The sequence below is a fragment of the Rosa chinensis genome, chromosome 5 (genome assembly GCF_002994745.2).
Source record: "Rosa chinensis cultivar Old Blush chromosome 5, RchiOBHm-V2, whole genome shotgun sequence".
NCBI classification, from domain to species: domain Eukaryota; kingdom Viridiplantae; phylum Streptophyta; class Magnoliopsida; order Rosales; family Rosaceae; genus Rosa; species Rosa chinensis.
Genome location: NC_037092.1, coordinates 77,888,445 through 77,960,533, shown reverse-complemented (window position 1 = coordinate 77,960,533; position 72,089 = coordinate 77,888,445). Strand labels below are relative to the sequence as shown.

The window sequence follows — 72,089 nt, the reverse complement described above, 5'->3', positions numbered from 1 at the left end:
TCTCCCTCTGACACCTTTTGTATTTCATTTGACAGATAGCGGGAGTCATAAGAGTATCGCAAGTAGTGGTCTGCCCGTCGGTCCGCTAAATCTTAGACATTAACATTGGTGCCGTTTGTGGGAATCCTTGAGTAAAAGGTCATCCCACCACAACAATTACCATGACTAACAGTAGCGGGGGAAACGCTGAAGAGCAGGCAGACCAATCCGCCAACCCCCATCCCACCAACCACGCGACTAACGTTCGTTAACCGTGCACTATTCAACACTCCCCGGGTCCTGCCAACTCAAACTGCAGTGGACACTTGCCCAGGCAGCAGCGGCCCTCCAGGCCAGGACCTCGCCGCTATGTATGAGTTAGCACTGGCGGATCTCCACAACGCAAATTGGAAGCTCGAGCAGGAGCGCAAGGAAAAGGCGGAGCCCCAGAAGCAGGTGGCCACGTTGATGTCAAAGTTCAATGAATTGAAGAAGGCGCTAGTGGCAAACGCTAACCCAGCGCAGTGAGAGCAATTGCAGAGCACTAGACGTAGTCGACCCAACTGGTACCGCTGAACCCATCTGAGCTATTGGGAATAGGCCTACCTCCCCCACCCCGACTAATGTTAGAGCAAGAAGCAGAGTCACAACCACACATAAACCCCACCGCCACCAGAGCTAGAACTGAGGGTAATCCACCTACCCTCAGGCGGGAGCTGGCACAGCGGAACCTCGAAGCAGGGCCCGCTGGCCACCCAACCACCCTAATTTTGGAAAGAATGCAGCAATTAGAACAAAGGATAATTTGGGCAGAGGCAGGCGCCCCAGCGCCAATTCCAAATCCACTCTTTGCATCCAGGCCAGGGCCATTCATAGCCAGGATCTTGCAGGCTGTCAGACCGGCACATGCAAAGACGCCAAAGATGCCACAATACAGAGGCATGACTGACCCTTTCGTCCATATGGACACCTTCAAAAAAAATCACTAATAACAAGGGATTCGATGACGCCACCCTCTGCCATTTGTTCATAGAAACATTGGAGAACGAGGCCATGAGTTGGTTCTTTGAGCACCGGGATCCATCAACTCGTTCCACGCACCGTCAAACGCTTTCCTATCACGGTTCATCCTTTTAGCCACTGGACATCACAACACAAGCCAGTTGTTCAACGTCAAATAGGCGCATAGGAAACACTGAAGGCATTTGTCACCAGGTGGAGAGCAGTGGCATCTAAGTGCCACGATCTTGATAAAACTATGGCACTGGTAGCCTTTAAGCAAGGACTCCTAAAGAAACCATTTCTCTATCATCTCAACTACAATCATCCAAATGCCGCGTATGACCACGTCATGAGCGAGGCTATCATCCATGCACAAGCAGAATTCATCACATATGGAGAAACCCCACCATCACCTCCAAAGCTAGCAAAATCCACTCAGCCCTCCTCCAGCCAGCAGGAGACTGCTAACAAAACCTCTGCTACGCTGCCAACTGACAAGAAGATAGAGTGGCAACAAGGCAACTACCAGAACAAGCGGCAAAGGGACCAACATTACAACAAGGGCAACCGCTCATCCCACGGAGATAACCGTAACAAACATACAGAGTCTTCCCAGCGGTACGCAGTGTTTTCAGTTCTCACAGCCTTGTATGAAGAGATATACGACCAGTGCAAAGACCAGATCCCACCGCCACCCCTAAGAAAGTACCCAAGGGTGGGTAAACCAAGAAATATCGGCAAGGGTGCAAATACCACGAGGACAGCGGTCACAACACCAACAACTGTAACGCTCTCAAAATGGAAATTGAGACTTTGTATCGTGACGGTAAGATGGATCAGTTCAAAGTGCGTCAACCGCCTCTTATGGTCGCTAACATCGAGCCCATGCGCCACATCAACACTATCGACGGCGGTGCTCCGATCACCAACATGTCTTATAGGGGAAGAAAGTGTTATGCACTCACTAACCACCCCAAAGAAATTTGTAACATCCGCTATGAGAGATCCACTAAACTACTAAAATCTGGGTGGAAGCCCATTACCTTCTCTAAGGAAGAAGAGCGTGGAGTACAACTCCCCCACGATGATCCATTCTTGATCAACGCCATGCTTGATAAATGGTCCGTGGGACAGGTCTCCGTTGACAACGAATCAGCTGTCAATGTCATCTTCAATGGTTGCTACAACCAACTCCAGCGGAATAGAAAATTACTCCAGGATCACGAGCCCTTGCTCAGTTTCTCTGGTGACATCACGCAACCACTAGGTTCTAACTTCATGCCCCTAGTCATCGGCACTAGCCCACAATCGCATTCACTATTCGGATTAATCGAGGCGACGCTTTGGTTACAAAATCGATAATTACTCGCATTAATAGTGAAGAGACAGGCGTGCGGAGAAGACGTACACCAATCTAATGCATGATAGCCACGTGTCGGCGACAGTCAGACGAAGCGTCTATCCAAAGTAACTGTCAAAAGGCAGGCATACCATTCTGCAAGCGAGATTCTCCGCTAAGCGCAACACCGCTATCGGAACTTCTCCCTTCCATCTTGCAAGCGAGATTCTCCGCTAAGCCCAACACTACTAGCAGAACTTCTCCCTTCCATCTTGCAAGTGAGAGTCTCCCCTATGCGCAACACCGCTAGCGGAACTTCCCCCTCCCTGCCATCTTGCAAGCGAGAGTCTCCGTTATGCGTAACGCCGCTAGCAGAACTTCTCCTTTCCATCTTGCAAGCGAGATTCTCCGCTAAGCCCATCACTGCTAGCAGAACTTCTCCCTGCCATCTTGCAAGCGAGAGTCTCCCCTATGCGCAACACTGCTAGCGGAACTTCCCCCTTCCATCTTGTAAGGGAGAGTCTCTCCTAAGCGCAACACCGCTAGCAGAACTTCTCCCTGCCATCTTGCAAGCGAGAGTCTCTGCTAAGCGCAACACCTCTAGCAGAACTTCCCCCTTCCATCTTACAAGCGAGAGTCTCTGCTAAGAGCAACACCGCTAGCAGAATTTCTCCCTGCCATCTTGCAAACGACAATCTCCGCTATGTGCAACACCGCTAGCGGAACTTCTCCATCTAGCAAGCAAGGTCCCTGCTGCACTTCTTACCGCTTACTATCAACAGAGGGACTTCCACCATTGGCGATTCCTGAGGCAATGCCTCATACTGACAACGACTGCCACTCGGCGTTGCAGAACTTCTCCATCTAGCAAGCAAGGTCCCTGCTGCACTTCTTACCGCTTACTATCAACAGAGGGACTTCCACCATTGGCGATTCCTGAGGCAATGCCTCATACTGACAACGACTGCCACTCGGCGTTGCAGTCAAACTATGCTTCTCCGGAACAAGTAAGGGAACACAGAAAATAGTCTTCGACAACCCTGATCAGACACGTTGACCCTGCCACTCTGGTATCAAAGATTGGGTTCGCTACCCAACACGCTCAGCTCAGCGCAGCTCCCCTCAACAAACAATAGACCGGCCAAACGGAGGTCTATCTTAGTGGGGGAGTGGGGGACTCCCTGGAGGGGTTAGCAGGGGCCCACCCGAAAGGGTATAAAGTGTTTGCTCACAACAAACTCATGGTTGACAATGCATTGACGCTAATTATGCATGTGCAAGACTAGCAGAAGTAACGTTTCAAAACCACTACGCAACTCCCCAACCAAGATTGCCCTCCTTGATTGGGGACTTGGGGGACTTGTACTTATATAGACATTTGCCAAGCATAATTAGCTATAATGAGCCACGCTCATACTACCGCCAGCAGTACTAACAACCACCGACGGTATGACCTACGGAAACACAGCCAAGCAGGCTGTCACCTGAGCCCCAACTCACCTCCAGATCACCGCTGACGCGCCGCTCCAGGATAGCCTCTCTAAAGCATCAGGAGTTGGGAACTGAAGCATGTTAGTCTCACATCGAAAAAAAGGAAGTAATAAGTCTCTTCCCAACTTATAAAAGGTCCACTTCTCTCTTCTCATTAATTACGCATTTACTACTTACCTACTGTTATTCTGTCAACACAAATACATTGACTAACTTAGGCATCGGAGAAGAGAAGACAGCCAACCGCGGTCTCCCTTTGACACCCTTTGTATTTCATTTGACAGATAGCGGGAGTCACAAGAGTATCGCAAGTAGCGGTCTGCTCGTCGGACCAGTGTTAACCAAGATTTAGCTACCGCTAGATCTTAGACATTAACATGTCCTATGGCTGGTTCATAGTCCAAAAGACACCAGTTCTGATGCATTGATTCTCACTTTCTTTTGGTATTCATTATCTTTCACTTTCCTTGAAATTTTGGTATTTTGAAATAGTGAGGGATTGTTGGAACTTAATTAGAATATTTCAAAATACCTGCAATTTTTTAAACCTCCTTTGAACCGTTATTTGCATATAGTAATCATCATTAATTCGTTTTGTCTCATTAAATCTCTTTGATTGTGATTATTACAAAGATTTAATCAGTTTGGATTATTCATTTGGTTAACTCTGCAATTATATTGGTTCATTCCTTATTTGATACCATCGGTTTTGATTTTTCTTAATCAATGTCATTATATTCATTTTTGTTACATAAGTTACAAAGCTTAATTGCTATTGGCAAATTGTTATTGCATTAATCATCCTTGCCCTATATAATCTCTAACTTTCCAAATCAAAATATACAATAAGAAATTCTATCTCCTTTGTTTCCTTTTCGAGCCCAAAGTATTCATGAGTTTCCCTTAATTTATGTATTCCTCCAAAAGAAAGTTTCAAGCTGTTCGATATTATCCGAATATTGTGAGTGTACACCTACAAGGACCAAGATTGTTGTACCCTAGAGGGTAGGGGGCCACAAACCTGCTGCACCGAGACATTGTCTCCGAGAGGCAAAATCTACTCTTAAGGGCAGTGTTTACACGCCTCAACCTTAAACTCTTTTTGAAGTAATCATTGAATGACGGCTCGCAAATCTAAAAAATAAATGTTGATCTTCTATTTTCAGCTTATTATGGCATTAATGTGTTTATATTTATTTATTAATAAAATATTATATTTATAAAATTTTATAGAAAATGAAATCTGATTACGAAAATAACATCCATCGACCAAATTTTCCAACACTTATGATAAATATCATTGCCACACCGTCCATCATAAGGACTTAACTTCAATATTCAACTAAGGTTGGGCAACGGACCTCCCCTAAACCAATCAAACAAGTTTGATATCAGTTTTCGATAGGCTAAGCTTAGTCAACATTCCCGGCAAAAGTGAATGAACCTTTTTCTTCCGTCCTTTCTTGCTCCCACTTCCCTTTACATATTACCATATATCGATCCCCTAGGCACTCACCCGCCCCCCGCCCCCCACATGCGCACTACCGTGTGTGGAGCTTTTAAATCACCTTCACAAGTTTACGTTGTTAAAAAATTCTTGATTTCACCTCTCCGCCGTCTCTTCAGGTCAGATGAAAGGTCAAGGTTTAGAGGAACATAGTTTAGGTCTCCTATGATACTATACATGGTCTTCACCATTAGTGGATGTACATGGTCTGAAAATAACTAAGATATGACCTAAAACCCTAAATTATATCACACAACAGTACATAAAATATGTCATCACAGGTCAGCCAAACGTAAGCATATTACATGAGGGTAAAGAAATTGATCAGGGAAAACTTTCGAACCTCAGAAACTCCCACAACGAAAGAAATATATGATCGAATGCTGATGTTGTCAATACGTTTACATCTGATATGGATCCCACTGGATATGTAGCTTGACAATATGAGTAGTGTTGATGTATGTGCACGCATTTGTGTTCAACCAAATCTATAGGAACAGAAAAATAGCTCAGTAATTAGTATTGAATTGCTTTGTCGATGTCCAGGAAGATGGGTCCAATTGCAGCCAGGAACATATAAGCCGCACATGTGTCCTCGATCGTGAGTCGTGAGATTAATGCATGGTCCATCTGTCGGTCGAACTTCAATGATGCCAATGTTTTTTGTTTTTTTTTTCAAGATCACATGATATCCTTAAAGGCTTTTTAGGTTCAAAGACTAATCCGTGCGCGGAGAGTCATATCAAAAGGCTTCCTCCAAGCTAGCCACCAAGAATAAATTGAGATTTAAACTCCAATCAACGTAAGCAAGATTCAAAACCGGGTGTGGGGGGTTTCACACCTAAAAGCTCTTACCAACTTAACTACCTGTGGTGGTTATGATGCCATGCCAATGTTATATATTCATCACAATTAAGATACATGAAGCTAAACAGTATTGTTCTCTCTCTATTTTTCTTTTGAGTAGTTCTATTCAAACTTTTGAGTATTTGGACCTCTAACTATACTTTTTACCACCAAACTTCCCATTTTGTCCATTATTTTTCTATTTAAACCTCCTATTCTTGAACCTCTGTAACTCCTGTGCCTTTCTTTAGCAACATTAATTTTTCTCTCTATTGATAATCCATTTGACAAACTGTTCTTTTAATCGGATCAATTTAGATGTTGCTCCTTGATGGAACGAAGAATATAGAGGAAACAATAAGGTTGGGTTTAATTAATTTGTAGATTTGTTAGCAGCCAGAAGTCATGGAGGAATGATAGAAACTGATGGAGTGGTAAAAACTCGCACTTACCTAGTATAGGAGGAATTTAGTATAAACTTGATTGATGATTAAGAATAAAACAGAAACATATACCGTAAATGTCTGCATATATATACAACCAAATTGAAGCACTTTTTCATTCAGCCAAATACTGATGCTACACGACCATTTGAGAGGTTTAAGAAATTGAGGACTGAAAGTTAGAAAACATGGAAAATTAGAAGAGTTGGAGAGAGGATTATAGAGGAATTAGGGAAGAGAATAACAAATGGAGATGAAAAGGAAGAGGAGAGACAGTAAAACGGAACCACAAAGAGGAACTAGGACGATGAGAGCGACATAAAAGCGTCAACAAGATTTTTTTTTTTTTTTCAGTTTAAAAGAGGGGCAATATTGAATTTTAAAATGTCTAAAAATGAGAGGAGGTATACATATCAGTAAAGGAGGTATGAATAAAAGTACTATTTTCTTTTTTGGGTTCCTAATGGAAAATAAAATTTAATTTTCAATAGAGCCTATACTCAGCCGATCACATTAAAAATTAGGCTCACAGAAAAAAAAAAAAGAACAAGAGACCAAATAAATGTATTGTTTATAGAATATCTGAAAACAGCAATTGCATCACCTTGGTCTATCTAAAAATATGACAAAACTACATTTATTAGAGGGATAAGCAAACAAGTAACTTAAGAGCATCTTTAGCAGACTCTCTATTTTAGCTCCTTAGCTATTTTGGAGAGCATGTTTAGCTTTTTATATATTTTAGCAGCTGCACCAGACTCCTAAGTGGCTCTCCATTATAACTTTTAGCTATCTCGCTCCTAAATATAGAGAGCGAGATGAGGCTCTCTATAATTTAAAACATTCCTTTTAAGTTATATTATGTAATTTATAAATACATTTAAACTTTTTAATTATCATTTAAAAAATAATATAAATTCAAAATTAGCTAAAATAGAGAGCATTGATACAGACGTATTTCTAAAGTGGCTAGCTAAAATGACTTTCTAGCTATTTTAACTAAAATTTAACTAAAAAATGGCTAGCATTGCTAAAGATGCTCTAATATGCTATAGTTTCATAAAAAAAACTTGATATGCTATAGAACGGGTTGTGGCCCTTGTGTTCTCTGGTTTGGCTAAATAGATTGCTCATTTGCCAAAGGAAGAAGAAGAAGAAGAGAAAAAAAAAGCATTGGTGATGCTATCAATTAGCAGTTTTAAATCACTGTCCTCTTATACATTTGATCACGATAGTGGGGAACTGCTAATAAGCCTTCACGAAAAGTCATCGCCACAACTATCAAAACATTTGTCTTGCCAAAATTTTAGCAGCTGAAAAAGAAAAAGAAAAAAAGATTTTCAAGATCATCACAATTGACAAACACTCGAAAGAAGTAACACGATCAGTAAATATATGTATAGCATATGCATTACAAAATGTGACAATAAATTTATTATTATTGTGATACCGTGAGTCATTTTTTTTTTTTGTAACTTTATTTACCATCTTATTATAAGTTTGTGAATAAATTTATTGTAAATCTTGTAATTTACATTAATTACATATAAATAATGTAAAACAAACGTGATAATCTTGTTATTAATATAATAAATTTAATTCAATTAAAAATTATATAAAAAAATATATAGTCATAAGTTAAACTTTGAAGATGACATCAAAAATTGACCTTTCAATTTTTTTGGATTAAGGTAATTTCGTGTAACTTTTATTATTTGTCTGTTTCAGGGTTGAGTCAGCATCAGCCAATTTGAACGCATAGTTTGGTAGAGAGAGTTCCGTGCATCTTTCTTCCTTGGATGGTTAGATATGGTATGTGCATTTCTGGCAGGACCCAAACTACATTTCCCCCCACTGAGTTTGATAGACGCTAAACCCATGTGTACATGTCATGCAATATGGGCAGCACCCAAGTTTGCCTATCATCGGCATTCATGAGCTAGTTGGGGGAAAATCGTGAAGAGCAAGCATTCCTTTTTTATGTTTCGTTGGTGTTACAATATTAAAATTGGGTCTAATTTTTTTATTATTTTTAGAATGAAAATTGGGTCTAATTATTAGTCCAAGAATTGTGAAAGACTTCAAAGCAAATTCGCATATTCATTAATCAATGTTTGAGGGCGGCCGCACCAGCCCTTTATTAAAAAAAAAAAAACCAATTTATATATATGGTATGGCTTGAAGATAAAAAATGTCACATTGTTATGTTCTTAAAGGCAATGAGCTCACGTAGTTCATTCTTTATAAGTTTCTTTTAGAGAGTATAAGGTTAACTTTATTTAAAACAATTTGCATACCCTCACTTAAAATATAAACTTTGAGGATTAAAACCTCATGTATTATAACCGTATGTATATATTTTTTTTTGACTAAAAGGTGCTGGACTTTCATTGATAATTAGGCAGCATGATTAAGATCATACTGAGTTACATCATGTAAGCATTCTGGAGGTTGGTGAATCCACACCTCATGCTGATTTGCCTCAAAGGCTAAGGCAGCAAGTCTGTGCGCTGTATTATTACAAATTCTTGGGGCATACTGGATTTGCAAACCCGAAATGCTAGCCTTTAAGACTACAGTATCATCTAACAGAGCTCCACGCTCATTCAGTTCATGGTCTGCACTTAGAATCTGTTGTACTGCTTCTAGACAGTCACTCTCAATGGTGACATTCTACAGTTGCATAGACTTAGCCAAGTCCAAACCCTATCGGATAGCACATAACTCTGCCTGTTTCGTTGATCCAATGTGTTGCATAGTGTGTGCAAAAGCAGTAACAATCTCAGGGAACCGTATGTATAGAGCAATAATCTCAGGGAAATAATTGAATATTGCTTCCATCTTATAGGTCTATAATTCTTGCAAAAATTTTAGTCAAATTAGAAACTATTTGCCCAATACTATTTGGTCTAGTGGCATAAATCTCCCTTTTATAAGTAGGAGGTCGTGAGTTCAACTCATAATAAACTAGTTGTTGTATATGAGTTGTTTAATTGACCAAAAAAAAAAAAATAGAAACCATTTAACTATTTAGTTACCCACTTTTAATATTTCAGCTCTATGTATTTATGTGTAATGTTTCACCATTGACGATAATCACCAACAATATAAGGTTTCACTGCTTCTCCGGGGGAGCCTTTACGAAGGCGTTGGCTTCCAACCTCGTCAGTGTGGCTACGGTGAGGCCGGACGGGCTAGTATGTTTCTCCAATAGTTGTGTAGTTTGGTTGCAATAGATGGTCGTGATCTTCTTCTCCTTCTCGAATGGCAATTGGTAGCAGCGGTTGTTCTCCGACGCAATTCTGATGGTTTGGTTTGCTCGGCTTGTCCGAAGGAATCTAGACGGATCAGGTTGTTTGGGTTTTTTAACAGAGTTCCTCGAGATCTAGTTTCTAGGGTTCTTCGAAGGGTTGCTCGGAGGCTGGGCTTGGGGATTCCAAGTGACATGGTTTTCTGATTTTGACAGGCAGCAGTCTAGGGGGGTGGTTCACATATGGTCCTGATCTTCTTCTTCTCCTCGAATAGCAGTTGGTAGCAACGGTGGTTCTCCGACACAATTCTGATGGTTCGATTTGCTCATCAGCTTCTCTGAAGGAATCTAGACAAATCTGGTTGCTCAGGGTTTTCAACAGAGTTCCTCGAGATCTGGTTTCTCGGGTTTGTTAGATTTCTTCGATAAAGTTCTTAGAGATCTGTTTCTTGGGTTCTTAGACTGGTTGCTCGAAGGCTAGGCTTGGGAATTCCAAGTGACATGGGTTTTCTAATTTTGATAGGCTGCACTCTAGGGGGTGGTTCAGAGCGGTTGATTGTGTGATTTTTGCACGGTCAGTGTGTCACTCTTGTGGCAGTGTAATCGGGGTTGGTTGTGATCTCAGTGGGTCTGGCAGAATGGTAAGGATAAAGGTGGATTGTTGCTGTCTATTTGGATCTGGCCCGAGTTTCCAATGATTGTTGTTCACAGTCTAATGTCAACTCTTTTAGGAAGCGAGGTGGTTTGCAGCGGCTTGTTGTTATCTCATTCTTTAGGGTTTAATTTTGGTTTTTAAGTATTGTTTAGGGTTCTTATGTCCCTACTCTTTTGAGTTGGGGTTGTTTGGTTAGGTCTAGTGGTTGTGCCATTGTTGGTGTCATCTGCAAAGACTAGCTGTTTTCTAATTTTGATGTTTTTTGTTGTCAATGTAATGGAGAGATGCCTCAACACGTATACTGACAGTCTCTTCTTGAGGTTGGCTGTAAGGATGTATCGACACTCCTAGAGTAGGTTGTTTGTCTGTAAGTTACAGTTTAGCCCCTAATGGCTCATTGTGTTTGTAATCGCTGGTTTTATATTAGGGGTATGAGTGAGTCCTCTTTTCTAATTAGCTAGAGCAGTTGGGATTTACAGTGTCATTCCCGTTGTTGTAAGTATTTTTTTTATCAAGTAAATAACTCATATACAACAACTAGTCTATTGTGAGTCGAACTCACTACAAAAAAATATGTCATTTTCCTACCAACTTTTTCCGATTAAATACTTTTTTGGTCGAAAGTAACAATATTTCCAACCAAAAATATTTTACTGTCGAAAATAGAATTTTTGGATGACCATTATAATTTGGTGTCGGAAATAATTATAATTTGGTGGCAAAAGTTGGAATTTTTTTTCCAACCACGTGTGATGTCGTCGGAAAATAAATGATCATTTTCCGATAAGATTTTGCTGTAATTTTTTGGATTAATAAATTGTCTATTTTTCACAAAAAAAAATAATTTTGTCTTAAATATTAAATATATGCTTATTAAAGAAGATTAATCTCACAATAATACAAGGGCTAAATACAAATTACTACTCTGTGGTTTAGTTCCAAAATCAATTCAGTCTCTGAACTTCTAATTTCATCAAAAACACCCATGAACTTTCAATTTTAATCTAATAGGTCCAATTTGTTAGTTTTCAGACAATTGAGTTATTTAACTTGTTAACGTGGCTCATATTTGGCCTATGTTTTATGATGTGGTGCCGAGGTGGTCTGCATAGTCAATTTAGGAGTGAGTCTTACTATTAAAAATAAATAGTTTTTCGACAAATAATCCAACTATAACTTGAACCCATAACAGAATATTAACGAATTTGACCTATTAGATCAAAATTGAAAGTGCAGGGGTGTTTTTGATGAAATTAGAAATCCACGGACTGAATTGATTTTGGACCTAAACCACAGAGTACTAACTAGTATTTAGCCCATAATACAATTATAGAATTCAGAAATATATATATATATATATATATATACACTAAATTTTTTGAGTTTTGAGATTTCTTCCTTTCTTTCTTATAATAGAATATAAAAACCATTAGAAAATTAATCTTAGAAAACTAAGACTAGAAAAAGAGTTTAAGTTTTATTCTTCTTCTTTTTTTTTCGAGAAGATTCATTTTTTTTTTCTAAGTAGTTAAATAAAATCAATTTTCAATTACAAAGAAAAAAAATGAAAATAATTAAATTAAAATTTAAAATTGTGCCTAATTTTTGGATGACTCGAGCACAACTAGTTTAATGGCCCAGCACGATATGGGCTCAAGCCATGGGTCAGGTGGGGCTTAACGTTCAAGTAAATCGGCCAGTATGAGGCCGAGCGCCCGAGCACGATAATAAATGAGTCAACTTGAGCACAACAGAAAGCACGAATAACTCTATGTTAAAATGGGTCGGGCCAACCCGTTTGCCAACTCTACTTGAGGTACGATTTGGAATAAAAAAAAAGTTTACGTACTAAAAAAGAACTTTTACAATAGTTCGAGTACCATTTGGATATTTTACTCTAAAATAAATATAAAAAACAAAGTAATTGTATTGATGAAGTTGACATCCATTACCAACATACTAAGTTACTAACTCAATAAAGAAATTAGATAGATATTGAACATATGATAATTAAAAAAAGTAACGAATTTATGTGAATGAACAATATCGTATCATATATTAAAGACTTCATGAGAATACATTGTAATAAAAGAACTCCTCTATATTAATTTGTAATAAGCAATACTGTAAATACTGTCTTTTTTACTACAGCTACGTACCTTGTTCCTCACGAAGTTAGATCATTGATCTACTGGGAAGGGATTCAAAGAACCAGCATGCACATGCACTATCAAGATTGGAAAGCTGGATAACATCGAGTCGACTTTTTGGTTAGTAAAAAAAAAAAGATTGACTACAAATATCAAGGGTTAAGATTACTTAATAGGTGTTGTGTCACTTGCACTACCAGTGCATAGAAGAAATTTCGTCAATACTGATGACATCGTCATCCCCTTATCATTAATACTTTACTATTTTCTGGAAAAACAAAAACAAAAACATTTAACTCGCGGTCTATGATCTTTTGGAGTAGAACTTTCTTGTTCTTGCATATAGCGTTAAAGCTAGGACAGTCCCTAACGTACAAAGACTACCCCAGATAATGAAGGTGCTTCTGTAACAAGCCATTCCCAAGCAGCTACCATCTTCATTTCCTTCCTTACGATAAAGAAGAGCAGATGAGTAGCCAAAAAGAAACGACCCGATTGAGATATTCGCAACCACCACATTGTGATTTATTGAGAATTTTTTGGTCCCGAATAGCTCTGTTGTTATGGACACTGCAATAGAAGTAATTGCTCCAGTGCACACCCCTATGATGGCGGTACTGATGATAAGAGAGACGTTAGCTGGGTTGAGAAGCAAGAAAAAAACTCCTGCTATTGGTGCCGCTAATGCCATTAGGAATGCAGGCCTTGAAATCATATACTTGCTTCTGAAAAAGGAGAAAGGAGAAAATATTAGTAATTGGCTTCAAAAATTCATATAGCAAGCACGTCTTTCATTCCACTGAAATATGACAATATAATTTTCTAATTGTAATTTAAAAAATTACTGAAAATTAGGGACGGGAGAAGTTACCTTGCGAAGAAATAATCCAGAAGTGAAGGCATGAGACGGCCAAAGAACCCGAAGGAAGAAGATAAAGAAACCAGAGAAGAAGTCTTAGATGAGCCTCTGGACTCTGCTATCTGTCCCAAGGTGTTCAAGAACACGAGCCCAATTGTTGCACTGAAAAAATAAACTAGGAAATATAACCAGAAATCTATCCTTTGCACCATCAACGTCACTCCAATCTCCTCTCTAACACCAATCCCATGATGAACCTGTACTTCACCAACCTCATTATGAACCTGCACTGTACTATGTTCCTCTTCTTCTTCCTCTTTCACTACACCACTCTCTATGCTCTCAAGGCCATTCTGATCATCTATGCTGACATTGTACACTCTGTTCTCTCTGTCTAGGCTCCATCTTCTTGATATTTTTTCTCTGATTTTTTCCACAATTGGGATTACCAAGGGCATCAGTAGGAATACTCCGGTGCCTATCACTCTATCTAAGCCGATCATTGATCCTAAACTGGTGATGACGGCATAGATTCCGGTGGCAATGGTTATCACAAATATTAAATTGAACCCCGTTGCCATGTTTGTTGGCTCCCCTGTTCCCACATCAATGTTTCTCACCAGTGGTGCCACTACAGCACAGACTAGTAAAGGCAGGAGAGAGTTTAAAAGAAGATAGGCCTGTGCTCTCTTATGAGGTGAAGAAGAAAAAGCAGCACTGACAATATCTGTGTAGATTTTTGCACTCAATCCTTGGTAACTTGTTGTTAGTCCCACAGCAACCTGTTGGTGAAGCGGAAAGTTTCGAATACTAACAACATAGCAAACGGTGTTAATCCAACAGACGCTATTGCCTGCCACCATGGTGAGCAAGAATATTTGCCAATATGCTGGAGATGAGATTTGGTTTGTTACGAATAGAAATTGGACGCCGTAGCCAATCAACCCGAGGAGTGATCCGATTATAAGGACTAGCCAAAGGGGAAGGTAAATAGCAGCAATGCCGGAAAACCAACCAAAGAGTTTCCCTGCGTCGGAGGCGAAGACAAGATTGTTGATTTGTATTTGGGACATGGAGAGACTGTTCTTGAGTTGGGATGAGTAAGCAGGGAAGGTTGTGTTTGTTCCATTTATGGATTGAAGCCATATGATGCCCACTAGGCTTAACCATTGGAAAGCTTTTGATGAGGAAGACATGGCAAAATATGAGCCAAGATGTTTGTTTGTATTGTAGTATATGCAATGAAAAGTTTGGTATATTTATAAGGTTTACCCGTATTTTAAGAGGAGAGGAGTGTTGTGTGAAAAGAGTGCAAGATTAATGCTGGCAAAGCAGAATGATACAATCACCACACACGACCATGTCATAAATTAATTCATTCGAGTTTAAGTGGCAGGTAACTAAGCTAGTTGTTGAGAAAAATTAATTGCTAGATGTTTTATTTTTTTCTCTTGCTAAGATATTTATATAGTTACGTATCATGTACAGTTAGAGAAGTAATGAGATGGATCTGGTTTCTCTGAAGTTAGCAACCGTAAAGTTATTTCATTTCATAAAATTTTGACGATTTAAATACTTCAACAGCTCAAGATATGCCACATGAATTAGATAAATATTTTCAAACTTACTGTAATATCGTCCATTATCTTTTGACATCGTTTTTAAAATATCATTATCTCCCTTTCTCTTTGCATTTTCTCTCCACCATGACTTTAACAATATTTTTTAACTGATAACTGGTATCGGTCGATAACTGTTAGCTGCAAGCCAACACCCATGTAAGTTGGCTAGAACTCCAGATATAGTTGCAAATCTGGAGGAGAAGAAAGAAGGACAAAATGATCATTTACCCAATTTTGGGGTTAATTAACCTCACTTACCCAAACACTTTAAGAGATCATTTCCCTAATACCCAATTAAGTTTTTTTTTAATTCCTTTTTATTTGTTTTTGGGACAATTTTGCCCTCTCCTTCTTTGTCACTTAGAGAGAGAAGTCATCGGAGACCTTGTTGGACTCTGGTGACCAGTGGCCAGCCGCGGACTCCGGTGAGGACTCCAACGATCGATGACCGGTCATCGGAATCCCTAATCCGGCTACCCGACTGGTGACAAGATTCCGGCGTCTAAATTTATTGTCCCCTAATAATACCCAGTAACCATGTTATTGCCTCCCAATAATCATATTATTGCCCTCCAATAATCATATTATTGCACTCAAGTGAATTGCATAAACTCCCAAAACCAAAATGAATGGACACAATTGATCAATTTATATGTTCAATTGTACACGTTCACTTTATTTTTCTTTTTTTTCCTTCCCCATTCTTGGAGTTCACAGTATACCAAAAAAAAGTGCTCTGGGCACCCACTGAAGTGTGAGGCCGGCAATTTGGGTCTCTTCTAATCAAGGCTCTAGGTTCTGTGAGGCGAAGGCTTGGAAGTTGACGAGGACTTTGAGGTGGAAATGGGGTTGGGCTTCGATTGGGGAGGCTGCGAGGCGCAGCAGAGGATCGGAAAATTGGCCGGACCGATGGAGGAAGACGAGGAGGAGGAGCCCAACACTCGGCCTTGGCCCTTGAATTTACCGGAGGAAGAAGACGAGAATGGGTTCTTGATGAAGCCCTTGACCTTGTCTTTCATGTCGTCCATTCTGATTCTGTTGTATCTATCTCTTTTCTGTTTCAGGTGAAGAAGAACAATTCACAGAGCAAAGGTGGTCAAGATTGAAATTAGGGTTAGAAGGAATTGGGATTAAGAAATTGCTTGCCGGCACCAGTCTCAGAGAAGAAGTTGTTGAAGGCGTCGTCGCACGGCATCTAGCCTTCCGGCTGGAGAGAGAGAGAGAGAGAGAGAGTCTGAGAGGAGTGTAGTTTCTTAATTAAAATGAGGGCAAAACTGTCAATAGATGTTAGATTGGGTAAATGGGAGCAAAAAACTCTTAGTGGAGTAAGTGGACAATTTTTAGGCTGAAATTGGGTAAGTGGTCACCGCCCCAAGAAAGAATATGAAAAAGCAAGGAAGAGAAAGAAAAAAGAAAAGAATCAGAGAGCTTATTCTTATTCCTGCTCCATTGAATTGGCAGAGGGAGTGTTAGGGCTCAGGCTCTTAGCCTAGCATCGAGACTTCGACGTTGATCCCCACCGCTACCACCACTTTGCCCCCAGCTTTCTGTATTCTCATATTGACTCGCATCGAAACCTTATTTTTCTCACTAAATTCAAAAAAAAAATTTAGTATTCCAAATTAGAGTGAGAGCTTTTTCATTCGAAAGCTGAAATGAAGAAGAAGAAGAAGAAGAAGAAGAAGAAGAAGAAGAAATGGCTAAACGAAGAGAAAGACATTTCAGTTTTCAAAAAAATGAGGAAGACCAAAGTTAAAGGAGAAGAATATGATGGAAAATAATGAACCCTCATTCTTCTTTTTTGTTTTACTTAAGATGGTATATCTATAAAATTTGTATATAATATAATGAGAACAACTTGTGGTCTATTCGTTTGAGGCGAGAGGATCATGTAAGAGGTTAGGTGGGAGGTTCGGCTCTTGCCTCTTACGAAACACGTTTCATTTTGCATATTAGTTTGATATGTATTCGTATACTAGTGTACTCAGTCGGTACGATATATAGACGGTATGAGAACCGTAGCTGAGCTAAAGCCCATTCTCGATACAGCTAAGCGAAGCCGAAATATCGGTAAGCCGAATATTTCAAGTCAGTTTGGCTCGGCCCGAGTTCGGTATGGTTAAGCCCAAATGACTCAAAAGACTAGCTCTATGTATAATTCACCATATAATTTTGAACGCATTTTCCTTTTATTTATTTTTTCTTCAAAAACTTTAATGAAGAAAAAAATGAGAAGTGTGAAATGAATATTTGAAAATGGAAATAAATAATAAAAAATTGTGTTTTTATTAATATTAAATTTTGTAGTGAGAAAAAAATATAATTTTTCTCAATAATTTGTTCTGCATAACAGTCATTTTTTTTTAATATCCTAAACTCAATCATACTGAAGAACTTTTTATACCTACATTATAGGGTGGGACAATAAAAGATGCAAGGACAAGAGAACGTGCTAGCATTTGCCTGAGAGAAAAGTGGGTTTTTTCCTTCCTATTCGACGGTGAGCCTTTTCACCATTGTAAGACGGGCCTTTGTCGACTTTGTGTGGGTTTGGAGTAAGCCGGGTTCCTCAATTGATGTTCTCATTTAGATCGAGGAGATTACGGTGGGCCATTTGTGAGGTGAGGAAAGGGGAGATCGCGGTGGCTATCGGGGTTTGGCTTGTTCCTAGTGTTTGCACCTATTTTTTGCACGTTGACCTACTAAGCTCTCGCTGTTGGATGAGAGAGAATTTTGGCTGAGATTATGTAAGGGCCAAGAATGAAGTCACTCGATCATTCAGCCAAGAATGAAATTAATTGGCCATTCAGCTGAGATGAGGAAATTAGTCAAATAAGCATTAGGTCTACCGAGAATATAGAATTTAGGTCATACAGCCGAAATGAAGGTATTGACTGAAATAAGAATTTCTCGGTCACTCGACCGAGATTAGAGTTTTGAGTCTGAGATAAAGACATCGTTCAATCACTCGGCCGAGGTTTGAGATTTTGGGTTGAACAACCCAAAAGAAGATGAAAGTGGATCACACGGTTACATGGTTAGGAAATCCAAGTTCAAATGAGTGACTACGCAGATGGGCTGAGAAAGATCTTGGATATGCTCGGCCAAGCCTAACTGACAAACATCGGCCGAGGAGTCCATTCAAGGAAGGAATCCTTACAAGGAAAGAGTTCAAATCAATTAAGGATTTCAATTGTGAAGATTCCATATATCAGTCAAATATGGACGAATCAATCTTAAAAGGAAGGAGAATCCTACTTAAATTCCACTGCTAGGAGGACAAGTTAGCTAGGGTTTTGATATGTATATATAGCACATTGTAACTCATTGTAAAGGGTCCTGTACCACACAAACAAATCAATATACAACTTTTACTCACAAACTTTTCTCTTGCTATCTCATAGGTACTTTGCCTTCAGTTCAACTTTTACATCTTGTTTTCATTTCTAGTTTCTTAGTTTCAATTCAGTACTTTATATTCAAGCACTTTACTTTCTTGTTTATTTACTTTATATGCACTTTACTTTTCGCACTTAGGAGTAGTTCGTAACATAGAATTATCGTCCATTGATCTCGTTTGGCCAGTCCGGATTAGATCGATGCAATTCGTTGTTCATATACATATCATCTCACAACGTTTTGACAACCGAGTCCACTTCACCTTCGTCTTCACCGTGATTTGCGAGTACCTTCACCCGATATATCTCTCACTTGTCACCTGAAACTTTGAGTTTACCCGAGAAGTGAAAGTGATAGAAGATCCCGGTCAGGATTGACGCCTAACCGAAGTCCTTGCAACAGAGGCATTAGAACCTAGCGGCCGAGATGGTTCCTTCCTCGGCCTACAATCATTTGAAAGAAGTCAGATACAAGCACAAAGCATATCTAAACCTTGCTTGGCCATTCGGCCGCGAGTTGGCACGCCCGCGTAATTTCAGAAAGACTATTCAACCACAAGTCCCTCGGCCCTCATTTCGGCCGAAATGATTTTGAGGCAAACATCTCGTTGGCCTAGTTTACATAATAGATTGGGTGCGAGTTCAGAGGTTGTTGGGTGGTGTTGTGGTCGTGGTGGCTTGACTTGGGTCTGATTGACGTGATCCAATCTAGGTTGGCAGTCCGTCGACTCTGGCGGGGTGGCGCGATTAGTGGTCCTTCTGCAGTGGCTGTGGTGGGCTTTAGCCAAGCTTGGCAAGCGGCTTTTGTATCTTCTGTTTCTTGGGTTGGGACTTGGGCTTGGCCCTATTTTTGGGCCTTCCTAGGCTGTATTTTTTAATATCTACTTTTAGTTTTATTTATTTTAGTTGGTAAGTGTTGTCTTGCTTTGGCATGTAATAAGTCTCTGTATGTATCTTGTAGCGCTCTAAATGCTTGTGTGTGCACTCTAAGTTTCTTTTCTTGCCTAGCGAGGTGACAATCCATTTTTAAATAGTCGCAACCTTCTAGTGACAATATTTATTCTTTGGCAGCAACATAGGAGGAAAGCTGTGATTTTGGTAATTATACTTCATTATAATCGAGTTATCTTTTTGGTATGTCACTGCTATGTCAAACCAAATTGAGTAACTAGTAGAGCACTCTTTGCTAATTGGTATTTATTAGAACACATGTATTTTATAAACACTCCTAATATAATTCCGGGATATTCTTTAGATGTTTAGTGTGGGGTTTAGACTCAATTTTTCTCCCCCTTTTGTATTTGGCAATTTCATTAATCAATGGTTGAGCATAGCCGTACCGGCCATTTATTTGAAAAAAAAAAAAAAACAACCATTTTATATAAGGGTGATTCTAGTTAGACCTCTCAATTTGCTATTTAGACCTCCTATAATTTTTGTAAAATTTTAATTCCTATTTTACCCACCCACAAAATGAGAAGAGAAGAAAGATTTGATTATTGCAGCACAGTTGTACTCGTGTTCCCATCCTTATAGATGATCTTCCTTTCCAGTTCAATTTACTCGACTATTTGATCTTTCCCAGCGATGAGATCGACTTGAAATAAGATTAGAATCGATATTTGGCAGTGTACCCAAGCACCCAATTAAACCTCCCTTCTTAGCAGCAAAACGAGAAACGAAGTCCTCAAAATCAAAATGACTCAGACCCAGAAAACACAAAGCTCAACAAGACCCAATTCATCATGCTTTTCTCCGGGTATAGTTCTTTTCAATCTATATAAATATGGATTTGGCAAGCCATCAATTTGAATCTCAACCCAGCTACATACTTGCACTGTTAAGTCCCAATTCAATCTCAGAATCAAGAACTAGCAATCAATGATTATGGTTACTCCGTTTTATCTTTGGACAGTGCTGCCTTTCATGGATATTCCCTGCTATTTGTTTTATTGAGTCATCTGGTGGCAAATTAAGTTATTAAGTGTATAGCCCTTCTCCGTGAGTGGTATTAATTTAACAGATGATATGCTTTTGATGTTTAGTGTGAGATAAATGCTGGATTTTTTTGCAGCATAACACTAAGGACAGCTCAGTGAAGCTTGCTTATGAAGCTCAACCACGCCCTCAAGCAATAGGTTCTCTAGCTGGGGAAACCATTGTAAAAATCGCTTGTGGAACAAACCATACAGGCATCACATATGATGCCTGCCCTATTGCTCTGTTTGCTCCTCTGTGATTGTGTTATTTTGTGTTCCTCGTTTAATTATTTAGTTTCTTTGTTAATACAGTGGCAGTGGATGAAAAGGGCTATGTATATACGTAAGTGTTTCTATATGGCATGATCTTTTACTCCAAATTTGAAGCATTTCAACACATTAATGTATCCTGCGCTTATACAAAACCTCTATGTTCCAGTTCAATAATGTGGCAAGGGGAAGTACTTTTCGACCATAATATGACAGTTAAACTCTTTCACAGACCAGTATAGATCTGTGTTGCAGCATTAGTAGTTTCTTGCTCTTCTTCTTTGGCACTGTCAGAGTCTTGGTTGAGGCATTGATTGAAACGTATTGCACTGGTTGATTGTTCATCCCCAGTTTATTTTATTGGCTTGAACACTGATTTATGATTGTAATGCATATTTACTCTATTGAGGAGAACACAAATAAAAGAATCATTTAAAAAAAAAATTGTAGAAGGGTTAAAGTAGGAAATAAATTTTTACAAAAATTTGAGGAGGTCTAAATAGCAAATTGGGAGGTCTGAATAGAACCACCCTTTATATAAAGACACATATGTTATGTAATAATGAAAAAATGAGGTTTGTCTAGTGATCAAACTGATTAGGAGGTCTAAATAGAAATTCTCGTTTTGTTTCATTGGGCTCAATTTCATTTGGCTCAATACCCACATTACTTCCCATAAGATAGTGTAGTCCAATAGTTCACATTACAGTAATAACCATTAATAGCCCGTACGTAATAACTATCTTCTGTAATTTTCTTCCAAAAACTGCAACAAATCGACGTCTGCAACCACTAAATTTGATTCCATCATACTAGATTGTAGTGGTTGTGCAGATATAATGTGGTCCTCTATCTACCACCATAATTAGAATTAATTGGTTTTATGTGACTGATATAATTGAAAATCAATGTTGTGATGTAATTAGATGCTAAGAAGTTAATTAGTTTGCTCCTTTCTCCCTTTGGTCTTTGAAGTTGACTGGCGGTGTAAGAGTTGAAAAGTAGGAATTGCATGGCTTTAGAATAGGCCGTGTAACAAACTGGTGGTTTGTGCTCTCTTATTTTTTTTTTTTTTTTTTTTTTTGGAAAAAGACTTGTGCTAGTTCGATTATCTTTGCCTTCAGGGCACCGAGTCTTCTATGTATGACTAATGACTCATGAGGTGAAAAAATAATTAATGAAGTAGGGCAAGGCTAACCTCAGTGCGCCAAGTGATTTTATCTTAAGGGGGGTTTTAGTTTTATTTTATTTTTATTTTATTTATTTATTTTGTTTATATATGTATATCAGATTCTATCCAGAGTGAGGCCTCGCTCTGAAATTAAAGTGCGAGTTAGAGTTTAGAGTCACTTTTCGGTCGCATATCCACATCTCGACTATTCAGTTTTTAGATACTAATGTATAGATCATCTCTGCAAAATTTCAGCCAAATTGATGGTCGTTAAGGTATCCAACTGGCTTAAACCAATGAACGAATTGAATCTGTCCAACCTAAACCGTACTAGCTTTAAGGCAGTTATCAATGTCTTAACAATCATCAATTTGACTAAAATTTTACAGAGATGATCTATACATTAATACCCAAAATCTGAACGGTCGATATGTGGATATGCAACCTAAAAGTGACCATAAACTCTAACCTAGCACTTTAATTTCAGAGCGAGGCCTCGCTCTGGATAGGATATGTGTGTGTATATATATATATACACACATATCCTATCCAGAGCGAGTATATATATATATATATATATATATATAGATATGACTGAATAAACAACAAAGGAAAAAACAGACTACAACAGTACAACACAAACCCTTCAGATACTCTTCCATCCAGCTGATCCAACTGGAACGCCTGAGACATAGAGGGAGAGACAATTATGCCAAATAGTAAAAACACTACCCTTTAGATAAAAACCAACCAACTTATCAGCCAGAAAATTAGCTTCCTGAAAAATATGTCTAAATTTGAGGAAAGAAAACGATGCAGCAATGGTCTTAATGTCAGCAACCAGAGATTTAATTCTCCAAGAAACAATCGCCTTCCACCCAAACTTTAGAGAAATTATAGAATTGAGCAGAAGTAAGAAGTAAGAGCATCTCTAAGGCCACGTTTGTTTGCCAGGTTAAGCGGCCTGATAAGGATTAAAAATTTCCTGTCTAGCTGTTTCACCTGTTTGGCAATCTGGATTTGTATAGATTGGAAATTTCAATTCCTACCAGAGTAGGATATCTAATCTTGTTGAATAGGTGGGATAAGAAGTGGATATAAAATTTTACAGACACTGACCTTATCGCGAAACACATACACGCCAACAACAACTACTAGCCTTCATCTTCATCACATCTTCGTCGACCAATTCCAGTTAATTCCGGCCATCTCCGGCAGAACCCAGACATCTACGGCCAAGTTCGGCGACGTCTTCCTCCTCTTGCATCTCAACTATTGGTTCCTAAAACATCATCACGTCCTCATAGGGAACCTCATAATGATTGGTCGATTGTGAATTCGATCCGTACAATTTTTGTTTCCAGCAAGAACTCTTCGGCTACAAATCGGCAATCTCCGGGAAATTTTCGGCCATCTCCGACCTCCATTATAGCTGATTATAGTTGTGTTCTTCTTCTCCAGCCATCTCCGGTTGCCGATGCGAAGCTTAAGCTCATGCTCCATTAACGAATAGATGCAATCTCCTTTCCTTCGTCTCAGTTTTTTTTTTTTTTTCCTTCTTCTAAAATGGATAGAGTTTCAGTTCCAATCCAATTCAAAATCTAGTGTAACAAACGAAGTATAAGGTTAAGGATTTCTTCTCCAATCTAATCTTATTCCAATCTAATCCATTTATGTATCCTAATCCATTCCTATCTTGGTTGCCAAACGTGGCCTAAGAGTAGTATGACATTGACATCACCTATTCTTTTAGAGGCAGCAAAAAGAGGAAGACCATCCACATTTCTTAAAAGAAAACCAATAGAGGCACATCCATATTTAACAGAACCATCAAAGTTAGTTTTAATTTGATCTTGATCCGGAGGCAGCCATTTAATCTGAAAGATTTTTTGTTCAACAAGCTTAGGATTGGCCTTCCAGTAGTTAGCAGTAAATAAAAAAATAAAAATAAAAGAACGAGCCCTATAAAAAATTTGACAAGCAGAGGGAAGGGGGCCTTTAGAAGTGGAAAGAAAAAAATTTGTTGGAACTCAAAATAAATAAATAAAACATAAATAAAAAAATAAAAAATTTAATTACTTTAAGATGAAATGAATTTCACATTTCAATTCATAATCTGTTTGAAAATTGATTTTCATTACGGTCTTAACGTGGTCTTCCGCCGCCTCCTCTATCAGTGCCAATATCTGAGTTATACTAGAGTTTATGTCCTAGCTAGATTACTTGTATTATATACTCGCACTCTAGGACCATCCGATCATCTTAATAAAGACACGGATAGAGAAAGCTGCTAGCCCATGTTAATGTATGTTGTTCATTGATATGACCTCATCCATCTGATCTTGATACGACCTCATCCATCAGATCAAGATCAGATGGAGTCATGGAGATCAATTCCCATGTTATGTTGCTTTTAATCATCCGATCTCATCCACCAGACCGGGTCGGTTCATAATTTCAAAGCATTCAAGCCAGTTCAAAATTTCAAAAGCATTCCAAATAAATATGAAAGGCATACCGGCATCAAGAAATCACCGGCCCATGTTGAGTATTAGGTTTTATTACAGTGACACCTAAAATCTAAGATCAGATGGAGATCAATTCCCATGTTATGTTGCTTTTAATCATTTGATCTCATCCACCAGACCAATTCGGGTGGGTCGGTTCAAAATATCAAAGCATTCAAGCTGGTTCAAAATTTCAAAAGCATTCCAAATATGAAAAGCATATCGGCATCAAGAAATCACCGTTGAGTATTAGATTTTATTACAGTGACACCTAAAACCCTTTCTGGCCATATGCATGAATATTCTTCATAGAATTTCGGAGCCAGAAGTTATTGTATGCCTCATATAACTTGCAATTGGCTCGTTCTTAATGAGAACGCTTTAGGGCCACTTATGGATGCGGGCTGGCTATATAACCTGTTTGTGGCCATAAATTAATCAACAGTCAATTACTTTGCTGAAGTTAAGTTCATGCAAAAAAAACTATTGTCCAATATTAGCCATCACGGATACGTCTATGTTAGCATTTCCTCTCATGACGTACTATACAAGTTATTCTAAATGATTCTTTATAAATGGCGCTCTTCACCCCTATTCCACTTTTTTAGTTCCAATAATTTGATATTAAGTCAATGTTTTTATTATTGTTTGTATGTCATAAGAAATACTACGGATATTTAAGAAACATAGGTAATCATTTTAATCATTTCATTACGAGTAACTCTTTCTTCTTAAGAAGCTTGTAGAGAATGCAGATTTTAAATCTACTAAATACCAGGTTAATGCCAAGTTAGGGAAAGCTAGCCTAATTAGCCTGCTACCAACTCCTTTGGTGGATATTGGCACGGCCATGTATGAAGACATTTTTCTTTGGGATTTTGTGTCGTAGAGTTGGTTTCTTGCTAATTGCAACGACATTATTAACCTGAAAAGTAGATATTAATTAATTTCTAGCTATATACAGCTAGCCTTAGATATAAAAATACAGGTATAGATACCTATCAGCCACATATTATAATTTCTGCCGGTCGATTTCAATTATGGTGACCAACTATAGAACTGAGTCAACTGATTATAGAGGCTCTGATCATATTACTAACTAATTAAAGAACTTCCTATCGATGATTTGGCATAATCATGAAGCGTGATTTGGTACAGTTATTCGTCACAACTTATTCTTTTGCTTTGTTTATTGACACTGCATTCTATTTCCAAGTTTCCATAGACAGTGGAATTCCAAAACTTCTAGAACCCCCAATCCGATAGACACATTAGGGATTCTTAATCAATTTTAGGTCCTAATGGATGCGTGTGACCGTAAAGCAAATATGCCTTATTTTTCTAATGAAAAACTCTCAAAACTTGATTGCAATCTATACGTACGATAAGAAGGCATGGATGTTACCTTTATTACCTTTGAAAAGGATGAGCGATGACATTTAGATTTGACATTGTTAAGCAAATTATAAAACAAGAGTGGGTGTCACACTTTAATGCAGCAATTTGTTTTTTTTTTAAAATAATAATAATAATAAAATTAAAAAAATAAAAACCTAGGATCAGCAAATGAAAACATGATCATGCATGCTACAGCGGCGTGCTGCAGCCTACGGAGGAATCATACCATTTAGCCCATGCGCGCGCGTCATAGAGCAATATGCAGCCCTATAATTCTCACCGTAATTGTCACCTAATTGCTCACCATAACTCTCACCTAATTCCTCACCCTAATTCCTCAACGATATATATAATTTTCAACGATATATATAATTCCATCAAAACAAGTTAATGTTTATTTCCGTCAAAAACAAGAAAGAAATTGTCGGTATTAATATTCTCACCTGCTTTTACATTCGTCTGATCGTCTCTTGCTTAAAGTTCTCCATCAATCAATAGTGATGGATAGTGATTGGGCGAAACGAAACTCCCCAAGTAGATCCCAGCCATCAAACCAGATTCGTGAATTCTACAAACTGAAGGATTTGGAAACTATGTTCTTTAAAGTTGTACAGAACCAAGTGGTATGGGTAAAAGAACGTCAACCGATCATGTTTTTTCATCCTGAACCCTAAATCTATTACATTCAGGTTTCAAGTCAGACTAATGAAGAGACAAGTCACGCTGAACAACTTCATTTACCCTAAAGCCTCATTTGGTTCACGGAAAATAAAGTAATTCATTTATTTTTCCTGCGGGAAGGGAAATAAAATTTTTGAAGAACTTTTCATTCTGATGTTTGGTAATATAAGGAAAGTTATCCGAAAAGTTGTTAAAAAGTTTGTAATTAATGTAATAAAATAATGTGTTGTAAGTAATAAATGAAAGGAAACAAGGGGGAAATTGATTTCTTTGGAGTTTGGAAGGAATCCTTTTTCCTCTTATTTTCCCTTCTTTTAGAAAAGTATTTTCTTTTCTTTTGTAACCCAAACGCAAGAAATGAACAAGTTTCTTTTTCTGATGCTTACTTTCAGCGAACCAAACGTGGCATAATTCTAAACTTAAAGTTAGGGTCTCTTCATTAGCCCATGCCTATTTAAGTAAAAAAAATAATCCCGACCTAATCCATTCAGAATCTTACACTTTTTTTTTTTTGAATCAAACCTAAATCGGGTGCAAATATATTCATCACAAGCCAAAATAGGTCGTTACATACCCTTCCGCTGTCATATATAAACAGACAAGAAGCTAGTGGTAGTACCCACAAGTGGTACATACATATAGTCCTACTCATTGTACATTTAAATACGTAGAAATAGCGAATATCCTCCTTTGGTACTACTCCAGAGATGCTAAAGAGACATAGGGTGCACAAAAATGCGTAGGTCTTAAAACAAATGAAATTATTGTAATTTGACAAACTAATTAACATAGGGATGGGCCTAGCCTAGCCCAACTTATTTAGTTCAAGGCAGATCCAAAAAGGAGCCCCTGCAAAAAGCCCAGCAGGACTGATCGGGTCCAGGCCCAAACCTTCATCTCCACACGCGCCTAACCATAATCGCCACATCCCAAATCACCCGGAACCACGCCGCCACACCCAGCATCACCACGACACACCCCGATCCAACACCTGCAATCCACACCACCGCTGAAAGGTAACCCATCCCGAAAGGTCGTCGATCCAGCAGCAAATCGAGCCCTGAGTCCGCCCATGAAGCCATCGCATATAGAGATTTCACGCCAAGTCTGCAACCCAATCCAACCTGCAAACACCTCAAGCAAGACCCCTCAATAGGAGCTCCCCAAAACGTTAGCTTGCATCCCCGTCCAGCAGCAGACCGCAAGTCGTTGGCGAGGCCAAAGGCCACCCAAGATGCCTGGGTAGCCACCGGACGAGAGCGATCTTGTGGTCTAAGACTGCCGCCGCCCTAGGGTTTTGCTCTCTCGCTCAGAGAGTTTCCTTCCAATTCAGAATCTTACACATAAAAATCTAACCACATTGAGATAAGTTTATTTTAGGGGGAAAGTAGCCCTATAATAAATATAAGGGTTAATTACATATAAGTACATCTTAGAATGTTTTGTTAGCCATAAGGCCACTAACTCGTTTTTTCCTTCATAAGGTCACTAGATTAAAAAAGATGTTATATTTTGGATATTAAAAACCAATATATTTACATAAATGCCACTAGATTACAAAATCAACATTCATTCTCTCTCTCTCCTCTCCTACAAGGCCTCCGGTCAACTTCCAGCGGGTTTTCGGCGAACTCCGGCGACCATAAAAGCTACTGTCACTGACATCAAAAGCTACTATAGCTAGCAAAAAAAACTACTATGATGAAATTTCCGGCAATCTCCGACGAGGTCACAAAAAGCAACAAAAGCAACTGTCACTAGCAACAAAAGTTACTCTAGTAAGATTTCCGGCAACCTCCAATGAGATAACAAAAACTACTATCAACAACAATAAAAGCTATTGCTTACCAAATAACCTATGCTCCCCAAAACGAAAAGCTACTATCCCCACCAACAAAAGCTACTATCACCAATACCAAAAGTTACTCTCATCAGCAACAAATGATACTCTCACCAACACTAGAAAACTACTCTCATCAACAGCAAAAGCTGCTTTCACCAACATCAAAAGCTACTCTCACCAACAACAAAAGTTACTGTCACTAACACCAACGAGCTACTCTCACTAACATTAGAGAGTTACTCTTGTATCAAAAACTACTCTCACCATCAACAAAAGCTACTCTCATCAACGCAGAAAACTACTATCACCACCGTAAAAAACTACTTTTACCATCGACAAAAGCTACTCTCACCAACGATAAAAACTACTATCACCATCACAAAAAGCTACAATCATCACCACCAAAAGTTACTCTTACAAAAGACTAACAAACCTACTATCACCAACCTACACAAAAACTACTATGAAACATTAAAACAACTATAAATTTACAATGTCAAAAGCTTGCAATGCTCAATCTTGCATGTATTGCATGTATTGCACATATCATAATCGATCAACATAACTTGTATCCATGAGCATCATTCACTAGAGTAAGCTGTAAAATCAATAGGAATTACCAAAATAAAACCAAAGCTATCAAATTGACAAATATCAACAAATGAGTTTCTACCTAACAAAAACTCTAACAATACATAATTCCAGGTTTTGAACGTGTAACAAAGCTTTGATCTTTCGAATTAGTACTCTCGCTCTTCCTTACGCCTAATCTCACTATCGAAGACTCATCGCCATCATCCAAACAGACCCTACGTGAAAATTCAGTAATCAAAATCGAGATTTTTTAAATAATTTGCACCTGCAAATTCAAATTCAAATCAAATCAAATGAAAAACGCGAATGATTCAGAAGCTCACTGAGCAAGCCAAAATGACACTGAGAAAGCAAGGCAATGTTGACGAGGTTCGAATCTACACTGAGAAAGCAATTCAGAAACTCACTGAGCAAGCCAAAATGACAAACAAAACCCCGTTTTGAGTTCTAATAGTCTCACTGAAAGTCCAAAATCGAAACCAAACAAAAATGAAGTTCCGTCCAAATTCCGAATACTCCGAAACCAAAACAGAGGATTCTAGGGCTCCGAAATGAGAATTGGAAGCAAACATAGCCAGAATTGAAGAAAAAGCGAGAAGGAAAGAGGTACTACCTGAGTCAGCTCTCGGTGAACAGAGTCCGAGTTGGCATCGTTGAGGCTTTGCAGGAGGAACTGATCGAATCTGCTTCGCAATAGTCTGCGAAAACTTCAGCATCGCGGAGACGATAAAGCCTGGCAGAGGGAGATAGGGTTTGCTGAGAGAGCAAGCGAGATTGGGGAGGGCGCCGTGCCAGTGGTCGCAAGAATTGGAGGTGGAGATCACGAGGTGATCTGTGATCAAGGAGAGAGAGAGCGCGCCGTGCCGGTGGTCTTCGGAATCGGAGGCGGAGATCAAGACGTGATTTGTGATCGAGGAAAGAGTGGGCGAGAGAGAGCACCGTGCCGGTGGTCGTCAGAATTGGAGGCAGAGACCAAAGACGTGAAAATCTATGGTCAAGGAAAGAGAGACACTGTGATCGAGTAGAGAGAAAGAGAGAGAGATTTGTGATGTAAGGCTGATGGAATTGGGTTTCTTAAATAAGAGGGTAAAATTTTCAGGTTGAAAATAATTTAAAGCTACAGGTCTGCTTATGTATACAAAAAAAATAAGGTGGCCTTATGACTAATTAAAGTTTCAAAAGATCATTTGTGTGTAATTTTCTATAAATATAAATCTCCAATAACAATGGAAAGGGAAATTTAGGGACTAGCCCGCTTCCCGGACATTACTAAAAATAATTGGGTCAAATTTTATAATAATTTGATTAGGGGTTACCAAAAAAGCCTGAGAAATCAAGAAAACGACTTGAACTGACTTATTTAGGTTGGTTTTTAAAATACAATGAATCAGTTCAGAGTTTGACCTCAAACTGTTCAAATCTAGTACGATCTCGATCTTGAATATTAAAATATCAGAAAGCCCGATGTGCTCGATATTAACTTAATTAATATATTTTTGTTTATTTATTATGTGTCATGTTGGTAGTGGGCAAGTCTATACTCTAATTATAGACCTGCCCACATTGAATCATCCACTCTTACTACTTTTTCTTAAGCCCAAGACTTTGTTTCATCTTCCTCCTTTTTTTTGTTGCAAAAAGTTTGGAGAGATGAAGGCTATCATGCACCTCCTTGTTAGGGCAGACCTACAAAGGATTGTCACTGGATACATATCTATCTCCATAGCCTTAGGGATGCATGGATTTCTGTAAGAGATTTACAAATCGCCGACCCAAAGCAGGACTGCTTGCAGCGGGGATCAAACTTGGATTAGAGTTCAACCACAAGCACTCCCTTACCTACTGAACCGTTCCACGTTGGTCTCTGTTTCATCTTCTTCTTAGAAGAAGGACTCCTTTTTCTTCAATTTTTTATTTCTTATTTATTTCTTTCTTCCTCTTTCTTTTCTTCTGCAACTCTATGCCTAGCGGCGATATAATTCAGTTTCCTCATTTTCTCATATCGGTTATTGGATCAATCAATTTTATCATCAAACACCTTCAATTGTTAGCCTAATGGCCTACACCAAATCAATTCCATCATCAGATCATCATCAGTTCCTCAATTCCATCATTAGACCATCTTTAATTCCTCAATTCTCTCATTAGACCATCTTCAGTAATCAACAATGAAGTCCTGGGTCTAAGAATGAGAAACTCAATGAAACTGAACCGTAAGGCTTTGGTTCGTGTTGTCATCGGTTGTTATTTCAAAAAATGTTATGATCGAACGGACATCCAGTATTTCGATTTGGTTCTGATTTATGCTTTTTAGGTTTAGCCCAACTCATGTCTAGGCCTAGAATTGATGTACCAAATGATTTGGCCTTGACCACTGTGGATTTAGAATACCACATCGTTTCCAACATGTATTCAAAATTTATTATTTTCTTTCAAATATTATTGACTAATTTTCTATATTCTCTTTTCAGAAAAGTGTAAGGTTTAGAACATTTTTAGCAGACTATCTATTTTGGCTCCTTAGCTATTTTAGAGAGCATGTTTAGCTTTTCATCTATTTTAGCAGCTGCACCAAGCTCCTAAGTGGCTCTCCATTATAAGTTTTAGTTATCTCGCTCCTACATATAGAGAGCGAGATGAGACTCTCTATAATTTAAAACATTTCTTTTGAGTTATTTTATATACTTTATAAATACATTTAAACTATTTAAACTTCATTTAAAAAATAATATAAATTCAAAATTAACTAAAATATGGAGCATTGATATAGACATTTTATATATATTGAAAAAATCCATGTTGAAAAAGTCCGTGACCTCAGTCACCATGCGACCTGAGCTTGAATGGATTTTTTCCATTCACCTAAGGGGCTATTTATAAAGAGCAAGCAATCCTAAATATAACAGGAATAAATAGGGGGGACACTAGGAAAACAATTCCTCTTCCTGGGGCAATTCATCCTTAGTCTTTTAGGGAATGTGCATTGTACATTACACAATTTGGTAGCCATCCACATTCTAAGGCCCCTGATTTAAATTGGTTCCGAAATCCGAAGTGCTCCACTATTCTATCGGTCTTTTCAAACATATGCTGCAGTCTACGGAAGAGACAAAATAATTTGACAATCCAAATGAAAATCTGAAGGTTCAAACTTTAGAGTTAATAATGAACCACCACTTCCAAATTTTTGTGAGTGTGTATATTGTTTATAAGGGAAAAAAATACAAACAGTACCTGACCTTTGGTCCATTAGTAACTTTAGTACCTGACAAAAAAAAAATTTCACTTTGGTACCTAAAGTTCGGAACCCGACCCAACTTTAATACCTAAAACACTGTTGGCCGTTACGGAGTTAGCCACCTAGCAAACTTTGAAGGGTATTATGGTCCCTTCACTGTTCGTCGTCTTCTTCCTCACGCTCTCTTAGTTTGTGTGGCCTCAGAGGGTTTTGATGAGGTTGCCGGTTTCGAAGTCCAAGAGATGGAGGGTTTTGTCGTCGGAGACGGAGACCATGAATTGGGAGTCGGCAGGTTTTGTCCAAATCTGCCTATAGTTCCTTGCTTCCCTGATTTTTCAAAATCCTCCACACACACACACACACACTCACACACACACACTCTCTCTCTCTCTCTCTCTCTCTCTCTCTCTCTCGCTTTCAATTCAGCCATAAATTCAATGCTTTCATCTCCTCCACCACCGACTGTCCAGAAAACCCATTGTATACCCAGAGCACCGGACATGGAGGACACCATCGATATTACCATCACCATTGACGGCAATAGAGATGCAGCACACTAATCAATCCAAACAATTCACAATCGGGACCGATCTCGTGTACAAAGTCAGACCACCAAACCAAAACCCCGTCGCCGTCTGCAGTTCAAAACTGTCCTTGAAGCCATCGCATCGTCCAGAAAAAGTGATGGTCTCAATTGTGCCACATCTTCAAGAAAAAAAGCCGTCTGCAGTTCAAAACCAAAAGCCGGTCGCCGTCGCATCCCACCACCAATCAAGGCCCTAACTCCGATCCTCACAGCTTGGGAAACATCAAACAACATCAATCCAAATCTGGATCGATTACCCGACCTCCGCCATAGCCAATTCAGACCAAGATCATAACAAATACAAAAACACAAATATCGATTGTCAAATCCCCAACTGGTGAGGGATCTGAGAATCAAATCAAATGGCGTCGTAGGGCCACGGAGGTCCGATTGGCCAGGCCTGGGAAGCAGGTCCATCTCCTTGAGTCCGAGATCAAACAGCCATGTGTTGCTTCTGGGAAAATCTTTCTCCAGCAGCCCAATTTTCTCGAGCTTGAAGAAGAGAGAGAGAGTGGAAATTAGCAGAGAGAGAGAGAGAGAGAGAGATAGAGGAAAGAAGAAAAGAGTGCGTGGAAATTTAAAAAAATGAGTTGAAATTACTTATATGTCCTTCAAGTTATGTCAGGTGGCTAACTCCGTAACGGCCAACAGTGTTTTAGGTACTAAAGTTGGGTCGGGTTCCGAACTTCAGGTACCAAAGTGAAATTTTTTTTTTGTCAGGTACTAAAGTTACTAATGGGCCAAAGGTCAGGTACTGTTTGCATTTTTTTCCCTGTTTATAATTCGCATCAACAATAGAAACAGTTCATTTCTTCGTTTCTCACATGCTGAATATGAGATCCTTTTTTCTTTTCTTTTCTTTTCTCTAGATGTTGAAAACCTATACAAGCTAAAGGGGAGAAACCACTGAGGAAAACATGAATTAAACATTTCAAAATTATACTCTTAAATAATTTGCAGTTAATTAAGCCTTCATTTGCATCTTTAATTATGTTTGATTCGATCTTACCTTTAAATTTGCTTTCACTGCAATTCTTGCAATTAAGCTGGATTGCTTGCTAATCTAAAGAAAAAGAGAGCTAGTGGCTGGAGATCGAAGAACTGCCAATACTTAAGCTGCTCAATCATTACTCTCTGTTGCCTTGGCCGGCCTGCCTTAATAGCCCCGTCCCAGGCCTGGCGTACTGTCGCTTCTTTAAGTTTCTACATATAAACTGAAATAATTGAGCTAGCTAGATCTGGGATGTGAAAATTATGTTCTGAAAAACTTGATTGCTAGAGCGAGTGATCAATCGATGGAGCTTCAGAGATGCAGCTGGCTAGCTACGCATATGCATGGCAAAGCAACAAATCAAAAGAACATACATGGTATCACAAATATTTGAAGTGTACATAAAGATCAAGTGATCGAGATCGTATCTATCAGAAAATGTCGACCATATTACCTCCTTTCATTGCTATCAAATCAACCTCTCTCCACGCTTACTTCAACTACAGCAATGATTCTGATTCCCAGACAATAGGCGGAGGGAATGAACATTGTCAAATTCCGTGTCGCAAGAACTTTTTGTTTGAGAGCATCTGATATGCGCTTGTCCTGGACTAGTATTTGCCGTCACCACTTCGAACTTCGCTACCTCAAAAGTGCATTTAAGATGCTCTCACAACAAAAAGTTCTTGCGACAGAAAACGGAATTTGGCTGGCTCATTAGTCCGGACGCTGATGAACCAAACGAAGATCGATTGTCATGGATCCAAGTGATCGACCGGGATTCTTTAGTTATGTTGCCAAAACATACATGGCATTCAAAAGGCCACAACGACGTGGTTCGAGATCTCCACTGACGCTCGTGGAAGGGCCCAAAACACGTCCACTATGATAGTAAAAGTTTCTGAGAGTTGCTCTTTGCCAATTACCCCACCATTATTGTCGTCTGGTGCTATCAAGAAGCATCGACAATGCCAATATGGATTCTTTGGTGTGGAGAAGAGAGACCCCATATCTGATGTCATCCCATTGGTGCTATCAAGGAGAGGACCAGATCTGCTTTCTCTCTCCACCTCATGCCATCACTAGGAGAAATCAGTTCATTGACTTTGAATTTACTAGGGCTGGGTGTTTAAGCTCGCAAATTCGGACCGGCGGGCCGGGCCCTATATTTTTTTTTCAGCAAAACGGTTCGGGCCGGGCCTTCACTTTCAAAGTTACGGTTAAAGGTCGGGCCTTGACTTTCAAAGATGGAAAAGCCCGTCAGGCCCGTATTAGGTAAAAAGAGACATATGTCAATGTTTTATTGGTCAATATAAGGCCTCAAAATATTTATCATAGGATCAGGCAAACTGAATTCCCCACTAAAATACATAAACCTAAACAACATCCTCAGCCTCATTTCTTCCCCCAAACCCGATCTGAGAGAGTCAGAGAGAGGCCGCCTCCTAACCCGATCTGAACCTTCATACTGGAGAGCGCCTCCTCCGGCCGCTTCTACCATGTCCGCCGACGCCAAGACCCCTCTCTCTCTCTCTCTTCACTTCACATCACGGTCTTCACCTGCAACCTAATCAGTCTCAGTTGAGTCAGTTCCCAAACTCGATCTGAACCTTCATACTCGATCTGAACCTTCACGACTTCACTCCTTCAGTTCCCAAACTTAATCTGAACCTTCACGGCTTCACTCCTTCAGTTCCTAAACTTGATCTCAAACTTTCAGTTCCCACTTCCCAAACTCGATCTCAACCTTCAGTTAGCATACTCGATCTGAACCTTCCGTTCCCAAACTTAAGTTGAACCTTCATTCTCAGCCTTCAATCAGCATATTGTTTCATAAATTTGTGGGTTTCGGTTTCATAGCTTAGTATTTGTGGGTTTCTGTTTCAGGATTGGGCAGGTTAGTTAGCAATTTGTTCAGTTTCTCTTTGTTGCAGAAATTTTCTTTGTTCAGTTTCTTTCTCTTTCTCTTTGTTCATTTGTTGACTTGTTGTGATATTGTGCTAGAGTTAAGGTTCTGGTTTGATTTTGGGAAACTTCAAATTGGTGGCCTTCGAATTGGTGGCTCTGGAGTTGTGATTGTCTGGTGTTCTTCTTCGAACTATAGGTGGGTCTTTTTGTGGGATATATCTTTCTTAGCATTTAGTGTGTGACATAACTCATCTGATCCTTAAATCTCTTTCTTTTATGTGTGCAATGGTAAAATATGATTTGATTCGCCTCCCTATTTTGGTTGTAGTATGGCCACTGATGGGAATGCTATTATACCATCGTCGACAGCGCCAGTAGAACCAAACCTGAGAGTGCCTGATGCTCCGATTGCACCTACAGCTCCGACAGCTGCTCGTCCTCCAAGAACACTAAGAAGAAAGAGGAAGAGGGCTGAGAAGAAGGCGGTCAAGCCACTGAAGATCACAACCAGGTCCAATGTCTGGGAACACTTTGAGAAGTTTGATAGGCCAATAGTGGAGGTTGTGGATGGAAAGAAGCAAGAAGTTGGACGTGAAGTAAGAGCAAAGTGCAGGTATTGTCAAACTGACCTTGCTGGAGATTCATCTTTTAGTGGCACTAGCACATTAAGAAGGCATATTGAGATTGTTTGCAAACAATACCCTGGTAGGGCTGATGTAGAGGGGCAGCAGGTTTTGACTAGCGATGGGATGGCTTCCCATAGTCTAGTGTCTAGAACTTGGACTGAAGATGCATGTACTTTAGCTGCATGTAAAATGATAGTAGTCGCTGAACTGCCATTTAGTCATATAGAGAAACTTGGGTTTATGCATTTTTCTGAAGTAGCTATCCCTCATTGGACAGTCCCATCTAGACGTGCCATTGTAAGAAAGTTTTTAGAATTGTATGATGAAAAAAAGAGAGGAGCTGAAAATGGAATTAAGCAAGCGTAGGGTCTGTCTCACTACCGATACATGGACATCGGTACAAAATGTGAACTACATGGTGTTGACCGCCCATTTCATAGATAGTGGGTGGAAAATGCACAAAAGAATTTTGAACTTTTGTGTCATTTCCAATCACCAAGGCATAACCATAGGAAAAATGCTTGAAACATGTTTGGTTCAATGGAAAATTGATAAAGTGTTGACTGTGAGTGTTGATAATGCATCGGCAAATAAGGTTGCCATTGATTATTTGAGGAGAAAAATTGCCAATTGGGCTGTACCCCCTGTTTTGGGAGGCAAGCATATGCATGTTAGATGTCTTGCACACATTTTAAACTTGATTGTGAAATCTGATTTGACTATACTAGATAGAGCAATAGCTAGTATAAGGAATGCGGTAAAATATGTTAGGAGCTCTTCCTCTAGATTAGATGTGTTTAAGTTGTGTGTTGAAAGAGAAGTGCCTGAATGCACCAAGGTGTGTATTCTTGATGTTCCAACAAGGTGGAACTCTACATATTTGATGTTAGAGACTGCAATTCAGTTAAAGAAGGCATTTGACAGATTGGCAGAAGAAGAAGATGTGAAATATACAAACTACTTTGATGAGGATGAGGAACTATTAGAAGAAGAAGCTGTTCTTGAAGAGGCAAAGCGCAGAAAACAGATGAAGAGGGTAGGGCCTCCAAAAGAAGAAGATTGGGAGAGGGCTGAGTTGTTTGTGGGGTTTCTGAAAGTTTTCTATTATGTTACACTCCGGATTAGTGCAGCTACTAAGCCTACTGTACATAGAGCATTTCACGATATTGTTGTTGTAAATGCAGAGATTAATGCATTATTTAGGACGCCGGAAATGCAAGATGGAAGTGAAGGTGAGAAACTTATGGTTGAGATGGCTTTGAAGATGGGGACAAAGTTCCAGAAGTATTTTGATAGCATAGATGATGTGAATCAGCTGCTGTTAGTAGCCTTGGTTTTGGACCCTCGATATAAACTTAGGAATCTTGAGCATATTTGTGTGAAATACCTGCAATTTGACAATGAAAGTGTGAAAAGAAAATATGCCGAAGTGAAGGAGTTGTTGGTGTCTTTGACATATTTGTATGCATCATCGACTGCTACTCAAAATGGTCAAAAAAATTGAGGAAGAAAGGCTGTGAACAGTAGAAGTGTCACTACCAGTTCTGCAGCAAAGATTATGACAGGCAAAATGGCTGAAATGCTTGATGATTACGAGAGGGCGCTTGAAAACAGCTGTGAAGTTGTCGTGGAGAGTGAGGTAGATAGGTATTTGTTGGATCCTTTTGAAAAGCCACCAAAAGTAGCTGAATTTAGCATCTTACTATGGTGGAAGCTTAATGGTTCCAACACTACTACAGAAACCAAGATTAGGGACACGTAGGTTTTGGATACAATGACATCATTTTTAAAATGCGTCCTTGCATCATGCTTAGGACGTTCTAGTTTTTTTTCCAAAACACGGGGGAGAGCCGAGAGCATGGTAAACCAAGGCGCCTACCTCTGAGTTTGGTAAGGTCCCGAGTTCGATTCGCAGAAACCCAGACATAGAGAACAATAATGTAGAAGTATATATATCAGTCTCCCAAATCACGGCACTTTGCAGCAAAATTGAAAGAGAAAACCCTAAATTTTCACTTTCCCGGGTTCTCCAAAATTTCCCTCTCTATGTTTCAATTTCCCACCATGGAAGCTCGCCAAATTCACTTTAGAATTCACCCCGTTCATTTACTCAAACTGAGGTATCAGAGCAGAAGAAAAAAAGAAAAAAGAAACCGAGTTTTATCAATATGCTCTGATGCTTAATCACCCATCGAGCATCACTGACTTCGATCTATAGCTTTTCTTCCTTGCATAGTCTTCTTTTGCTGTTCTGAGGTGCTCAGGCTGTCTCTGGTTCCAGTATGCTCATAGAGTTCTCTACTCTGAAAGGTACCATCATGCCCATCTCCTTTACGTTTTGGGAAGGACTGAAAGATGACGTCAGTGACGCTTGATTCTAGGAAAGTTGGGACGAGGATGGCAGCATCCCCATCTCCTTTTCTCACACCTAGGCCCAAAATGCGGCATGGTACTGTTGATTGGAATTCGAATCACAAGGATAAGGAAGTTAATGTGCAAGTCGTGTTCAGATGCATGTCAGTTTTTTTCTCTCTTGATTTTACAGTTGATGGTTTGAGTATTGATTGTTACGGTTTGATAATGACTTGAAATCTCTATGAATATGTATGGGTGTTTATTTGTTGGGTTAGATTCATATTTGATTGCTATTGGTAATCTGGAATTGGGTTATAGTTATAGCCAGCTGCTTTGTGATTGGTAACTGGAAATATTTGTGGGGTTGCTAATTGATTTTCAACTTGCTGTGTTCTTAATGAAGTAGGGAGGAACTTGCAGTTCATTGTCACCAATTAGATTATAGTGTGTGAGACTTGATATTGTTTTTGACGTGTGGACCATGGAAACGTTTGTTTGTTCTGGTTTGGCATTGAAGTTTGTTTGTTCTGCTCATAGAGGCACTATTTACTCTTGTTGCTTTGTTTTGTTTTGCAGAGTCTATCATATGAAGTGTTTTCGTATTTCAAAACAACCATTACTTCTTCCTCACCAGCTCATCCAGAATTCATATTTATGCAAGAACCAGGTATTGTTCTCTCTATTCCTCGATGTACATTTGTATTATTTTCGAGTATTTTGTTATAGTAATCTTTAACTAGTTTTATTGTGCAACTATCAAGTAACCTACTATCTGTGAGTTTAAGAATCGATTTTGTTGAGTTGTCACTTATCTTTCTATAAGAAATGACTTTATTGAATCACAGGTTTGACATGTCATTTCCGTTCAATTTCCGTTACATATTTCGATTTTACATTTTTATCATTACGCACTGGTAATTGATTTCAATCAATTTTCAAATTCCTGATGGATTTTCTCAGTTTTTGTGGACCTCGCCGGAATTGAGTTTGTTTGCTCACAATTTTATGATTAGAAGTAAATTTCAAGCTAAAATTGCTTCAGAAGTGACTAAATCGGAGTTATAATGGAGCGATGAGATTTGTGTGCGGTGATTTCTCAGGGAATCAATGTCGGAGATGTTTAGAAGCTTCAGGACGCAGGGATCTACACCTGCAATGGCTTGATGATGCACACGAAGAATGTAAACCCAACTTAACCTCTGAATTTTTGAAACTGTAAATGTTCAAGTTGGATGTCCTTACTGTGATTGTTTTTTGGCAGAACTTGACTGGAATTAAAGGTTTATTTGAGGTCAAAGTCGATAAGATTTGTGAAGCTACTGAGAAGCTTGTGGTTAGTGCTCAAATTCTGTTGCGGTCTTGTACTAAGTCTGGTATTTGGTCTAGCTGCAAAAATGGCTGAGGAGCCATTCAGACTTCTGGTAAAGATTTCAGTACTTTACTCCCTCAGCTGGGTCGGATCCCTTTTTTTTCTTTATCTTTGTTTCCTCCCTTAATTATACAAGAGTTTTATTTAAGATCTGCATGGCTTCTAATACGTATGGAATTGACCATTCTGTTGGATAATATTATTGCATTTAGTCTTCCCATAATTATTACTTTGCTTCCAGTTCAACTTACATTCATGATTCAAGATATATATTTTGTTTAGGTTGCCAATGTGAATTGTGTGTCCCTAGAGTCATTGCCAAGGTATATATTCATGATTCAACTTTGCTGTACTGCTTCTGATTTTTAATCGTGTTTTGCTTTCAGATAATGAATTTTATGTGTGCTTGCTATCCATCATATCGTTCTTTACATAGGCCAAGTAAAAATGGGACACTTGAAGGTTAGCCTTTCTTATAACAATTTGGATCTCCATAATCGACACCATTTGTATTTCACATCCTTTTTTTCCCCCTTTTATCTTTGTTTCCTTCCTTAATTAGTCTATATTTCCTGGAGGAGTTCTCTCCATATTTTGTAGTAAGAAATGATGTCTCCCTGTATTGACAGTTGGGGAAAACAAAATTCTTGATGCTAAAACTGGTTCAGCAAGCAAGAGGCGACGTAGTACCAAGACTGTTAAAAGTGCAGAAATCATCATTTAACAGGTGTGCTCATCTGTATATCAGTATCTTTTTCTTTGATTTTTTTTTTGCTTTCATGCGATCCCCATATTACAATGTCAGGTGGTTTCACCTTTTCTTGGTAGGGTCTGTGCTGCTGTGAATAATATTCTTTAGAAAATGAAAGTTGAGATAAGGTAAGTTAAATTTCCACTGTAAAGTTGGAACAATTTTATATTACCTTTACCTTTGTGTTACAGTTCATCGAACTAACATGAATCAACAACCATATCTTTGTTTCTTTTTAGTTAAGGATACTTCAATATGCACTGGTTGAGTTTATGTTGGTTTGGCTAGGGGTCGACTTTGTTCTGTACCATTTTTATTTTTCAGTTTATATGTTCTGTACCAACTCCATCTTGTGGAGTTGTTGAGTGGAGCAAGTGGATAATATGATGAGTTTTCCTGCTAGAAGATCAGAAGTGTTTCCAAGTGTTTTAGTAACTTACAAATCAAAGATTGTATAAAACTAATAATTTGCATTATAAACTATAAACCCGCAAGTAGAAGCAGTATTAGGAATACTTGGGACATAATCAAGATTCAAGAACTAACCGAGATTTGGTCTTGCTGTGGCAGTATTATGAATTTGACTGCTTCTCAAACTTGACTCTTGTAGAGTCAACCAGTTTCTTATATTAACTGCCTTTCAAAATATCAAGTTGCAATGTTTCAGTTCTGATTTCTTCAACTCTGATTCCATATATATATGTAGTGGTATAGCGTGTAGGAGGTTTAAAAGTCATGTTATGCAGCTTGAAGCCCTATTGAGAGGAGTGGCGCCAATGTTGACAGCAATAGGTTTAGTTCCATCATTTCTAGCAACAGATTTTGATTATGGCTTATTGGTTTACTCTACAAGTAAGGAATGTTGCGTGGTTCTGCATGATTTAGATGCTTGTGTGTTTTGATGTGGTCATCCATATGTGGTTGCATCTATTAAGTTTTGGATTAAGATGCTGCTATGTAGTACGTTTTGTAATTTAATCGATTAATAGTAGTGTTATATTGCTCGCTTGCACTAATGTAAAACTTTTGATATCAGGTTGAGGACTAGCAAAAGAATTCGAAAGATCAAAAGGCCAATAAAGTACATTAACTACCGGGATTATACACGGTAATTACTTTTGCTTATGTCCTAAGTTTGGGATCATAGAGATTACATTTCGAAATATGACTGCTCTACAAAGGCAAATCACATAGTTCCAGATGGAACTTTGTTTTGCTTCTTTCTTTTGCCTCTGCCACAATTCATGATTTGCCTTAAGAAAATCTGTCTTAGTTATTATGGTATAGGTGATATGTGGGCTGAGTTTCAAATAAGTTTATAGCTTAGAAAATGGAATCAATAATACCGTGGTATGGTATTTATGCAATTGAGAACTTTCTATAAAAAGGCTAGAAGGTTTTTGGTGCCATGCCCTCTACTTATTACGTTCTAACTTTTGCTTGTGTTTCCAAACAACTGATCTTGTAAGCTCTTTCACTAATAATTTGCTTACTGTCTCCAACTATGTGTGATTCAAATTCATTTATATATATATATATGTGGGAATTTGATTTTGTCAACCCCATAAAGAAAATGCAGTAATATAAGTTCTCTTCTTAGTCGAATTGAGTGGTAAAGCATATATTTCTTCTCTGTTAATTGATATTATGCAATCTTGACAAGATTGGACAACTATCTACAACAATATTGTTGATTTTCTGGTATAGGTCTTGTGATTGAAGACTGAATTTTCTGCTTTAGTCATATTGTTTATTTTCTGAAACTATTGTAATGTAGGTACTTCTACGCATCAATTTTAGCTTCATGAGTATTAAAAACTAAAAAGACATGCTAAGCAGCAGCTTGAGTTTCTTCAGGTGTTTCCTCTTCGTCATCAGTCTTATACATGTTCCACCCTCATGATGCTCCTCTAGGTAACTACTATTAAAACTGTCTTTTTGTACAATGATTTGAGTTTTGTAATTGATCTTTTTGGTAACTTTTTCAGTTTTATAGATAAACTACATTTAGGTGGTTCTAGACTTCCAGTGCTATCTGATCATGGAAGTCCTATTGTAGGTGGAGGGACGTTCCCCTGTACATTACTTAATGAATGTTGTGCTATTTGTTTTCTTTAGATAAAGATCTGTACATTTGTATATATGTCTATTGTCATCTAGGATTAGATAAGATTAGAATGTATAACTAGGAATTAGTTACTAGAATGTGATTGTAGTCAAGTATATTGTAACAAGTAATAGATACAATGATGTTTGTTTTGGGATTGTAAAAATTATTTGTATGTAAATGTCTTCTTTTCGTTTCAAGGACATTTTTTTTGTGTGTTCTATAATAGATATAAGGACGTTTTTTTAGCGTCTTAATATACATTAGATGACCCTTTTCTTGGATTAAGGACACTTTTTAAGTGTCCTAATATACATTAGAGGACGCTCTTCTAATGTCCTTAAAGACATTAGAGGACGCTTTTTTAGTGTCCTTAAAGATATTAGATGACGTTTTTTTTTTAGATTAGAGGACCTTTTTCTGGAGTCCTTATAAACATTAGAGGACGTTCTTTCTCGTAAGTGACTTACAATGACTCCTTGATAGATGACGTATTTTTTGCATGTCATCTAAAGTCTTTGAAGACGTTTTTCGAACGTCCTAAAATGGTTTTTTGTAGTAGTGCAAGTATCCTAATCTCCAGCTAGTAGCAAAGGATGTTTTTGCTATTCAAGTGTCAACCGTTGCTTCCGAATCATGTTTTAGCACCGGGAATAGAGTAATTGATCCGTATAGGAGTTCTCTAACTCCTAAATCTGTTGAAGCATTAATATGCTTGCAGAATTGGATCAAATCAGAAAACGTGCAAAATATTGAGTTTTTTTTCCAACAATTGAGGAGATGGAGTTCTATGAGTTGTGTGAACATGGTACGTTTAATGTTTACATGTTTAATAAATCGAATATGCTATTGTTTTTTACTTTTTGATGGGGCTTAGTATTAATTTAATGTTTTTGAATGAAATTACAGAATATGCGAAGGAGAAGGCTACTGAACAATTAGCAAAAAAGGCTGCTTGTAGGGCCAAAAAATCGAAGATGGCTGCTGGTATTTGATTAATTGCTTGCTGCATTAGTTTTTGCTTGCTTGCTGCATTTTGCTGCTTTGCTTACTTGATGCATTTGTTGTTCTTCTATGCTTATTTGCTGCATTATCTTTTTAGTGTGTAGTGCATTATTATTTGCTTGCTGATTTGCCTTGTTGTGTGTAGTGCTAGTTGAGTAAAGCTGCAGCTTGAATGGTTCTTTGTTATCTAAATCGATTTATGATGGTTGTTGTAGGGACAAGTATGGAAGCCAATTAATGGATGGCTGCATTGCTGGTGAACTGCTGGATTGAAGACTAGAAGAATGGCTACTAAGTTGCTGTATTTGAATTAGGACTTTCTATTTCATTGCATATTTGTACTTGAATTTGGACTTCGTATTTAAATTTGGACACTTTGTATTTAAATTGTAGCTTTAATTGTTCTTGATGAGTACTTGAATTTGGATATTATGTATTCTGGATATTCGAATTTGCAGCTTGAACTTTGTATCTTGATATTGTGTTTTGATTCAAATCTTCACCAGGTTGATATGAATGAAATCTGGATGTATAGCAAAGTAGATATAGAAATGGTAAAATACAAGTTTTGGGCCCGAAAGCCCGCAAGCCTTGCCCGAAATGAAACGGACCGGTCCCTGTTTGAGTCAAAACGGGCCGGGTCCGGGCCCAATGAAAAACAGGTCGGTCCCAGACCCAGTTAAATGATTGTTGGACCCGGCTCGTGCCCAGCCCTAGAATTTACCTTATCCCATTAGGGAGTATCCTATTTGATTATATTTTTACCTTGTGGAAAATGTATTTGCCAACACCAAACAAGTTAAACATTAAATTTGGGGTTTGCCATTCAATCTATTAGTTTGATTTGGGGTTGGGTTTTTCATTCATAAGTTTCTTCTTTGTAAAATTTCTTTGACTAGTCTAATCAACCACAGTATCATATACCCATTTGGGGAGGGGGTTAGGGATAAATAGAGCCTTAACCTCATATTACAATAGGTAATGTATTCTAACATCACTAGTTAACAAAGAGTGTACGATTGGCTCCTCTATTTGTTTTGACAAAGTTGTGACATAACGGAAAGATAACTCTACTAAGGAGAAACATCATAACAAAAAGTACAGCTTTTCTACTCTACTATGCTGCCGCACAAGATCTAATCTGGCGACACTATGTTTCATCCTGCCACTAGGAGGTTGCTCTCATTTCAAGACAGATAAACATCTCACTAAGCCAAGCAAGGCACACTGATTGTGCAGACCGGGACGAAGCCCACTATTGTCAACCATACTCTGATAGGGACTTATTGGAAACAACAAAAAAACAAAAACAAAAACAAACAAGCAGAAAAAACTACAAGCAAGAGCCCACAATGGGGCCCAAATACAATGTCCAGGTCCAAAAGCCCAGGAGAGGAGCTGATGCCATCCCTCAACCCAAGCTCGCATCTGCATCATCACCACCATATCGCCGCCACCCATGCCGCAACACCTTTGATGTCGGATCCACACCATCGTTGGAACCCCGCCGTTATCGGACCACCAACAGAAGTAGCCACCCACCATCACAAACTAGGGCTGGGATTGGGCCGGCCCGTGTAAAATTTATAGAGCTCGAAACGGAATTTTGGGGCAGGGCCTAAATAAATTTTTTTTTCAGTTTTAGGACCGAGTTGTGCCCAAGCTGTTTTTTTTTTGGCCCAAAAGGCAAAAAAAAAAAAACAACAACAACAACAAATCTATTCTCATATTGATCTTGCTCCAAACCCATTCCTCCGCCCTCCAAAGCCACAACTCAGATTCGTCCTCCAATCGGCATAGCTACAGAAAAAATGAAAAACTAGAGAGAGAGAGAGAGAGAGAGAGAGAGAGAGAGAAATTTTGGGGATGAGTAAAGACAAAGGAGAATTCTCTCATTAATTCATTATCTACAATTGATCTGATGGGGAAGGAGGACTAGGGAGAGAAGGGAAAGAAAAGAAAAAGAGACAATGGAGGCATTCGCGGAGAAGAATAAGAAGAGAGAGGAAAAAAAATAGAGGGGAGGGAGGAACAAGAAGAGACGGGAAAAGAAAGATGAAAAAGAGAGACAAGAAGAAAGAGTCCAGAAAGAAGAAGAGAGAAGAATAGAAAACTAAAAAAAATGACTAATTGAAGAGAAAGAAGGGAGAGAAGAAGAGAGTCTAGAAAAGAGGAAGAGAGAAGAATAAAAAATTAAACAAATATGAGTAACTATACATGAGTTCGGGCCTTTAGGCTTTTTTTTTTTTTTTTACTTTTAAGGACCGAGCCCGACCCGTTAGATAATGTTTTCAGGCTGGGCCTTATAAAACTGTCAAATTTTTTAAAGGGCCCGGACCATTTGGATCAGGTTTAGGATTTTCTGGCTAAATACCCAGCCCTATCACAAACCCCAACCACGCCGCTGTTGTACGATCACTGATCTCCTCCAACCCATCACCAAATCAAGGTGCCTTTACTGCTTGCCCAATACCTCCGTCGTGGATCCACCCATCAATGCACCAAAGAACAGAGACGAGGTCAGAATCATGCGTCCCAACACCAACCTCCACCATCCCATCCACCCATTGATCCCAACCCGCCCTCCCCAATCTAACCAGGCTTAGATCCGCCCATGATGCAGTTGCACCCTTCAACTGAGAGAGAAAAACCAAAATCCTTGACCCCAGCCTTTGGGCGTCGAACAAACAAACGGAAATTAAAGATTGAGAAATATAACTATCTTATTTGATTCATTCTCAATAGTCATGAGATGATCATCTTAAGGTGATCCTTTTGTTGATGGGCTCTTCACGAAGTGGTTCGTGAATGTTTATGTATTGGATCCATAATCACGCATGTTCGAACAATTGTGGTTTGAAGTCTACCACAAGATGAGCCTATGTAGACCCCCATATTTTTTAATTTTATTTTATTATTATTGTTTCTTTTAATTTGTCGTAACGTATGAAATTACGTATTCGTGAGGTACAAAAGTATTTGAGCTTAGGTTAAGACTTTGAGGCCATTTAAAGGATTAAGAAATTCAGAGAAAAATCCAATTTGGGTCTAGAAAAGTATTTTTAAAGTATCGAGGCTTAGGACAAGCCCGGAAAATTTTTCCGAAAGGATTCGGTGAAGTATCGGAGAAATAAGGATGATTGAAGATGTAATTTCAGAGTGGGCTTAAGGAAAATTAAGTGAAAAATGAAAATGGAACAGCCCAAGCCCATTGGCCCAAAAGGAGGGCAGATTCGACTTTTCACAATTAAATTTGGGAGAGGTATTTAAGGAACACATCCCTCGCAAACCCTAGCCACTTCCCTCATTTTCCTTCAGCTCTCTCTCTCTCTACCCGACACTCTCTCTCTCATCCTCCTTGCCGGAAATCGCCGCCGTCGCCGGAATCCCAATCCTCACCAAAATTTCCAGATTTCTTCTCTTCCTTCCCTCTTTCCATTTCTCCAACCAAAACCAAGAAATTTGGCCATCCAACCCTCCAAAAACCCTAGAACCCGAAGCTAAATTGGGGCTTTTTGTGATTTCTTCTTTCCAAGCTTAAATCAAGGTAATACCCCTCCTAATCTAGCCTCTATTCATCCGATCTACATCTATTTCTTCCTAAATCCGAGTTTTTGATTTGGATTTGTGATTTTGTTTGCATGAATCCGGTTTCTCCTTAAACCATGAAGCTAGGCTATGGGTTTGGCAAGGATTTTTGGTAAGGATCTATCCATGCAACCTTGTTTTTGAGTTTTTTGGTTGAGATGTTGATGTTGGACGGATTTGTAGGTGAAGAAGGCCAAGGAGAAGGAATAGGACGTGATTTTTGAAGAAGAAAGGGTAAGAAATGGGTTTTGGACAAACCCTAGAATTTTTGGAATTTATTTGGTTGATTTTGATTATGTTGAGCTATTGTTGTTGTTGGAAAAATTGTGAAAAATAGAGATTTGAAGATGGTTTAATTAGTAGGATTTTATTAGCATAATTTTCATAGTGTTGGAATTTTGTGGTTGAAGATTTGGTGATTATTGTTGTGTAGTTTTGGCCAAAAGAAAAAGAAAAGGAAGAAGAAAAGAAATGGGTTTGTTTTTGGAAGAAAAGGAAAATAAAGAAAATGGTAAAAGTTGGATTAAATGAGGTTTTACTGTGGTAAAGTGGTAAAAAGTGGAGAAGGTGAAGGTAAAAGGTAAATTCGGTAAAAAGGAGGTAAAAGGTAAAAGTGAAAGTGTGGAGGCAAAAGTCATGGTAAAAGTGAAAAGGTGAAAAAGGAGAAGTAAATGGGTAAAAATAAAAGTAAAACTTTATTTATAATTATTTATTTATTTATTTTTAATAAATAAGAATTATTTACTTATTTATTTTTAATAAATAATAAATAATGGTAAATAAAGTAATACTTGGTCAAAAGTCAGAAGTCAAAGTCAAAAGTCAAAAGCCAACTCCGAGAGTTGACCATGGTTGACCAACCTTGTAAAACGTGGGGATTGACTCAACTTTGGTCGCTCGGATTGGCGAAAGTTTTGCGGAGTGATAAGGACGTTTTACTTTTTAAGAAAGAAGTTAGTTTCCCAAATTGGTAAAGGTTGAAATAAATAATTAATGGCCTCATTGAAATAAAAAGGAATTGGTGTGCGCGGTTACTTAAAGTTGACCATGATGTTTACCTGGATAATTACTTACAAATTAAGTAATGGTTCAGGAAACACGATCGTTAAGGAAGCTTAAGCGGAAAGCATCAGAGTGTGGAGTATGCCAGCATTTTCTAGGTAGGGTGAGCTGTCCCTTCCTTGTTAGAGGCTTTTCTATATATGTGGAATGCTCTAGTATAATATTATATTGCCTGCAACTATGTTTTTGGTAGTTCATTAGTCGATGCCTCGTGATACATTTGTTTTCAGAACTGATAATTGTTGATTGCGAAAACCGAGCTAGACTTGCATGTTGAGATACTGTACCCTTTGTATGTTTGTGTTTGTGACCTGAAAGTGAATGGGACCTAGACGCGTAGATTCCTAGGGATCCCACGGTGTCGATAACCGTGAACCTCCGGAGGGGGCTGTGCTCCTATGTTTGTTGAGGAAAGGTGAGTACAGACAGTGAACTAGTCATAGGAGACTCAGAGCCAGGAAATTGACACTTTCTCTACTTGTAGCCATAAAGACTATAGAGTAGTTGGCCGGTTCTCAAAGGATGACGAACCAGGTCGGTCACCGATTTATTTAGTTTAGCCGGCAGGTAAGTATCTCGGAGCTCAAAGTTGTGTGAAGCATGCTGCATATGATTTCCTGAAACGAAACAACTGTGATTGTTTTTGTTTGCATTTGTTTTACTCGATTTTACAAATGCGCGCAAATCTATATTCTAATGGTTATGTTTTACCTATTAGTTTTCAAACCTAACTAAGGTTGGGCTGGCCCCTATTGGGCTAGCGAGGACGAAATGCTCACCCCTACATTTCAGGTTACAACGAGGTCATTCCGGACGATTTGGATTAGAATTGGGTCATTGGCCGAGTTCGTGTTTTGCTGTTCCTGTTGCTTGAAGTTCTTCCCTTTTGGTATTCCATCGATTTACTCGTTTTTAATTCCATGTTGAACTCTGTGAGGTCCGCCTACCTGGGAGCGCGCCTCACCCCTCTATTTTATTATTGTTGTTGAACTTTCCTTTCATTTCGGTTATGATGTAAGCCCTAAGGCGCCACAATGCACTTGCCCACTTTATTTTTAAGCATTTCCAGACTTGCTATTTTGAATGTTGGGTTGTTGATTTAAAGTCCTTTCTTAAAAGTTTTTCTTGGGCTCCTATTTTCTAAAAAAATGGTATTTTCAAAAGGCCTTGTAGTATTAAGTTGGTAGGTCTACGGTATGTCTACGACGTATCGAGCTCCTATTGGCTTAATATTACGGCGTTGTGGTATACCCATTCGGGTCGTCACAGTAGAGTGGTATCAGAGCAAGTTTCGAGGAAAAAAAAAATTTGTTTTTGTAAAAGCGTTTTTGCTAAAAACCCAACAACCCAAAAACGTTTTCGTGAAAGTTTTTCTTGGTTTTGTAAAAGTGTTTTTCCTTTCCAAAAAAAAATTAAAAAAAATAAAATAAAAATCATTGAGGAAAATCTTTTGAGTTTTCATTGTCTTGCAAATCGTTTCGATTTCAAAAGAAAGGGATTTATGGAAAGAAGTTTCAAATCACCTGTGACGCCTTATCCCAAAACCATCACTTCTCATTTAGATTCCTTTGCGCTACCCTAACCCTTCGCATGGACCCCCTATCTACTTTGCTTCTTTTCGAGAGTCATTCATTCGTTGTATAACCCGATCATTGTAGTTTTGTGTTATTGCAAAATAATATTGTGAGATCTTCATTAGGGAGATTCCACATCGTGCATTTGGCACATGAAAATGGAAAAGTCTTTGATTTGTAGACTTCAACTGGACATTGAAGAGTTTATGATTGATCTCATGTTGTGAGCTTTGTGAATCATATTGTCTTTTGTTCTGTCTCAGTTTGACTCCTGTTACGATGCCGCCACGACCCGATCCTAGAATGGCAGCAGTGCTAAGGGCATTCGAAGTCCTAGGCAATGCCCCGGAACAGACCCCAGAGGAACTTGAAAGATATAGGGTGACGCAATGCTTGGAGCAGTTCACCAAGCTTAAACCACCTCAGTTCAACAGAATCGGTGAAGCCTGCGAGGCTGAAAACTGGTTGAGGCAAATCTTGAAGATCTTGGATATCTTACGGACACCGGAGCAGTACCGTGTGTCCCTAGCTGTACACCAGCTTGTCGGGGAGGCTGACAACTGGTGGGATACCGTCCGTAGCCTACGGACTGTCGCTGACCTAACTTGGGTAGAGTTCGAGCAACTCTTCCTAGAGCGGTTCTTTCCACCTGTCCTGAAGGCACAAAAGATCAGTGAGTTCTTTGCTCTGACCCAAGGAAACAAGACCACTCACGAGTATGTTGTGGCCTTCACACGACTACTTAAGTACGTGCCAGCAATCGCCAAAGACGATCAGATGAAGAAACAGAGGTTCATGGCGGGACTCCAAGACTCGATTCTACTCGAGTTACGCTCGGACACTACCTTGAGCTATAGTGAGTCCGTAGCTGCCGCCTACGCCATCGAGGCTGATGAAGCTGCATACCCAAGACGTGGGGATGGTCAGGGAAGCTCTCACCCACAGAAGAATCGTTGGGTGCACCGAAGGAAGCTCCAAGGAGGAAACTCCCAAGGATATGCCAGTTCCAGCAGTAGCAGTGGATCTTCAGGAAGACGGGGCCCTGCACCCTACACTTGTTTTGCTTGTGGCCAACCTAGACACACCAAGGTTCGCTGCCCGTTTGTTAACAACTCACAAGGAGCGTCTTCTGGCTCGGGATTCCAGAATCTGAGGCCAGCTCAGTCACTATCGACTCAGATATCGCCAGCACCCTACCGACCACCGAACCCTACTCTGCAACAGTACCGACCACCTCAGCCGTTAGCAGTGATGTACGATCAACAGATTACTGCACCTCGACCTGTCAACCAGGCAAACCAAGGAAGAAACCGTGGAGGACGTAGCCAGGGAGGACGTAGACAACTGTATGCAATCATCGGTGGAGAGACTACTGAGGCTTCTGGCTCTGGCACCGCACTAGCTGGTACGATACTCATCTCTAACTCTGAACCCAGAGTTTTGCTTGACACTGGTGCATCACATTCATTCATCACTACATGGCTAGCTGAGTCACTAGGACTAGAACCAACACCACTAGACGGAGTTTTCGCCTTTAATACCCCGCTTGGTGTGGGCACTGGTGTAGACAAAGCCTATAGGAAGTGCCAAGTTGTTATTGCTGGTAGGAAGCTGCAAGCCGATCTCTATCCTATCGAATTGTATGACTTTGATCTAATTCTCGGGATGGACTGGCTGAGTAAGTACAAAGCACTCATCGATTGTGATCGACGCGCCATACGAATCACTCCACCAAGCAACGAGACCTTCGAAATAAAAGTGGCAAAACCCCTCTTACCTCCTAGTTCACTACTGAAGGCTTGTTTTCGAGGGAGGAGAACGCTTTCTTGTTACAGCATCATCGCTGCAGGGGAAAAGGCAAACATGAAGACCAACTACTACGTACCGATTGTAGACGAGTACCCCGACATATTCCCGGAGGAGCTACCAAGATTACCCCCGCATCGTGAAGTGGAATTTCGTATTGACCTAGTTCCCGGTATGGAGCCGATCTCGATATCACCGTATCGGATGGCACCAGCCGAGATGAGCGAACTGAAGTTACAACTAGAGGATCTAGAAAGCAAGGGATTCATCCGAAAGAGTTCGTCGCCATGGGGAGCTTCTGTCTTGTTCGCTAAGAAGCCTGATGGAATTCTACGTTTATGCGTAGATTATCGACGATTGAACCAAGTAACGATCAAGAACAAGTATCCACTACCAAGGATAGACAAGTTGTTTGACCAACTTGCGGGAGCGATGTTCTTCTCTAAGATCGACCTTCGATCAGGGTATCACCAGTTGCGAGTGCGTGAAGAGGACATACCGAATACAGCTTTCCGAACGCGCTATGGGCACTTCGAGTTTGTTATCATGCCTTTTGGGCTGACCAACGCCCCAGCCGCATTCATGGATCTAATGAACCGAGTGTTTCGACTCTACTTGGATCAGTTCGTGATTGTCTTTATCGACGACATCCTCATCTACTCCAAGACACAAGAGGAGCACGTTTATCATCTTCGCATAGTTCTGCAAACACTATCGGATCACCAACTCTACGCTAAGAAATCCAAGTACGACTTCTGGCTCACGGAAGTAAAGTTCCTTGGACATGTCATCTCTACAGCTGGACTTTCAGTGGACCCTTCCAAAGTCGAAGCTATACTTAATTGGGAACAACCACAGAATGTGACCGAAATCCACAGTTTTCTTGGACTGGCTGGTTACTACCGCCGCATTATCCATGATTTCTCTAAGATCGCTCTACCATTGACCAAGATGACAAGGAAAGGCACAAAGTTCGAGTGGGACGACAAGTGTGAGAACGCTTTTGTGGAGCTTAAGACGAGGTTGACTACCGCACCTGTACTAGTTCTTCCGAACAATGTCGACCCGTACCAAGTGTACACCGATGCCTCGGGGAACAGACTAGGCTATGTGCTTATGCAAAATGGCCAAGTTGTGGCCTATGGCTCGAGACAGTTAAAGCCGCATGAGAGGAACTACCCGACTCACGACTTGGAACTAGCTGCTATCGTTTTCGCATTGAAGATCTGGAGGTGTTATCTCTATGGCACGCAATTTGAAGTTTACTCGGATCACAAGAGCCAGAAGTACATCTACACTCAACGTGATTTGAACCTACGCCAGAGAAGATGGATGGAGTATCTGAAGGACTACGAGTTTAATTTTCTCTACCATCCTGGAAAAGTGAATGTCGTCGCTGACGCCTTGAGCAGAAAGACGAGAAGTTCGTTATCCTGCATCTTCTTGTCATGAAACGAGACGTTGAAAACTCTAGAGGAGTTTGGCTTGTATCCCCAAAAGGGAAACCCTCAGGGGTACCTTGCGAGTTTGACTCTGAAGCCACAGTTATTACAACTCGTGGAAGAAAGCCAGTGGAACGACCCAGATACGCATATGCTCCGAGCACAGATCTACACCGGAGAAGTCACCAACGAGTAGACGGTGGGCCAAGATGGTTGTGTTAGATTTAAAGGCCGGATGGTTGTCCCTGAAAACGACCATATTAGGAAGATAGTAGTGCTTGAAGAAGCGCACCGTACTTACTTCACTATGCACCCGGGAGCAGGAAAGATGTACCAAGACTTGAAACGCCAATTTTGGTGGCGAGGGATGAAGAAGGATGTGGCCGACTACGTCGCCCGATGTGCAATATGTTTGCAAGTAAAAGCAGAACACCAACTACCAGCTGGACTACTTCAGCCACTACCTATACCAGTGTGGAAGTAGGAAGACATCACCATGGACTTTGTCACCGGATTACCACGCTCATCATGAGGACACAATGGAGTGTGGGCGGTAGTCGACCGACTAACCAAATCCGCCCACTTTATACCTGTAAAGATGGACTCACCTGTAGAGTATTTTGAGGGACTGTACATCGACACCATCATCAAGTTACACGGAGTGCCGAAGACTATCGTGTCTGACAAAGATTCAAGGTTCACATCGAGGTTGTGGAAGAAGCTTCAAGAAGAGCTTGGAACACAGATAATTTTGAGTTCGGCATACCACCCTTAGACTGACGGACAATCTGAGCGCACCATCAAGACTTTGGAGGACATGCTACGAGCTTGTGTATTGGACTTCGGGGAGAAGTGGTATGACTGTTTGCCACTCGCGGAGTTTACATATAACAACAGTTATCACAGTAGCATAGGCATGGCACCGTTCGAAGCACTTTACGGAAAGCCATGCAAGTCGCCTACGTGTTGGGCTGATGCTCAAGAACGGGCTTTACTAGGACCTGACTTAGTTCAGGAAACCACTGAAAAGATTCAAGTGGTTAAAGAGAAATTAAGAGTAGCCCAGAGTAGACAGAAATCATATGCAGACATGCGTAGGAGACCCCTAGAGTTTGGAGTAGGGGACTTTGTTTATATCAAGGTGAAACCTCAGAAGGGAATCAGTCGGTTCGGGGTCAAAGAAAAGTTGGCACCCTGATACATTGGGCCTTTTCCGATAATCCAAAGAATTGGGAACATGGCTTATCAAATAGATTTGCCACAAGAACTAGAGCATATCCACAACGTGTTTCACATGTCTCAACTTAAGAAGAGTCCGCCGGAGACCCAGCAAGTCATTACTCGGAGAAACTTGCCACTGCAAAGTGATGCCACCTACAGGATGGAGCCTATACAAATTTTAGCACAAAGTACCATACAGCTAAGGAACCGCGAGGTTCCGTTGGTGAAAGTTCAATGGACGCACCAAGGAAAGGAGGAGGTTACTTGGAACTTGAGGCAGAGATGCGTGAGAAGCACCCTCACCTTTTCAGCTAACCAGGTACAAATTTCGAGGACGAAATTTCTTTAAGGGGGGTAGAGTGTAGACCCCCGTATTTTTTTATTTAATTTTTTTATTATTGTTTTTTTAATTTGTCGTAACGTATGAAATTACGTATTCGTGAGGTACAAAAGTATTTGAGCTTAGGTTAAGACTTTGAGGCCATTTAAAGGATTAAGAAATTTAGAGAAAAATCTAATTTGGGTCTAGAAAAGTATTTTTAAAGTATCGAGGCTTAGGACAAGCCCGGAAAATTTTTCCGAAAGGATTCGGTGAAGTATCGGAGAAATAAGGATGATTGAAGATGTAATTTCGGAGTGGGCTTAAGGAAAATTAAGTGAAAAATGAAAATGGAACAGCCCAAGCCCATTGGCCCAAAAGGAGGGGCAGATTCGACTTTTCACAATTAAATTTGGGAGAGGTATTTAAGGAACACATCCCTCGCAAACCCTAGCCACTTCCCTCATTTTCCTTCAGCTCTCTCTCTCTCTACCCGACACTCTCTCTCTCATCCTCCTTGCCGGAAATCGCCGCCGTCGCCGGAATCCCAATCCTCACCAAAATTTCCAGATTTTCTTCTCTTCCTTCCCTCTTTCCATTTCTCCAACCAAAACCAAGAAATTTGGCCATCCAACCCTCCAAAAACCCTAGAACCCGAAGCTAAATTGGGGCTTTTTGTGATTTCTTCTTTCCAAGCTTAAATCAAGGTAATACCCCTCCTAATCTAGCCTCTATTCATCCGATCTACATCTATTTCTTCCTAAATCCGAGTTTTTGATTTGGATTTGTGATTTTGTTTGCATGAATCCGGTTTCTCCTTAAACCATGAAGCTAGGCTATGGGTTTGGCAAGGATTTTTGGTAAGGATCTATCCATGCAACCTTGTTTTTGAGTTTTTTGGTTGAGATGTTGATGTTGGACGGATTTGTAGGTGAAGAAGGCCAAGGAGAAGGAATAGGACGTGATTTTTGAAGAAGAAAGGGTAAGAAATGGGTTTTGGACAAACCCTAGAATTTTTGGAATTTATTTGGTTGATTTTGATTATGTTGAGCTATTGTTGTTGTTGGAAAAATTGTGAAAAATAGAGATTTGAAGATGGTTTAATTAGTAGGATTTTATTAGCATAATTTTCATAGTGTTGGAATTTTGTGGTTGAAGATTTGGTGATTATTGTTGTGTAGTTTTGGCCAAAAGAAAAAGAAAAGGAAGAAGAAAAGAAATGGGTTTGTTTTTGGAAGAAAAGGAAAATAAAGAAAATGGTAAAAGTTGGATTAAATGAGGTTTTACTGTGGTAAAGTGGTAAAAAGTGGAGAAGATGAAGGTAAAAGGTAAATTCGGTAAAAAAGAGGTAAAAGGTAAAAGTGAAAGTGTGGAGGTAAAAGTCATGGTAAAAGTGAAAAGATGAAAAAGGAGAAGTAAATGGGTAAAAATAAAAGTAAAACTTTATTTATAATTATTTATTTATTTTTAATAAATAATAAATAATGGCAAATAAAGGAATACTTGGTCAAAAGTCAGAAGTCAAAAGCCAACTCCGAGAGTTGACCATGGTTGACCGACCTCGTAAAACGTGAGGATCGACTCAACTTTGGTCGCTCGGATTGGCGAAAGTTTTGCGGAGCGATAAGGACGTTTTCCTTTTTAAGAAAGAAGTTAGTTTACCAAATTGGTAAAGGTTGAAAGAAATAATTAATGGCCTCATTGAAATAAAAAGGAATTAGTGTGCGCGGTTACTTAAAGTTGACCATGATGTTTACCTAGATAATTACTTACAAATTAAGTAATGGTTCAGGAAACACAATCGTTAAGGAAGCTTAAGCGGAAAGCATCAGAGTGTGGAGTACGCCAGCATTTTCCAGGTAGGGTGAGCTGTCCCTTCCTTGTTAGAGGCTTTTCGATATATGTGGAATGCTCTAGTATAATATTATATTGCCTGCAACTATGTTTTTGGTAGTTCATTAGTCGATGCCTTGTGATACATTTGTTTTCAGAACTGATAATTGTTGATTGCGAAAACCGAGGCTAGACTTGCATGTTGAGATATTGTACCCTTTGTATGTTTGTGTTTGTGACCTGAAAGTTAATGGGACCTAGACACGTAGATTCCTAGGGATCCTACGGTGTCGATAACCGTGAACCTCCGGAGGGGGCTGTGCTCCTATGTTTGTCGAGGAAAGGTGAGTACAGACAGTGAACTAGTCATACGAGACTCAGAGCCAGGAAATGGACACTTGCGCTACTTGTAGCCAAAAAGACTATAGAGTAGTTGGCCGGTTCTCGAAGGATGACGAACCAGGTCGGTCACCGATTTATTTAGTTTAGCCAGCAGGTAAGTATCTCGGAGCTCCAAGTTGTGTGAAGCATGCTGCATATGATTTCCTGAAACGAAACAACTGTGATTGTTTTTGTTTGCATTTGTTTTACTCGATTTTACAAATGCGCGCAAATCTATATTCTAATAGTTATGTTTTACCTATTAGTTTTCAAACCTAACTAAGGTTGGGTCGGCCCCTATTGGGCTCGCGAGGACGAAATGCTCACCCCTACATTTCAGGTTACAACGAGGTCATTCCAGACGATTTGGATTAGAAGTGGGTCATTGGCCGAGTTCGTGTTTTGCTGTTCCTGTTGTTTGAAGTTCTTCCCTTTTGGTATTCCATCGATTTACTCGTTTTTCATTCCATGTTGAACTCTGTGAGGTCCGCCTACCTGGGAGCGCGCCTCACCCCTTTATTTTATTGTTATTGTTGAACTTTCCTTTCATTTCGGTTATGATGTAAGCCCTAAGGCGCCACAATGCACTTGCCCACTTTATTTTTAAGCATTTCCAGACTTGCTATTTTGAATGTTGGGTTGTTGATTTAAAGTCCTTTCTTAAAAGTTTTTCTTGGTCTCCTATTTTCTAAAAAAATGGTATTTTCAAAAGGCCTTGTAGTATTAAGTTGGTAGGTCTACGGTATGTCTACGACGTATCGAGCTCCTATTGACTTAATATTACGGCGATGTGGTATACCCATTCGGGTCGCCACAGCCTACGAGCATTTAGGATAATGCTGTTCGTTTTGAACAAATGAAGCTAGGCTACATCTAAAGCGACAACACCAAGCATAATCAACAACAACAGACTCTCCTCAAGATCAAAATGAATTAGGTTCAATCTTAGGAAAATATGGCAGACTTGTTTACTAAGTTATTGCCCAAATCCACGTTCGAAAAATATGTGGCAAGAATTGGCTTGCGGAAATTATCTGAACTCCCATGATCGTAGTCATCAGGGGGAGACGCAGACATCAGGGGGAGATGTCTACATGTTCACCTCGAAACGTGAAGGGTGTGTTGTGCTCTTTTTCCTCTTCGACCGAAGTTATTTTTGTCCCACTGGGTTTTTGTTACTCGGCAAGGTTTTTAACGAGGCAACGAGAGAAGCACCGCATTTGGGCAACACAAGGGGAGTGTTCAAGTAAAACCCTAGTTTGTGTTTGGTCCAAACTCTAGGTTACTTGCTCTAGTGGTAATAGGGTTAAATTAGAAGGATTTAGATTCCTATTCAATGTACGATTACTTTCCTTGTATGATTGAGATTCTATGCATTGTAATCCTCTATATAAAGAGGCCCCTATTATCAATGAGAATACACAGCAAATTCCTCTCAAATTCAGTTTATCTACAACAACAATAAATTTATTATTATTGTGATACCGTGAGTCTTTTTTTTTTTTTTTGTAACTTTATTTACCATCTTATTATAAGTTTGTGAATAAATTTATTGTAAATCTTGTAATTTACATTAATTACATATAAATAATGCAAAACAAATGTGATAATCTTGTTATTAATATAATAAATTTAATTCAATTAAAAATTATATAAAAAAATATATAGTCATAAGTTAAACTTTGAAGATGACATCGAAAATTGACCTTTCAATTTTTTTGGATTAAGGTAATTTCGTGTAACTTTTATTATTTGTCTGTTTTAGGGTTGAGTAAGCATCAGCCAATTTGAACGCATAGTTTGGTAGAGAGAGTTCCATGCATCTTTCTTCCATGGATGGTTAGATATGGTGTGTGCATTTCTGGCAGGACCCAAACTACATTTCCCCCCACTGAGTTTGTTAGACGGTAAACCCATGTGCATGTATGTCATGCAATATGGGCAGCACCCAAGTTTGCCTATCATCGGCATGCATGAGCGTCTAGTTGGGGGAAAATCGTGAAGAGCAAGCATTCCTTTTTTATGTTTCGTTTGTGTTACAATATTAAAATTGGGTCTAATTTTTTTTTTTTTTAGAATGAAAATTGAGTCTAATAATTAGTCCAAGAATTGTGAAAGACTTCAAAGCATATTCGCATATTCATTAATCAATGTTTGAGGGCAGCCGCACCAGCCCTTTATTAAAAAAAAAAAAAAAAACCAATTTATATATATGGTATGTCTTGAAGATAAAAAATGTCACATTGTTATGTTCTTAAAAGCAATGAGCTCACGTAGTTCATTCTTTATAAGTTTCTTTTAGAGAGTATAAGGTTAACTTTATTTAAAACAATTTGCATGCCCTCACTTAAAATATAAACTTTGAGGATTAAAACCTCATGTATTATAACGGTATGTATATATTTTTTTTTGACTAAAAGGTGCTGGACTTTCATTGATAATTAGGCAGCATGATTAAGATCATACTGAATTACATCATGTAAGCATTCTGGAGGTTGGTGAATCCACACCTCATGCTGATTTGCCTCAAAGGCTAAGGCAGCAAGTCTGTGCGCTGCATTATTACAAATTCTTGGGGCGTACTGGATTTGCAAACCCGAAATGCTAGCCATTAAGACTACAGTATCATCTAACAGAGCTCCACGCTCATTCAGTTCATGGTCTGCACTTAGAATCTGTTGTACTGCTTCTAGACAGTCACTCTCAATGGTGACATTCTACAGTTGCATAGACTTAGCCAAGTCCAAACCCTATGGGATAGCACATAACTCTGCCTGTTTCGTTGATCCAATGTGTTGCATAGTGTGTGCAAAAGCAGTAACAATCTCAGGGAACCGTATGTATATGAGCAATAATCTCAGGGAAATAATTGAATATTGCTTCCATCTTATAGGTCTATAATTCTTGCAAAAATTTTAGTCAAATTAGAAACTATTTGCCCAATACCATTGGTCTAGTGGCATAAATCTCGCTTTTATAAGTAGGAGGTCGTGAGTTCAACTCATAATAAACTAGTTGTTGTATATGAGTTGTTTAATTGACCAAAAAAAAAAAATTGAAACCATTTAACTATTTAGTTACCCACTTTTAATATTTCAGCTCTATGTATTTATGTGTAATGTTTCACCATTGACGATGATCACCAACAATATAAGGTTTCACTGCTTCTCCGGCGGAGCCTTTACGAAGGCGTTGGCTTCCAACCTCGTCAATGTGGCTACGGTGCGGCCGGACGGGCTAATATGTTTCTCCAATAGTTGTGTAGTTTGGTTGCAATAGATGGTCGTGATCTTCTTCTCCTTCTCGAATGGCAATTGGTAGCAGCGGTTGTTCTCCGACGCAATTTTGATGGTTCGGTTTGCTCGGCTTGTCCGAAGGAATCCAGACGGATCAGGTTGTTTGGGTTTTTTGACAGAGTTCCTCGAGATCTAGTTTCTCGGGTTCTTCGAAGGGTTGCTCGAGGGCTTGGGGATTCCACGTGACATGGTTTTCTGATTTTGACAGGCAGCAGTCTAGGGGGGTGGTTCACAGATGGTCCTGATCTTCTTCTTCTTCTCGAATAGCAGTTGGTAGCAACGGTGGTTCTCCGACGCAATTCTGATGGTTTGGATTGCTCAGCTTCTCTGAAGGAATCCAGACGAATCTGGTTGCTCAGGGTTTTCAACAGAGTTCCTCGAGATCTGGTTTCTCGGGTTTGTCAGATTTCTTCGATAGAGTTCTTAGAGATCGGTTTCTTGGGTTCTTAGACGGGTTGCTCGGAGGCTGGGCTTGGGAATTCCAAGTGACATGGGTTTTCTAATTTTGATAGGCTGCAGTCTAGGGAGTGGTTCAGAGCGGTTGATTGTGTGATTTTTGCGCGGTCAGTGTGTCACTCTTGTGGCAATGTAATCGGGGTTGGTTGTGATCTCAGTGAGTCTGGCAGAATGGTAAGGATAAAGGTGGATTATTGCTGTCTATTTGGATCTGGCCTGAGTTTCCAATGATTGTTGTTCACAGTCTAATGTCACCTCTTTTAGGAAGCGAGGTGGTTTGCAGCGGTTTGTTGTTATCTCATTCTTTAGGGTTTATTTTTGGTTTTTAAGTATTGTTTAGGGTTCTTAAGTCCCTACTCTTTTGAGTTGGGGTTTTTTGGTTGGGTCTAGTGGCTGTGCCATTGTTGGTGTCATCTGCAAAGACTAGCTGTTTTCTAATTTTGATGTTTTTTGTTGTCAATGTAATGGAGAGATACCTCAACACATATACTGACAGTTTTGATTTATGGTGTCAGAAGGGGTTAGTCTCTTCTTGAGGTTGGCTGTAAGGATGTATCGACACTCCCAGAGTAGGTTGTTTGTCTGTAAGTTACAGTTTAGCCCCTAACGGCTCATTGTGTCTGTAATCGCTGGTTTTATATTAGGGGTATGAGTGAGTCCTCTTTTCTAATTAGCTAGAGCAGTTGGCATATACAGTGTCATTCCCGTTGTTGTAAGTATTTTTTTTTTATCAAGTAAATAACTCATATACAACAACTAATCTTTTATGAGTCGAACTCACTACAAAAAAATATGTCATTTTCCTACCAACTTTTTCCGACTAAATACTTTTTGGTCGAAAGTAACAATATTTCCAACCAAAAATATTTTCCTGTCAGAAATGCAATTTTTGGATGACCATTATTTCCGATGGTAAACAACCTCTTGGAAAAATTTTAGAATAGGGTCGGAAATAATTATAATTTGGTGGCAAAAGTTGGAATTTTTTTTCCAACCAAGTGTGATGTCGTCGGAAAATAAATGGTCATTTTCCGATAAGATTTTGTTGTAATTTTTTTGGATTAATAAATTGTCTATTTTTCACAAAAAAAAAACTAATTTTTTCTTAAATATTAAATATATGCTTATTAAAGAAGATTAATCTCACAACAATACAAGGGCTAAATACAAATTACTATCCTGTGGTTTAGGTCCAAAATCAATTCAGTCTCTGAACTTCTAATTTCATCAAAAACACCCATGCACTTTCAATTTTGATATAATAGGTCCAATTTGTTAGTTTTCCGACAATTGAGTTATTTAACTTGTTAACGTGGCTCATATATAGCCTATGTTTTATGATGTGATATCGAGGTGGTCTGCATAGTCAATTTAGGAGTGAGTCTTACTATTAAAAATAAACAATTTTTCGACAAATAATCCAACTATAACTTGAATCCATAACAGAATATTAACGAATTGGACCTATTAGATCAAAATTGAAAGTGCAGGGGTATTTTTGATGAAATTAGAAATCCAGAGACTGAATTGATTTTGGACCTAAACCACAGGTTATTAACTAGTATTTAGCCCATAATACAATTATAGAATTCAGAAAAAAAAAAAATATATATATATATATATATATATAGACTAAATTTTTTGAGTTTTGAGATTTCTTCCTTTCTTTCTTATAATAGAATATAAAAACCATTAGAAAATTAATCTTAGAAAACTAAGACTAGAAAAAGAGTTTAAGTTTTATTCTTCTTTTTTTTTTCGAGAAGATTCTTTTTTTTTTCTAAGTAGTTAAATAAAACCAATTTTCAATTACAAAGAAAAAAATGAAAATAATTAAATTAAAATTTAAAATTGTGCCTAATTTTTGGATAGCTCGAGCACAACTAGTTTAATGGCCCAGCACGATATAGGCTCGAGCCATGGGTTGGGTGGGGCTTAACGTTCAAGTAAATCGGCCAGTATGAGGCCGAGCACGATAATAAATGAGTCGACTTGAGCACAACAGAAAGCACGAATAAGTCTATGTTAAAATGGGTCGGGCCAACCCGTTTGCCAACTCTACTTGAGGTACGATTTGGAATAAAAAAAAGTTTACGTACTAAAAAATAACTTTTACAATAGTTCGAGTACCATTTGGATATTTTACTCTAAAATAAATATCAAAAACAAAGTAATTGTATTGATGAAGTTGACATCCATTACCAACATACTAAGTTACTAACTTAATAAAGAAATTAGATAGATAGTGAACATATGATAATTAAAAAAAGTAACGAATTTATGTGAATGAACAATATCATATCATATATTAAAGACTTCATGATAATACATTGTGATAAAAGAACTCCTCTATATTAATTTGTAATAAGCAATACTGTAAATACTGTCTTTTTTACTACAGCTACCTTGTTCCTCATGAAGTTAGATCATTGATTTACTGGGAAGGGATTCAAAGAACCAGCATGCACATGCACTATCAAGACTGGAAAGCTGGATAACATCGAGTCGACTTTTTGGTTATAAAAAAAATAAAAAAATTTGACTACAAATATCAAGAGTTAAGATCACTTAATAGGTGTTGTGTCACTTGCATTACCAGTGCATAGAAGAAATTTCGTCAATACTGATCACATCGTCATCCCCTTATCATTAATACTTTACTATAGGTGTACAGCTATAAACTTTTCTGGAAAAACAAAAACGAAAACCAAAACATTTAACTCGCGGTCTATGATCTTTTGGAGTAGAACTTTCTTGTTCTTGCATATAGCGTTAAAGCTAGGACAGTCCCTAACGTAGAAAGACTACCCCAGATAATGAAGGTGCTTCTGTAACAAGCCATTCCCAAGCATCTACCATCTTCATTTCCTTCCTTACGATAAAGAAGAGCAGATGAGTAGCCAAAAAGAAATGACCCGATTGAGATATTCGCAACCACCACATTGTGATTTATTGAGAATTTTTTGGTCCCGAATAGCTCTGTGGTTATGGACACTGCAATAGAAGTAATTGCTCCAGTGCACACTCCTATAATGGCGGTACTGATGATAAGAGAGACGTTAGCTGGGTTGAGAAGCAAGAAAAAAACTCCTGCTATTGGTGCCGCTAATGCCATTAGGAATGCAGGCCTTGAAATCATATACTTGCTTCTGAAAAAGGAGAAACGAGAAAATATTAGTAATTGGCTTCAAAAATTCATATAGCAAGCACGTCTTTCATTCCACTGAAATATGACAATATAATTTTCTAATTGTAATTTAAAAAATTACTGAAAATTAGGGACGGGAGTAGTTACCTTGCGAAGAAATAATCCAGAAGTGAAGGCATGAGACGGCCAAAGAACCCGAAGGAAGAAGATAAAGAAACCAGAGAAGAAGTCTTAGATGAGCCTCTTGACTCTGCTATCTGTCCCAAGGTGTTCAAGAACACGAGCCCAATTGTTGCACTGAAAAAATAAACTAGGAAATATAACCAGAAATCTATCCTTTGCACCATCAACGTCACTCCAATCTCCTCTCTAACACCAATCCCATGATGAACCTGTACTTCACCAACCTCATTATGAACCTGCACTGTACTATGTTCCTCTTCTTCTTCCTCTTTCACTACACCACTCTCTATGCTCTCAAGGCCATTCTGATCATCTATGCTGACATTGTACACTCTGTTCTCTCTGTCTAGGTTCCATCTTCTTGATATTTTTTCTCTGATTTTTTCCACAATTGGGATTACCAAGGGCATCAGTAGGAATACTCCGGTGCCTATCACTCTATCTAAGCCGATCATTGATCCTAAAGACCTAAACTGGTGATGACGGCATAGATTCCGGTGGCAATGGTTATCACAAATATTAAATTGAACCCCGTTGCCATGTTTCTTGGCTCCCCTGTTCCCACATCAATGTTTCTCACCAGTGGTGCCACTACAGCACAGACTAGTAAAGGCAGGAGAGAGTTTAGAAGAAGATAGGCATGTGCTCTCTTATGAGGTGAAGAAGAAAAAGCAGCACTGACAATGTCTGTGTAGATTTTTGCACTCAATCCTTGGTAACTTGTTGTTAGTCCCACAGCAACCTGTTGGTGAAGCGGAAAGTTTCGAATACTGACAACATAGCATACGGTGTTAATCCAACAGACGCTATTGCCTGCCACCATGGTGAGCAAGAATATTTGCCAATATGCTGGAGATGAGATTAGGTTTGTTACGAATAGAAATTGGACGCCGTAGCCAATCAACCCGAGGAGTGATCCGATTACAAGGACTAGCCAAAGGGGAAGGTAAATAGCAGCAATGCCAGAAAACCAACCAAAGAGTTTCCCTGCGTCGGAGGCGAAGACAAGATTGTTGATTTGTATTTGGGACATGGAGAGACTGTTCTTGAGTTGGGATGAGTAAGCAGGGAAGGTTGTGTTTGTTCCATTTATGGATTGAAGCCATATGATGCCCACTAGGCTTAACCATTGGAAAGCTTTTGATGAGGAAGACATGGCAAAATATTAGCCAAGATGTTTGTTTGTGTTGTAGTACATGCAATGAAAGGTTTGGTATATTTATAAGGACAAAATACTGTTTACTCCCTATACTTATAGGGTCTTGACGTTTCAGTCCTGATATTTTAATTTCACCTAAAAGTTCCTGAACTTTCCAATTTCATCTAAAAAGTCCATGCCGTCAATTTTCCGTTAAAAAATCTGTTATCTTGCTGATGTGGCACTATTTTAATAGTAAAATGACTATTTTACCCTTATTGACCCCAAAAAAAAATTTACTCTCTTTTTTTCTTTTTTTAACTCTTTTTTCTCTATTTTTTTAATTTGTTCTTTTTTATTCCTACTTTTTTTTTTAACTCTTTTTTCTCTATTTTTTTTTCCTACTCTTTTTTCTCTCTTTTTTTTTAACTTTCTTTTCTCTTTTTTTTTATTTTTTTTTATTCTCTCTTTTTTTTTTAACCCTCTTTCCTCTCTTTTGTTTCCTACTCTTTTTCTTTTCTTTTTTTTTTTAATTTTTTTTTTTAAACTTTTTTCCTCTTTTTTTTATTTGTTCTATCTCTTTTGTTTTTTTTAATTTCTTTTTCTTTTCTGTTTACCTCACTTCCTCTTCCTCCTCTCTGCCTTCGGCCTTCTTTTCCTTCTCCCTAATTGCAGCTCCAGTTTTCGGCGAGCATCACTACCTCTCCTAATCACCGTTGGCGTGCCCGCCGCTCCAAGCAAGTGCTGGCCATTCCACCATCCATCCATCATCCCCTTCATGCCAGCAAGCATCACCGCCTCTCCTAATCACCCCTCTCCATACAACGGTTCCAAACCAAATCGGAGCACACCCAAATCAAATCAATTCACCTTCCACCTCCCTTTCTTCGATGCCAAAACTGTTCAAACATTTCTCTCTAAAGTTACGATCAGAAACAGCCAAATAGACCAAAACATGGAAACTCGCAGGAAAACTCAAATATCTTATCCTCTTCGAATCTCTATTGGCTCATCATCTCAGCAAACCAACACCAAAGAAACATTATTGACGTCAAGAGAAACCTTCTGATATAGCTCCGACACCACGAAGGGGTCGGAATCTGAAGGGAAGAAAACCCAACCATTCCGGCTTCCAGGAGTGGCCGAAAACTGGAGCTGCAATCAGGGAGGAGGAAAATAAGGCCGAAGAGCAGAGATGAGGAAGAGGCAGAAGAGGTAAACAGAAAAGAGAAAAAATATATATAAAAAAAGAGAGAGAGAGAGAGAGAGAGAACAAATAAAATAAAAAATAAAATAAAAAGAGTTTTTTTTTTAAAAAAAAAAGAAAGAAAAGAGAGTTAAAAAAAGAGTAGGAAAAAAAAAGAGAACAAATTAAAAAATAGAGAAAAAGAATTAAAAAAAAAGTAGAAATAAAAAAGAACAGATTAAAAAAATAGAGAAAAAAGAGTTAAAAAAGAAAAAAAGAGAAAAGAGAGTAAATTTTTTTTTTGGGTCAGTAAGGGTAAAATAGTGATTTTACTGTTGAAATAGTGCCACGTCAGCAAGATAACAGACTTTTTAACGGAAAATTGACGGCAGGGACTTTTTAGGTGAAATTGGAAAGTTCAGGGACTTTTTGGGTAAAATTGAAACGTTAGGGACTGAAACGTCGAGACCCTATAAGTATAGGGAGTAAACAGTATTTTGTCCTATTTATAAGGTTTACCCGTATATTTAAGAGGAGAGGAGTGTTGTGTGAAAAGAGTGCAAGATTAATGCTGGCAAAGCAGAATGATACAATCACCACACACGACCATGTCATAAATTAATTCACTCGAGTTTAAGTGGCAGGTAACTAAGCTAGTTGTTGACAAAAATTAATTGCTAGATGTTTTATTTTTTTTCTCTTGCTAAGATATTTATATAGTTATGTATCATGTACAGTTAGAGAAGTAATGAGATGGATCTGGTTTCTCTAAAGTTAGCAACCGTAAAGTTATTTCATTTCATAAAATTTTGACGATTTAAATACTTCAACAGCTCAAGATATGCCACATGAATTAGATAAATATTTTCAAACTTACTGTAATATCGTCCGTTATCTTTTGACATTGTTTTTAAAATATCATTATCTCCCTTTCTCTTTGCATTTTCTCTCCACCATGACTTTATTTAAAATATCATTATCTACTTTTCTCTTTCATTTTCTCTCCACCATGACTTTAACAACATTTTTTAACCGGTAACTGGTATCGGTTGATAACCGTTAGCTGCAAGCAAACACCCATGTAAGTTGGCTAGATCTCCAGATATAGTTGCAAATTTGGAGGAGAAGAAAGAAGGAAAAATGATCATTTACCCAATTTTGGGGTTAACTGACCCCACTTGCCCAAACACTCTAAGAGAACATTTCTCTAATACCCAATTAAGTTTTTTTTTTTATTCCTTTTTATTTATTTTTGGGACAATTTTGCCCTCTACTTCTTTGTCACTTAGAGAGAGAAGTCATCGGAGACCTTGTCGGACTCCGGTGACCAATGGCAGGCGGAGGACTCCGGTGAGGACTCCGACGATCGGTGACCGGAATCACGCAACCGGTCACCGGAATCCCGAATCCGGCTACCGGACTGTTGACCTGATTCCGGCGTCTGAATTTATTGTCCCCTAATAATACCCAGTAACCATGTTATTGCCTCCCAATAATCATATTATTGCCCCCAATAATCATATCCCAATAATCATATTATTACCCCCAATAATCATATTATTGCCCTCCAATAATCATATTATTGCACTCAAGTGAATTACATAAACTCCCAAAACAAAAATGAATGGACACAATTGATCAATTTATATGTTCAATTGTACACGTTCACTTTTTTTTTCTTTTTTTTCCTTCCCCATTCTCGGAGTTCACAGTATACCAAAAAAAAAGTGCTCTGGGCACCCACAGGAGTGTGAGGCCGGCAATTTGGGCCTCTTCAAGGCTCTAGGTTCTCTGAGCCAAAGGCTTGGAAGTTGACGTGGACTTTATGGTGGAAATGGGGTTGGGCTTTGATTGGGGAGGCTGCGAGGAGCAGCCGAGGATCGAAAAATTTGCGGGACCGATAGAGGACGACAAGGAGGAGGAGCCCAACACTCGGCCTTGGCCCATGAATTTACCGGACGAAAAGACGAGAATGGGTTCTTGATAAAGCCCTTGACCTTGTCTTTCATGTCGACCATTCTGATTCTAGTGTATCTATCTCTTTTTTGTTTCAGGTGAAGAAGAACAATTCACAGAGCAAAGGTGGTCAAGATTGAAATTAGGATTAGAAGTAATTGGGATTAAGAAATTGCTTGCAGGCACCAGTCTCGGAGAAGAAGTTGTTGAAGGCGTCGTCGCTCGGCATCTGGCCTTCCAGCTAGAAAGAGAGAGAGTCTGAGAGGAGTGTAGTTTGTTAATTAAAATGAGCAATAGATGTTAGATTGGGTAAATGGGAGCAAAAAACTCTTAGTGGAATAAGTGGACAATTTTTAGGCTGAAATTGGGTAAGTGGTCACAGCCCCAAGAAAGAATATGAAAAAGCAAGAGAAAGAAAAAAGAAAAGTATCAGAGGGCTTATTCTTATTCCTCCTCCATTGAATTGGCAGAGGGAGTTGGGGCTCAAGCTCTGAGCTTAGCATCGAGACTCCGATGTTGATCCCCACCGCTACCACCACTCTGCTCCCAGCTTTGTGTATTCTCATATTGACTCGCATCAAAACCTATTTTTTCTCACTAAATTCGAAAAAAAAAAAATTAGTATTCCAAATCAGAGTGAGAGCTTTTTCATTCGAAAGCTGAAATGAAGAAGAAGAAGAAGAAGAAGAAGAAGAAGAAGAAGAAGAAGAAATGGCTAAACAAAGAGAAAGACATTTCAGTTTTCAAAAAAATGAGGAAGACCAAAGTTAAAGGAGAAGAATATGATGGAAAATAATGAACCCTCATTCATTTTTTTTTTTTTTACTTAAGATGGTATATCTATAAAATTTGTATATAATATAACGAGAACAAGTTGTGGTATATTCGTTTGAGACGAGAGGATCATGTAAAAGGTTAGGTGGGAGGTTCGGCTCTTGCCTCTTACGAAACTCGTTTCATTTTGCATATTGGTTTGATATGTATACGTATACTAGTGTACTCAGTCGGTACGATATATAGACGGGATGAGAACCATAGCCGAGCTAAAGCCCATTCTCGACACAGCTAAGCCAAGCCGAAATATCGGTAAGCCGAATATTTCAAGTCAGTTTGGCTCGGCCCGAGTTCGGTATGGTTAAGCCCAAATGACTCAAAAGACTAGCTCTATGTATAATTCACCATATAATTTTGAACGCATTTTCCTTTTATTTATTTTTTCTTCAAAAACTTTAATGAAGAAGAAAATGAGAAGTGTGAAATGAATATTTGAAAATGGAAATAAATAATAAAAAAAATTTTGTTTTTATTAATATTAAATTTCGTAGTGAGAAAAAAATATAATTTTTCTCATTAATTTGTTCTGCATAACAGTCTTTTTTTTTTTTTTTTTAATATCCTAAACTCAATCATACTAAAGAACTTTTTATACCTACATTATAGGGTGGGACAATAAAAGATGCAAGGACAAGAGAACGTGCTAGCACTCGCCTGAGAGAAAAGTGGGTTTTTTCCTTCCTATCCAACGGTGAGCCTTTTCACCATTGTAAGACGGGCCTTTGTCGACTTCGTGTGGGTTTGGAGTAAGCTAGGTTCCTCAATTGATGTTCTCATTTAGATCGAGGAGATTACGGTGGGCCATTTGTGAGGTGAGGAAAGGGAAGATCGCGGTGGCTATCGGGGTTTGGCTTGTTCCTCTTGTTTGCACCTATTTTTTGCGTCGACCTACTAACCTCTCGTTGTTGGATGAGAGAGAATTTTGGCTAAGATTATGTAAGGGCCAAGAATGAAGTCACTCGATCATTCAGCCAAGAATGAAATTAATTGGTCATTCAGCTGAGATGAGCAAATTAGTCAAATAAGCATTTGGTCGACCGAGAATATAGAATTTAGGTCATACGGCCGAAATGAAGGTATTGACTGAAATCAGAATTTCTCGATCACTCGACCGAGATTAGAGTTTTGAGTCTGAGATAAAGACATCGTTCAGCACTCGGCCGAGGTTTGAGATTTTGGGTTGAACCCAAAAGAAGATGAAAGTGGATCACATGGTTACATGGTTGGGAAATCCAAGTTCAAATGAGTGACTACGCAAATGGGCTAAGAAGGATCTTGGATATGCTCGGCCAAGCCTAACTGACAAACATCGGCCGAGGAGTCCGTTCAAGGAAAGAATCCTTACAAGGAAAGAGTTCAAATCAATTAAGGATTTCAATCGTGAAGATTCCAGATATCAGTCAAATATGAATGAATCAATCTTAAAAGGAAGGAGAATCCTACTTAAATTCCACCGCTTGGAGGACAAGTTAGCTAGGGTTTTGGTTTGTATATATAGCACCTTGTAACTCATTGTAAAGGGTCCTGCACCACACAAACAAATCAATATACAACTTTTACTCACAAACTTTTCTGTTGCGATCTCATTGGTACTTTGCCTTCAGTTCAACTTTTACAACTTGTTTTCATTTCTAGTTTCTTAATTTCAATTCAGAACTTTACATTCAAGCACTTTACTTTCTTGTTTATTTACTTTATATGCACTTTAGTTTTCGCACTTAGGAGTAGTTCATAACGTAGAATTATCGTCCATTGATCTCTTTTGGCCAGTCCGGATTGGATCGATGCGATTCGCTGTTCACACACATATCATCTCACAACGTTTTGACAACCGAGTCCACTTCACCTTTGTCTTCACTGTGATTTGCGAGTACCTTCACGCGATATATCTCTCACTTGTCACCCGAAACTTTGAGTTTACCCAAGAAGTGGAACGTGATAGAAGATCCCGGTCAGGATTGACGACTAACTGAAGTCCTTGCAATAGAGGCATTAGAACCTAGCGGCCGAGAGGGTTTCTTCCTTGACCTACAATCATTTGAAAGAAGTCAGATACAAGCGCAAATCATATCTAAACCTCGCTCGGCCATTCGGCTGCGACTTGACACGCCCGCGCAACTTCAGAAAGACGATTCAACCACAAGTCCCTCTGCCCTCATTTCAGCCGAGATGATTTTGAGGCAAATATCTCGTTGGCCTAGTTTACATAATAGATTGGGCGCGAGTTCAGAGGTTGTTGGGTGGTGTCGTGGTCGTGGTGGCTTGGCTTGGCTTGGGTCTGATTGACGTGATCCAATCTAGGTTGGCAGTTCGTCGACTCTGGCGGGGTGGCGCGGTTAGTGGTCCGTCTGCAGTGGTTGTGGTGGGGTTTAGCCAGGCTTGGCAAGTGGCTTGTGTATCTTCTGTTTTCTTAGGTTGGGACTTGGGCTTGGCCCTATTTTTGGGCCTTCCTAGGCTGTATTTTTTAATATCTATTTTTAGTTTTATTTATTTTAGTTGGTAAGTGTTGTCTCGCTTTGACATGTAATTAGTCTCTGCATGTATCTTGTAGCGTGCTAAATGCTTGTGTGTGCACTCTAAGTTTCTTTTCTTGCCTAGCAAGGTGACAATCCATTTTTAAATGGTCGCAACCTTCTAGCTAGTGACAATATTTATTCTCTGGCGGCAACATAGGAGGAAAGCTGTGATTTTGGTAATTATGCTTCATTCTAATCGAGTTATCTTTTTGGTATGTCACCGCTATGTC

General features: G+C 39.0%; 3 protein-coding genes, 3 long non-coding RNA genes and 1 pseudogene across 6 annotated transcripts; 5 read left to right on the top strand and 2 right to left on the bottom strand.

Annotated features, from left to right (window-relative positions):
* Nucleotides 1–12,875: 12,875 nt before the first annotated feature.
* LOC112167056 (protein NUCLEAR FUSION DEFECTIVE 4) lies at nucleotides 12,876–14,746 on the bottom strand. Its single transcript, XM_024304012.2, has 2 exons — nucleotides 13,534–14,746; nucleotides 12,876–13,387 (listed from the first exon to the last, which is right to left on the bottom strand). Exons 1-2 carry the CDS (start codon nucleotides 14,715–14,717, stop codon nucleotides 12,967–12,969), a joined length of 1,605 nt encoding a protein of 534 aa, XP_024159780.1. The 5' UTR covers nucleotides 14,718–14,746; the 3' UTR covers nucleotides 12,876–12,966.
* A 22,104-nt stretch (nucleotides 14,747–36,850) lies between these two features.
* Nucleotides 36,851–37,837, top strand: LOC112164135 (zinc finger BED domain-containing protein RICESLEEPER 2-like). The gene has a single exon (XM_024300372.1). It carries the CDS (start codon nucleotides 36,851–36,853, stop codon nucleotides 37,835–37,837), a length of 987 nt encoding a protein of 328 aa, XP_024156140.1.
* Nucleotides 37,838–47,293: 9,456 nt separating this feature from the next.
* LOC112202085 lies at nucleotides 47,294–49,430 on the top strand. The gene is made up of 5 exons (XR_002937117.2): nucleotides 47,294–47,467; nucleotides 47,596–47,620; nucleotides 47,692–47,742; nucleotides 48,602–48,668; nucleotides 49,363–49,430. It is a non-coding gene; the product is annotated as an uncharacterized LOC112202085 (long non-coding RNA).
* A 993-nt stretch (nucleotides 49,431–50,423) lies between these two features.
* LOC112164134 lies at nucleotides 50,424–53,588 on the top strand. Its single transcript, XM_024300371.1, has 2 exons — nucleotides 50,424–53,373; nucleotides 53,425–53,588. The coding sequence occupies exons 1-2, from the start codon at nucleotides 50,424–50,426 to the stop codon at nucleotides 53,586–53,588; spliced, it is 3,114 nt and encodes a 1,037-aa protein (XP_024156139.1).
* A 1,723-nt stretch (nucleotides 53,589–55,311) lies between these two features.
* Nucleotides 55,312–55,898, top strand: LOC112201358. Its single transcript, XR_002936726.2, has 3 exons — nucleotides 55,312–55,639; nucleotides 55,768–55,792; nucleotides 55,864–55,898. It is a non-coding gene; the product is annotated as an uncharacterized LOC112201358 (long non-coding RNA).
* A 572-nt stretch (nucleotides 55,899–56,470) lies between these two features.
* LOC121049614 lies at nucleotides 56,471–57,812 on the top strand. The gene is made up of 2 exons (XR_005800886.1): nucleotides 56,471–56,791; nucleotides 57,487–57,812. It is a non-coding gene; the product is annotated as an uncharacterized LOC121049614 (long non-coding RNA).
* Nucleotides 57,813–63,594: 5,782 nt separating this feature from the next.
* Nucleotides 63,595–65,389, bottom strand: LOC112164133 (annotated as a pseudogene).
* Between the last annotated feature and the right edge of the window lie 6,700 nt (nucleotides 65,390–72,089).

Coding starts and splice junctions, on each gene's coding strand:
- LOC112167056 (XM_024304012.2), bottom strand. CDS start 14,717: ATGTCTTCCTCATCAAAAGCTTTCCAATGGTTAAGCCTAGTGGGCATC. Junction 13,388..13,533: donor CTGGATTATTTCTTCGCAAG/GTAACTTCTCCC, acceptor CTCCTTTTTCAG/AAGCAAGTATATGATTTCAA.
- LOC112164135 (XM_024300372.1), top strand. CDS start 36,851: ATGCTTGAAACATGTTTGGTTCAATGGAAAATTGATAAAGTGTTGACT.
- LOC112164134 (XM_024300371.1), top strand. CDS start 50,424: ATGCCGCCACGACCCGATCCTAGAATGGCAGCAGTGCTAAGGGCATTC. Junction 53,374..53,424: donor CTTGAGCAGAAAGACGAGAA/GTTCGTTATCCT, acceptor TGAAAACTCTAG/AGGAGTTTGGCTTGTATCCC.